We start from the raw sequence: 72,089 nt of genomic DNA on the forward strand, positions 1-72,089 counted from the left end.
AATATTGAATGCATCAACATAACTACAAACCAAACATCAATAATTGAAAATCTTATGGAAGTATTCAAACACTTAAAGTTCATTATTTTAATTTCCATCTTCTAACCAATTAATTCATTAATGTATATTATGTATATAGTTTGCAAGTTTGCTTCCACAATGATATTTGGCCTCTTTCTGTCCCCACCCAACCACTTTGTTTTATTTCAAAATAGCCCCTTTATTTTTATTTTTAGGTGATTTGTGCTTATTTAGAACTTGTTTTGTACTTGAAGCAAAATGCATTGCCAAAGCAAACTTTGAAACTTTGCTTTTTTATATTATATTATTTCACTTTATAAAGTTTCTACAACTATATCCCCCCACCCCCCAAATAATCCTTCACTATGAATATCATGAAAAGCTTTCTTCATTGTTTCTAATCAACAAGCAAAACGAGCATAGCCTGATATTCTAAAAAAGGGAGTTGTTTCTATTAAACATCAACTACTTCGAATGAGATTAGTTTTGGTGAGAAAGGACGAGAATTTTGTGAACAATGCAGAGTTGATATGGAATGTGAAAGTAAACCAACAAAAAAAGGAAGAAGAAGTTGTTAGACAAAGCACTCAACTTTTATATACTTTACAAATGAAAAGATGTAGTGTACAAGGAACTCAATTTTTTGGCCTTCAAATAGTAAGAAAAACAAACCCCATTTGATGAAATGATGCAAATGATGGAGAAAGGATAGAAAGATGGGTTATTTACCCAAAATCCTTCCCCTTTCCCAGAAAAAAATAAAAGAAAAAAAGAAATGAAAGAAAGATTGTCCTTAAAATCTAAAACTGCCTAAACAAAACTAAAAGCTATATGTACCTGGCACTGGAATCTTTGCCTTTGATCTCTCCAGCTTTGCAAGCCAGGCTCTTTCCTCACAAAGAAAAAAACATAAAAACAAATGACAGATTGGCTACAGCTCACTGTCCTACACACAAATTCAACTTCATTCACCTTCCCTCTAAGGTGATGATGATCATGGACACAACCCACAAAAAAATTTGGGTCAACTAAGACGGGAGGGGTGGACTTTAGTTTGCTTAGTCCAACATTTTCTACATCAGGTGGCTCCACCATATGGAAGCTTTCTGATTTGGTCGATGACGATGACAACACTGCAGGGAAACGGGTTTTGGGTTTTGGTATCTTTGGTTGTTGCATCAGTTAAAAACTCCAAAGGACTGACATTATGTATTTACCAAGGACTGGAAACAAGTGAACCAAGTTCATTCAGTTTTGTTTTTTTTTTCCGACAGAGATTACGATGCATCTTCGGAGTTTAAAACGAAATAAGGCGAATGGATGCGTAAGGCTTTTTAATTACCTGATGTTTTGTTGTTTGGAGATTTTTGATTGTGGGATAGATTGCGATCACGCTATGGCACTGTCTCCCATGTTCTTCAACTGAAGATCAACGTTCCTTAGATCACGGAGATGCTGTAAGATTTCTTGGAGAAGTTCTAAGCCTTTGTCTCCTTTTCTTAGGGAGCCAATGCAATGCTTTAGAAATTCTCTATCTGCTTCGAGTGCTTGTAATCTCTCGTAGACATGATCAACCTCTTCCTCAACAGCAACCCTCCTGAATTCTGTGTCGAATTTGTTGTCTAAAGACTTTTGCATAGAAATGGAGTCGAACCCTTGTTCATCTCCGTTTGTTACATCTTCAACAACATCTGCATCGACTACATCGTCGAAAAGTGGGAGAAGTCTTTTGGCTTTCGTGCTCATTGCTCTCCTTTCTGGATAATGTTTTCCATTCATTTCCTTCGCATTATGACCATTTTCAAATCCATTTGTTCCCGTAGAATAATCCGAGTTCTTATGGTAGCCATTCCCATTTCGTTCACAATAATGGTCAATGTCTTCAAATTGTTGTTCTTCATCACTCAAGGTGAAGAGCTTCTCTTCCAACATCTTCAGTTCCTCTAGAATGGACAGCCTTTCTTCCTCAAAGTTCGCCAAAGTTTCCTCCAAATAAAGGACTGCCTCAGCTGGGGTGTTTTGATTCTCTGTTTCTTGGTTTGAAAAGAAATCTTCATCTTTCTTTGCCTCAGCGTTCAAATCGATAGATAGTCCATCACTATCGTCGGCATTGCTACAAGAAACTGAAGAATTTCTACTCCGGATGCTCCCTTCTTTTCTGTTCCTCAACAATGCAATCTTCTCTTTAGCTTCATAATCCTGAAGCTTTTTTCGGTAAATTTCAATTTCTTTCTCGAGCTCTTGCTTTTCCTTTTCCCTCTTTACTACGAGCTCATTCAAAAGCTGCAAAGCTTCCTGATCGTACTCAGATTGCTCCTCCATCATTCTCTGATACTGCAAAGCTTCCATTTGCATACTTGCTTTCTCCTCTTGAAGCCTATTTATCATTGCCATTGTTTGGTTGGCTGCTATGGCCGAAGCACTTCTCTCTTCTTCTAGCTCTGCATATAGCGCATTTAAAGCCTTTCTTTCGGTTCTCAACGCTGACTTCAATTTCTCAAGAGTCAACACACCATCCCCACCTTCGGTCTCGCTTATGACGCTTCCATCCAAAGACTCTTCGGTTCCAGATTCTTTTCTGTCTAGTAATAGCAGCTTCTTGTGTAGCTGGTGGAGACTATCCATTGAAGTGGGTGTATCGGGAACTTTATCTTCTTCCTCATTCTCATTGACCTCCGAACTCGACGGTTTGTGATTGTCTGAAGGATGAGAACATGTTTCCACGGACAAGAGCTTGAACTCTTCCACTTCTGTACCAGGAACTTTATCTTCTTCCTCATCCTCATTAACCTCAGAACTTGACGGTTTGTGATAGTCTGAAGGTTGAGAACTCGTTTCCACAGAAAAGATCTTGAACTCTTCCTCTTCCTTAACTTCCACGGTTTCCTCGACTATGTTAGAATCAAAATGTGGAATGCAGCAAAAGACAAATGATCAGATTTAGCTAAAATCTCGATATGGATAGGGGGAAATCAAGCAAAGAATGCTACCTTGCATACTGTCAACATCCAATGATGAACTTGGGGAAGGTTCTTCTTGTAAGTCAGGATGCGGAGGAAGGTCAATTTGAGTTTGAATCTCATCAATCGGTTCGTGGTCGGGAATATCAGTGCCAATTGAAATCTCTACTTCAAGTTCATCATTCCACATGTGAAAATCTACTTATTTATTGAAAGAAAGAATCAACAACACAAACAAACACAAAGAGTACTCAGCTATTTTCACATTTCATCTTCAAAGAAAACATAAAATCATACACTACAATTTAGAGTTCTAGTCCAGAATAATACCTTCATGAAGATCTGAATCCGGTTGTCTTGTTGCTACCACCAACTCTTCGAGTTCTTCTTTAAGAGCATCACTGGCTGGAGCTTGACTTGCTTCATCAATGGAAGCGTCAGCTTCTTTTTCTTCTTCTTTTCCTACTCCCATTAATGGATCTTCCTCCACATCCATGGCTTCCACCTCTTCAACTCGCTGCTTGTTCTCATGAAGAGAAACAGAGAGAAACTCTGCCAGTCTCTCTCCTGAAATAACTTCCCAATCTTCATTCACACCATGCCTTTGATTCTCAAAATTAGAACCAAAATCCAAAACAACATCTTCATTCCCACAATCCTCTTGTTCTTGTTCCTCATCTTTCACTTGGCTTAAGATGTTGCTAGTGTTATTATCGTCATCAGGGGCCGAAAAATCGATCAAATCAACTGGGATCAACCGCCGATCATCACCCCGATCAATGTAGAACTCGAGATGATTAGGAACAGTCTCGGGCAACTCATCCTCTTTCTCACAACCAACTTCAACTGTTTTCTGATTACAAATGGTCAGATCTTCAGCCAGCTCAAGAAAATCCCCATCTTTTTCAGCACTAATATCAGCTCTATCATCGTCATCATCCTCGTGAACCGCTGAATCTTTACAACCACAGCCACAAACAGAGCAAGTGGAGTTTTTCTCTCCCTCTTCCCCACCGGAAACAATGGAGATTCCTCTGTTTCCGCTGACATCTTCCGATTGAGAAACGTGAATTTCATCAGTTTCTGTCTCAGAAATAAAATTCCCTTTCTGGGTATAATCCAAATCCCCCCAATTCGGTTTAATCAAAATACAAGGGGAAAACAATCGACTCTTCAAAGTTTCCCCACAGCAAGAACAGCTCTTGAAATCCTCCTTCTCATCATCAAAAAACGGAAAGCTCTTAGAAATCTGATAGAACTCATTAGACTTAGAAGAGGACGAGCAATCCTCGCATAAATCTCGAAACTCCGACAGTTTCCGATGATTCGAACAGTAACCCAGATTAGAAATCTCCATAGCATGACCTTCACAAAGAAGATCTCTATAAGAATGCTTTCTCTCAGGCTCGAAAACATGGTCTACTCTAGAACACCATAAACAGGGTCGCTTAAGCCCAAACCACTCTGCAAATTTAACGATCAGGTAAGAGAAAAGACCATGAAGAAGAAGAAGAAAGATGAGAACCCATTCAAGAAGAGCGTAAACTAAAATAAGGGTGATTTTGTTGGAGTTTCTGTGCAAGATGGTGGCAAATTTGTTGGCGGCCATGGATGATGGAGTTTTGTGTTTGTTGTGAGGTGGGTATGTACAGAGGAGGCAAAAAGTTGGGGGGGTTTTTGGTGAAGGGGAAGATTAAAAATTTGATCTTTCTTGCAGAAACTTGAAAGAGAGAGAGAGAGAGAGAGAGAGAGAGAGAGAGAGAGAGAGAGAGAGAGAGAGAGAGAGAGAGAGAGAGAGAGAGACAAGAAGAAGAAGATGAAGGAGAAGAAGAAGTGGGAAAACAGAGAGAAAGGGAAGAGAAAGGGTAATGGGGAAGTTGTTTTTATTTGGACTAAACAGCCAAATAAGACTTCTACACTTTGTGTTGGGAATTTTCAGCTCTCTCTATGTTAAAAAATGAAAATAATTAATTAGTAATTGTAATTAAAATATATATATATATGTATAGATAGATATTTGCAATGTGAAGCAATTTATATTCTTTAATAATATTAAGCAAAAGATGGTTTGTGTTTATTGAATTGGTATCTTACAAAATTTATTTAGTAATTAGAAGATATATTTGATAATTACTATGGTTTTATGATATATGTTTAGGATGAGTATTTAAATTATGTGATAATTTTTATATTTGTTTTACTTAAGGTTTTAAATGAAAAAAGAACTCACCAATTCATAGCCTTCTCTATAAGTTATCGATCATATATGTTTTACAATTTTGATAAATAAATTCACGTGCTACAAAATTATCTTTCTAATTAACAATGAAAATCAAGTCTACTCTGATCGTCTAAATATTTTTTGTTTTTCTTTAACATCAGGTTTTTTCGTTTATAAGTTAAGTATAAATATAGGGTTTGATTTGTTGTATAAATAAATTTAATAGACATCTTCTCGTCCTATATATATATTAATAAGAGACATTTCACATTACAATACTAAATAATTAATGAGATTTTAAAAAAATGACCAGAATAAAATGTGACTAAATTATAGTATTTGTACATTTTAAATAATTGACTGCACTCATCTAATATTATATCACTCTAACATTTTCCTACTTTAAATTTTGAAATGATAAAACTAAAAAACATTTCATCATTTTGCTATAGTTAAAATATTTTTAAATGTTGCATAATAACCTAACTTATTTATAAATATAAATATATATATTAAATGTTGATTTAAAAAAATTAGGAAGAGAATTCTTCAAAGATGCGTTTGTATTTAAGAAAAAAAAGATTATTGTAGAAATTGAATTTACCCATTGTTAATATTAATATTAATGTCCAAAAGTAAATGGTGTTATGAGGTTAATGATAACGGCTCCACAAAGCTTTATTTTATTTGCTTCCCTTAAATATTAATAAATATAAAACAAAAGAGAAAGAAAAAAAGAAAAATTGCTTTGGACAAAAAGGGTGGCCCACCAACCAATACCCATGAGTTGGTGGGGCCTTTTGTCGAGCTAATTTATGGGGCCCTCTTCAAGTATGCCGGACGCTCACTTCATTTATGCCATCTTTTTCTTCTTCTTTCAAATACTATTCATAATAATAACAATACTTTCTTTTCTTTTTTATATTTTTTGTTTATGGTACCAAAATATTCCATCTTTTGAATTATTTCTCTCTTTTCTCTTTCCAATGAATCTCTCTCTTTAACAATGCTACTCTTCAATTACTACAATCTTTCTTTCTTTCGTTCTTTCTTGTGAGTGTGCCTGTGAAAGTGTAGTTAACAAATTTTACAGAAAAAAGAGTAGAGATATTTGCGTCATACAAGAGAGAGTACTTTTCCTCTGTTTTAAAATTGCTGTATTTCAATTTTCAATCTACTTGTATTGTTTCTTTTTAAAAAATTATGAATAATAAAACTGTTAAAAATATTTACAAAATATATTAAAATTACAGAACTATTATAGGTAGTCATTGACCTTTTTACTACGATAAACTTTAATTTTAAGTTGACGAGGTCACTTGATGTAGTTCATCTCAATATTCTTCTAAAATTGGTTCTATCAATTCATTTTCAATAGTTAGTTTAACTACCTACTAAATCATACTAAAAAACCTAAATACTAAATCAAACCTTATCTTTTTCATCAATCTATTACAAGCACTATAAAATACAATCATCTAAACATAACAATATAAAATGTCATTTTAAAATGGATGATTTAATTTCTACTCTCATAACTAAACAAACAAATAAAAAAAATCAATTTAAATGATTTGATTTTTAGTTTAAAAGACCTTAAGATACCTAATCCAACTACAAAATGAAGGCTCCAAGTAAAATAAAATGTATTTAGATGTTGTTTAGAATAAAATGATTAATTGAGGTGGTGCCAAAAAAGAGAAAGAGAAAAAGAAAAAGAAAAAGAAAAGGAAAAATTAGAGAAAAAGCTCTTAGTGTAAACAATAGAACCGACCAATCTTTGCAGCGTTCTGCCAAACCGGCTAAAAAGGTAAGGGGTAGGTTCAAGGCTGCGCCACCCCCTGGCCTTACCCACACATTCTTTCCTCTCTTTTTTCTTTATAACGTTTATTCTTTATTTAATAATCTTTCTATAATCAAATTTAATTTACATTTTAAATACATCATAAATTTTTATCTCAGAATTTTAACTTTGAATTTAGTATTTTTCAATATGTTCGTCGTAACTCTAACATATTAATTATAGATTTTCGTAATTCCATCGAGTGCCTTTTCAAATATTTAAAAGTATATCTTCTCGATTAATTTTTAGAAATATTTAAAATTTTATTCAAAAGTGTTATATTTTGATGTTTGGGTTAGTTATTGTAGCTCTAAACAGTTATTTTGATTTATTAATTTCAATAAAGTTTAATTTTATTTGATCTAATTTGCCTATTTCTAATAAATTTTTTTTTTGAAATCCTATAAGGAAATCATTGATTTAAATTCTATTATGGAACTTTAAATTTGCATTTTTATTTACTTTTAGTTTTAAAACTTTTGAACTTTTTCTAAAACCTATATATTTTTTAAGAAAAAACATGTCAATATCTTTTTAAAAACTAAATCTTAGCATTCCTGAAAACATATTTAGGTTGTTGAATGTTCAATAAAAATTTAAGAGAAAATAACAAAAATAATTTCTATATGAGCTAATAAATAAATAAATGAGACATTTTTAAATGTAAGAAAATGAACTGAAATATTTATAGGATATAACATGTTTATGTAAATGATAGATTGATAAAAGCCTATTAGTGTTTATCTATGCCTATTCTAGATAGAATATGAAATTTTGTTATGTTTTGTAAATATTTTGATCAATTTTTACAATTTCTCTAAATAAATTGATTGAAAATAACATTATTAAAAAAGAGAGCATTAAAATTTAAAATAACATTTTGAAAAATTTGGAATCAAAATTAGATGAAATCCAAGATCGTTATATGCAATCTTGTATTTACATAAACACAACATACATTTTCAATATGTTATGAAATATTATTGTATTTATAGTTAGAATTAAAACCTCATATCTTAGTATTTTGATGTATAAAGTTGAATCTATATATGTGCCAATAAATAAATAGAAAAGTAAATTAGGGTTGGGAGTTCCATTCAAACGAAATGTATTTTTTATTGATTAAATTTATTTATTCTAATCAAGTAATACACATGATCAACTTGATTTCGTTGATTGTTTTATTTTTTATTATTTTTTCTAAGATTCCATTATTTTATTTCTTAAAACTTACGTCACAATAGTTTAAATTGTGATTAATATACGTCCAAGTGAATTTTGTTGAAGATTAGATTTAATTTTGAAATATTATTTTAAATAGTAAAATTGTTGAAAGTACTTACGAATATAGCAAAATTTTCTAGTTTATGATCAATGATTTGATAGGTAATAGTTGTCTACGGTGTTCATCAACATCAAAATTTGTTATATTTATATATATTTTGGTTTATTTTTGGTAACATCAAATTTTTTAATTAATATTAAAAAAAAAAGGTAGGAAGTTAATTTGATTTAATCAAAGTCCGTTGGAGTGGACAAATTCTTTCATTGAAAAAGAAAGAAAGAAAGAAAGAAAAACCTCCCTTCTAGAGTTACAAAATCAAAACCTTTATTTTATTTATAAAAAAGTGATTGACCAAAGTTTAGTGAAAAAGAGTAATACCATTTCAAAAATAAATAATAATAATAATAGACAAACAAATAATAGTAATAAAAAAATTAAGAAAATCCACGGATAGCCAATATATCGTTTATTTTAGTTTTTAAAATAGTAGGAGTTGTCATCAATCGGTCGGAGTCAGTTTTTTGACAAAATTGACCCCAATCGATTTGGAAAATACTCAAACCGACTTTGACATTGGATGAGTAAGGGGTTGGTCAGTCGAGTCGAGTTGGTTTAACACTTATAAATATTTTTTTGTAAATTCTCGATTTAAAATTTTCTGAAATCGACATCGATCGACTCCTTTTGTTTTCCAACCGATCGACTTTAGTTTGGTCAATTGACTTGGTTTTTCGATCTATCATACTCACTCCTATCTATTTGCACTCTTAATGAAGGAGGAGCATGAGAGAGTGAGGAGGAGCATGAGAGGGAGGGTGGAAGAACTCTATCGTATTGACAAAGTACAAGCTCGAGATGAGGAAAGTTCGAAAGAGGGAGGAAAAACCACAGCGGTGTGACCATAACAGTACTATTATATAAATTATAACTTCAATTTCATTCTCATTAAAAATTGTGAGAAACGATCATTAACATGATCTTAGTGTGTACATACCATGACAAAGGGTCAACAACTTATGCACCTAAAATTTAGGTCATTCCTAAAATAAAACTAAAAAACAAAAGTCCAAACATATTGATATAAGTTTTTAATATTTAACGCAATATATATAGTCTCAATATCAACATTTGACATTAACATATTTCTGCATTCACATCATAAAATATATATATATATAGTAATTTAAGTCATATTTAATTTTGATGAAAATTTTGAGTTTAGTTTATAACATTTTAAATTGTAGCTCTCAATAATATATATTTATTATCTTTCACATTTTTAATAAGACTTTTAAATTCCTAGCCGATTGTTGTTTTGTTAAAAAAAATGATTAGAATAATGAAAGTACAATTAAAGAAGTGAATTAGAGCAATAGGAATTTTAAGTAAATAGGTTAGAATATATATCATTTTGGTTTCATTAGTTTGAAGTTTGTTATTTTAATTTGTGTACTTTTAATAAATCTTAAATTTAGACCTTTGATGTTAATTTTTATTGAAAATTGATTAAATAATCATACTAATTTTTATATAAATTAGGAAAAAAATTGCATTGATATTTTAGGGTTTGGTAATATTTGGAAGGGAAGCATTAAAGTGAAAGGGTGTGGTATGTGTTTATTAAAGTTGGAAGCAAATGTCTGTTTCCCTCCAAAACTTTTATTTCTTTTACTCTCTTTGACAAAATTAAAGAGAGAGTATGAATCAATAATAATAATTGAGCAAGATATTTAATTTGAAAAGAAAAGAAAATATATTAATTCTGAAGATATAATGTAATTTCCAGATTACAACTTGCTATTACATTCCCAATTCGATGGGCATGTTTTTATTTCTTTCTTTCTTTTGGAAGAAGTTGAAAACACATTGTTTTACTTTCCTAAATTAGGTTTATCATACTATATTATAATGTAGATTTGTTTTAGAAACTACAATACAAAACTGATGGAAGACCTATGAATCAATATTGCATATATGTGAAAGCTTGTTAGATTATAGTATTTATACATTTTTGTTAAAGAGGAATTATTGTAAATAATTAGTATCACATTGATGTAGAATAGTCTAGATTTTTCACTTAAAAATTAAATAATAGAACATGGTCGGCACAAAACATTAAAAAAAAAAAGAAATTGTACTTATATTTAATTAAAATTAGGATATATATAGTTGAAAAAAAAAATTGGGCCACCTTTATTTTCTATTTTATTTTTATTTTTTGGATTTTGAATGGTCCAATATTATGTGCTCACAATGCATCTTTTTGGATGATAATATTCAAATTTGGTGACTTACAAAATGAGATATTGAAAATTTTAATTTAATTAAGTGGCAACGGCACAATTAATTGGATTGATTTTGGGACCCCATTTTTATTATTTATTTATTTATTTGGGTTTGCTTGGTTGCAAAGATATGAATATCATACAATTTAATAATTAGTAACATAATTAATTATAATTATTTACCAAAGTATATTGCTTAATTTTTGCACAAAAATCATTATACGTACAAATGCAATTAAACTACTTTCTCTCTTCCCTCTCTAAGCTAATAAATATTAAGGCAATTTGTTTCTGTCTTTTTAATTTTTTTTTTTTAAAAAAAGATTGATATTAATTTAACAAGATTGTAATTTCCATGAGTGTTGTATTTAAAAAAAATTAAAGGAAAGTCATTGATATTTATGGTAAAGTTCACCGACTTATATTAGCTACGTTCTTTTAAAGATTTTTCGAATTTTAGTAGTTAATTTGTATAAAAGAGTTAAAAAGAAAAATATTGTTGGTCATATATTATATGTATAATCAATGTTTCTACTATATATATATATAAAAATTAAATGTTCTTAGTCGATGGTCTAAGGCTACTAGTTGAATTCTAAGCTCATAATTGGTAATATCAAATTTAATTTTTATTTATGAAAAAAAACCATAAAAATTGATAGGTTGATGAAATATTTATTTGATGAAATACCATATTAAATAAATAATTAATTTGAAGTTGAACTTCTTAAAAGATAAGTAATAATAATAAATTAAGCTTATGCTATTATATCTAATTAAGTATTTTTATATAATTTCTAGTAGTTTTTCTTTTTTAGATTTGTTGTACAAGATTTGGATGGAGAATCATTATGAATAGATTTTACTCTATTTTATAAATAGTTTTAATATTTTATTAAATTTGAAAATAATTTTATAAATTGATTCAATATTTTGTCAATTTTAAAAATGTTTTGATTTGAAATTGAGATGAAATACTTATCGTTGATGTTTAAGTAAAAAATATTATTCTAAAAAAAGAAATAAAATTCAATTAAAGATTTAAAAAAAAAAAACCTTAATTTCATGAAATGTTTATCAATACTCAAACTAGAAGGAAAAAAAAAAAAACTTTGGATGTTTTTAGGCTTTCAGAAAATTGACAAATTATCTAAAAATGTTTAATTATCAATGAATTCCCTCCATTTTGACTTCTATTGAAATAACACACCGAAAAATTTAAATAAAATTAAATAGTTGAACCATCTTAATCATATTTATTTTTCAACACAAACAAGTAATTAATATTAATAATCAACTATCCTAAAAGAATATATATGAAATAACAAAAAAAAAAAAAAAAAATCCTAAAGTATATGGTTAAAATACAATCAGAGACCACAATTTTCAACTACAATATATATCTAATAAGCTTTTACACTATTAATTTTATGTTATTGCAATTTGAAATTCTTTTAAAAAATGATTAATAGATATTTAAACTTTTAATTTTATATTCGATTTTTATTTCTTTTCTTTTCAAGAAAAAATTGCCTTTTAAATTTTAAAAAATTCACATATCTACAACTTAATAGTCTCGTTACACATAAAAATTAATTTTATATCTAAATTTAAATATATTCTTTCACGAATAAGTTTTTGTCCTTCAAAACAATCTTCAAAATCAAATTTAGCACAACTCATTGTCATAACGAAAGTATATTATCAACCTCGAGATCACCCACATCCCACACAATAATATGCAACATATTTGTAAAAAGAATTAACTTTATTTTAATCAAAAAAATTCACATATCTACTAATTAGAGTCTTAGATATTATACATAAATTTAATTTTATATTTAAATAATATATTCACGAATAACATTTTCTCAAATACTTTTTAACTCAATGACAATTATAGTGTTAGTATTATCAACCTCAAGAATAGAGAGGTTCGATTCTTGTCTTCCATCTTATAAAACATATTTAAGTTAAATTAGCATGGCACCCATAATAAGCTCCTCACCAACGGATAGTAGCAAGCTTCTTGCTTTTTTTCCCCTTTCTCCTCACATCGTTAAAAAAAAATTGAATATATATATGTGTGTGTAAAATGATTATGGAAACATGCCAATTTGAAGAGTGGACGATTGTGTGATGATGATGATGATGATGATGCACACACCCATTTGAATATGCCCCACATGAGTTTCCCAAACTAATAATACTTATTGAAACAAACTCTTGATTCATGCCTATGAACTATACAACAATGTTTTTCTTTTCTTTTTTGGATTTTGTAATAAAATTATTTCATATTTAATTACCTATGTATCTCATTTTAAATTATTAGTTAATTATAAGTTTAGTTTTTAAACTACAAAATTTGTGTCGATGTGATTTTAAACTTTTGAAAAGTACATACTACAATATTTTTCTATCTCTATGTAAATTTTGAAAAATTAAGGAAATTTGAAATTAAATCTAATAAAACTTTAATATCTATGAATTCATTTTTCTTAAAAAAAATTAAAGGACTAAATCAATAAATCCAAAATTTAAAATTTAGATATTAAAGAACTCACAATTTAACATAAATTATATCACATTTCCATTAAAAAATATGAAAATTTGAATGTTTAAGTTATTGTAATTTAAAGAAAAAATAATTATGTTGGAAGACTATAAATAGTTTAGGTGAGAATAGGAGAATTACTTTATAAAAAGAAGAAGAAGAGTAGAATATATTTAGTTACTGCTTTTGGGTTTAATTTGTATCCATTTTTTTAATTATCTATTTTTAAAACTCATATTGTAATATATATATATATATAAAAAAAAAAAAAAAACTTATTGAAGCTTTTAATTATTAATTATTATTATTTTGGTTTTAAAACTAATTGAATTGGCTACGTAGTTATTGTGATATAAATAAGTTACATATCCACAATATGATGTTAGGGTAGGTCTCTCTTTCATGCAAATTCTAATTATATTTAATACCATTTATTAACAATATCAAATTTGATACATTGTGGTATATAAATATATACAACTACTTTTCTAATGAAAATTTAATTTTATATTTGGACTCCAATTATTAAAATTAAAATTTAAAAAAAAAAAAAAAAAAAAAAAACATTACACGAGCTTGAAGAATATATTGTGGTAGAGATTTACATGTCACATGTTCTTTCATGTGCTATAATTCTAATTATTGTATATATATTTACTCACACTTGGATTATTCCCCCATACCTACAAATCCATTTATAATACAATACCAAAATCTTATATGTCAATTCCAACATATATAACCCAATGGACATCACACTTATTAATCTTTTTAATGGTCTATGGTAATTATCGATTTTTGTTTTTTAAAAAATATTAATATATCTTTTGGATTGCAAATATATTGTTTTATTGGTATCGATAGTACTAAATGTGGATTTGAGTGTTTAGATTTTAAATGTTTGAAGTAATTAATGTCTGTGTTTGAATATACAAGATAATTAATGTTTGATAGTTAAGAGAATGTATTTGATTTACTAATTTATATATAGAACCAAAAACTAAATAAATTATAATTATTTAATGAAATAGAAGAGAATAAGTAATATAGTCATCAAATTGGATGTTATTAATTAAATTATTTTATTTAATAAAAAAATAATTTAATTAAAATCGATTATACAATCTTATATTAAATAGTTTTATATAGCTAAGATATAATATATTTATATTTAGTAATGAATTAAAAATAACAATAACGATTAATTTATATTAATTTATTAATTAATCGAGCTTCATTCATTTTCTAGATATAAATATCCCACCGGTTTGGAGCATGTTAGGTGGATTCTAATGTTTCTTGAAAAAATAATATCTTTAGTTTTAAAATCTGAAAGCCCGTAAAACAAACAAGAATAATTAATGTCTGAAATGTCATGACAATTCCTCAGACAAACCAGTCCTAAATTGTTTAATATCATTTGCATTTCTAGTTTCTAATACATTTCATAATAATTTTTTTAGATCAATTTCTAATTTTTATTTTTTTTACAATTCATTTAATTTGTCAACATGAAATTAAAAAAAAAAAAAAAAAACAACAACAACAACAAACAACAAATGGAAAAAAAAAAATCGAATATAGCTTTAATTCATTCTAACACATATATCTAAATCAGAAAAATTATTTTAAATTACAAAATTATTGAAAATATTTAGACTTACTAAGCTAAAACTTTACTATATTTATAAATTTTTTGCTATATTTGAAAACAATCTCGAAACTATGTAGCTTCTGTATATCATTGACTAAAAAACCCTTATCGTAAATTAACACTACTACTACTACTTCATTTTTTCCAATGGGTGATTGTTGAACAGGAAATTTTGACCAATTAAATCACGCCACGTCATCACAGCAAAATTGAGATAATTATAATTTGATTGGATTTAGGTAGTCAAGTTTTCTCATACCCAACCTAGTTCAAGGCCTTAAAAAAAATTGGGCCAAAGAAATAATGGACCCGAGCTTGCGCAAATAAGTGGGTCGAGTTCGAGCCCACCAAGCAAATGGATCCAAGCCCAAACCGATCGAGCAAATGGGTCCGAGCCTAAGCCTGTCAAGAAAACAGGTCCAAGCTCAAGCCCAACAAGCAGATGGGTCCAAGCCCAAACCCAACAAGCAGATGGGCCCAGGCCTAAGCCCGCCCAACAAGCAAATGGGCCCAAGCCCACCTAAAGCCCATCGAGATTCTCTATAAATAGAGACCTTCTCATTCATCTTGAGGGGACCTTTGATTGAAGAGAAGAATCGAAGCTCTGAAGAATTGAAGACAAAAACTTCTGAAGACTCTCAAGACGTGCAAGTTATCATCAACCTCAAAAATCAACCTTCTGAAAGATCGAAGACTTGGAAGATCAAACTTTCCTTGAATTCCAGAAGATTGAAGCTTGAATTGACTTGTAGTTACAACTTCTTGAAGATCAAAGACCACGAAGTTTTAAATTTTACTTTTTGTATTCGAGAGAAAGAATCAAAGGAGTAAATATTAGAGATTGTATCCACAATACATAAATCAATACAAAGTTCGATTCCACGAATTAAATTTCTTCTGAAATCTCGTGTGACCAGTGATATATTAACAATATTCCATCTTTAAATTGGGAAGAAAATAATAGTGGAAAATTATTATAAATAATTTGATGGGTAGGTGGAAGAACATTGCTTTTAATTTGTTATTAATGTTTCATATTATTTTCACATTAAAAGTCGGTTAACCATATTTTTCATGCTCTCTTTTATAGACTTTGCTCCCTTCTTCTTAAATGTTTTTCTTATAACACTATACAAATAGTTACCAATGAATATATATTATGAAAATTTTTCAATCCATCCTAGTACTAGAAATATTCCCTATCTTATTCATTATATTGACGAATTATATACTGACCTATGACATTTGTTTTTTATAATTATTATATAATTTAACTATTTTAATTATAATATCACTTATAACTCAAACTAGAATACTATAATTGTCATTTCCCTATGATTTTTACTAAATGTATGTAAGACATTATTTAAATGCAATCAATTAACATAAATATGAAATGGAAATACTCTTAATTTGTTATTCAAGTTTCATTATTTTATTCTTTAATTTGTTGTCTCCCTTTATTAATCCACATAGGTTTAGATTAAAACAAATATTGGTTTTAAGATTTGAAACGATCCTTTTGACTAATTTTTGTTTTTGTAAAGAATAAAAAATGGAATTGGGGTTTCTAGTGTTCCTATGACCAATTTTTAGTATAACTAAAAAAGTATGAAAAACTTGGTTTTGTTTGGAAACATATGGTTTAAGACTTAAGATATATATCATAAATACATTGACAAATAATAAAAAAAGAGAGGTGGAAATGTTTATTAAGTAGACATATTTATTTATTTGAATTAGAAAATATGAATTTAGGTTAATCAACTTTTTATTCTAAAATTGGGGGCAAGTTGTTAACCTCTCACATTTGAACTTTGATCACACAATTAATTTGACAGAACTTCAAATTCAAATTCTACCTTAAAGTTCGGTGGGAATGGATGAACTAAATAGAGAATGATATTGTGATATAATGACAAATATTAATACCTTTAAGTTGCTTTCATATTTTGAGGGGTAGTTATTATTTTCAAAGCTTAATAGTAAGATATTGATCAAAACTAATTCATGGAGATGAAATGTATTGTTGTTAACGCCATATTCACATTTTATGATTTTGTAATATATATCTCAAGTCTAGGATTTGAAATTCAAATTTGATATCCATTGGCTTCGATATTCTCCTGCATATGTTACAATCTAGTAACGATAGCTACTTGTTCTTTGCTTGTCTTGAATAATTATACTTCGAAGAGTGAAAGTTATCATCACAAATTAACATGTATAGGTCCTTTCAACTTGTTTTATTTTCTTACATGCACCTTAAGAAAATTTTCCTAGAACATCCTACGTAAGAGTTATTGAAAAGGAATGTACATTTTATTGGTAAAAATATTAACTTTAAGTTCTTTTAAGTTTTTTTTAGTCATATTTTCTCATCTTTGTTCATTCCTACTCCTAAACTTGGGGGTGTAACTATTTTTTTTTTAAGGGAGAGGAAAATAATTGGACTTATTTAAAAAATTACCATAAGAAAGCATGGGTATAAAATACAAAAGAGTAATCAATCATAGTGTACAGTAGGATAATGATATTTCAAGTAAATATCCTAAACCTATGAGTACATGTGATGCTTACTAGCTTTCTTGAATAAAGTCATGGACGAACTTTGGCTTATAAGGACAATTCCCTAGTTTATGTTATCGGGTCATAACGATTTTATAATAGTTACTGTCTATATATCAATAAAGTTCACGTTCTTTTTCAGTGGTTTCGTCGTAAATAATTCATAGGAATTTTGAGGAGAAGTGTACTTTTGCTTCAAGCATCTTATGATTTTATAGTTTATACTAGTCACTATCAAAAGTTTAGGAACCGTTTCAATTTAAATTTGTAACTAAAATTCTTGAGAGGGTTTTCAGAGATAGTTTGAGGGTAAGATTCACTGTGACAGATGTTTTTATATCAATTTAAACCCTTATTAAATTTATCATTGTACCAATTTAAACGTTGAACTTTTGTTTGCATATCAATTTATAGACTCCATTTACATTCTCTTTAGAAAAAACTCATATGGAACTTTTAATGATATCAACTTAACCCCAAAACTTTCATAATTCAATCAATTTCAACTCTTAGTTAGAATTTTTGTGAGAATCGTCCATTTTGTATATAATCAAAATTTGAACAAAACCACGCACATTTGACAATTAATTAATCTATAATTTATTTGAAAGGTGATTATAGTAGGAAAGATTTAAATTGATTGAGTAATAAAATTGTTTCCTATGTTATTGGTATAAAGGAAGGTAATTGTAGCAAATTTCATTTTTTTTTTGAAGGAATTGCAATGATTACATGCAATTTGAGGGCATTTCAAAGAAAGGGGACAATGCCCTCTCTTTGGTCCCCTTTTCCTTTATTTTTGTTTACTTTTCCCACTCTCTTTGCTTTCACTTTTGCTTTTCTATTCTCCTTTTGAATGAATTTGCATTGACTTCCAATATCCCCCCTCTCATTTAATTCTAAATATGGAACAAATCATCATTTTGAGAAATTCATATATCTAAAACAAATTCAAAATCAAACATTAACCAAAGTATATCAACATAAATTAATATCTTTTATTTACACTAATTAACCACAACCTTTTTCCCCCTCCTTAATTCTACAAGTAATCTTTATTCAAAATGTGCCTTACACTAGCTAGTGCATGCTTTTATTTTTAAAACCCATCTCTTCTTCTAATTTTTTATTTCTCAACTTTTAGATTTTGTTTGCACCCCATACCCATCTTTTTCTCTTAAAAAGACTATTCATCTAGTCTTTCTCCATTCCTTCATCTATTATCCATTTTCATTTCTTTAGGTCCCTTCAAATCAACTCCTCCTACAATAATTCATACATACATATATATATAAGTTTGGTCGGAAAAAATTTGCTTTAAAAAATTCAGATTTATGAACTTTTAAATTTATATTTTATAATTCTCTGATTATTTGTTCTTAAACTTTTAAATTAGTATCCAATAATAGATTTTTGAATTTTCAATTTTGTATCTTAATTAGACATAAAATTGATAGGGAACCTATCTACCACAAACTTAAAAGTTTAACGCTTTTTTTTTTTATTTATTTAATTCTCTTTACACAGTTATCATACATTACTCATATGTCAAGACTTAAATTAATAATCTCATTCTTCTCCCTTTGATAAAATGACATGGTTTGGTTTCGATATAGTATTATATTTACTTCAATTTCTAATTATCTATCTAAGTAATGCTTAGAGAAGTATTGATTATCATTAAAAAGGTCAATACCACCATTCAACTTTCTCGTTGCATAGAAAAAAGTTACAAACATTTCTCATTAGTATAGCTAAGTAAAAAAAACTTAGTTTTTAGAACAAATTACAAAAATTACTTAAGAAGTATTATAATAATAAAAACTTATATTTAACTTTCATATATAAAAACTAAACCCTCAAACTTATATGAGTGATAAAGTTGGATCTTCAAATTTAGAATAATTATAGAAATCGGACCTCAAATGATAAAAACTTATTTAAGGGTTCAATTTTTATTAGTTGAGCTCTAATTTTTTAAAGTTCAATTTTAATATTTGTATATAAAATTGAGAGTTAATTTTTATCCTTTGACAACTTGAGTGTTTGATTGCAACTATCACCGTACTTTTGAATCTGGCTTTATTTATTATTATCTTTTTGGTTTGTTTTTTTAGTCCTATCTCTTTTATTAATTTTAAGTAAACTCAACACTTTATAATAGAAAAAATTTAAGTTTTTTTTTTAAAACTAAAATAGGAATTTAAAGTAAAAATCTTACAGAAAAGTCACATCTCATAGAAAAGAAAAAGCTCAAAAAAGGGGAACAAATTTTTTTTTAAAGAAATCACCAAACTATCACCTTAGAAGAGTTGAATTTATGTCCAGCGATTTATGGAACACTCAAATTTCTTTATGTTGATGGATAATAAAAAAAACCCACAAATATGGTTTGAATTAATGATTTGTATGTCACAAATTATTGTTATATAGTATTTATTTATATTTCTTGTTCTAAAAAGAAAAAAGAAAAAAGAAAAAAGAAAACTAATCTGTAATATGGCGACATCTTACCAAATAATTTTAATTATATATTTGTAATATATGGTTGATGGTTATATAAAGACTTTGAGAAAGGGATTTTGTCCCTTACATCTCTATACTTCAACTCTTTACATTATTATATAATAACTATGAATATAAATTATCATTTATACTCTTTATATATATATATTTTTTATTTATTTTCACTAGATTTTAAAGGGATTTTTTTAAATGAAAAGGGAAAAAATGGTTGTCCCATTTCATCATCATCTTAGACTAAAAAAAAAAGGAGAGAAAAATTTATCTGAGTATCGACGTTAATTCTTCAATGTTGTTTTTTTTTTCATGATATTTTTCTATTTCAAGAATAATATGATCAATGTTTGAATGTTTTAAACTTTAAAATCACATTACAATGTTATCGTTAAGCTAGAAAGTGATAGTTACAAATATAATAATAAAATTAAAAAAGAAAGTGATAGTTACAAATATAATAATAAAATTAAAAAAATTTACATATATAGTAACATTTTTAAAAAATTATAAATATAGCAAGTTGAAAGTATTGGTCTATCATTAAGCAATAGTAGTTTACAATGATAAACTTTGTTATATTTTTAAAATATTATTATATATTTTATTATTTTTAAATTAGTTACCTATTATAACTAGCCAAAATAAAAAAGAGTCACGAATTTTAACTCAACTGTCATAAAATTCATATTTTTACATTAAAATCATAAAATGAGAATCAATATTAGCAACTATTTACTTTGATATTTGTTTTTAAAAAAATTATAAATATAGAAACGTTTAATATAAAAGAGATTATGAAAATGTATTCAAATTTCAAAGTTTGGCAATCTAGCCCATAATATAATATAATATAATATAATATAATAGAATGAACAAAATATTCATAAATTATAGTAAAATTTTAGATTTTATCATTGTATAAATCTTTATTATCAATAATAGAATCTAAAACTTTGGCATATTTTGTAATTATTTTTAACACTTTTTCATTTACAATAATTAAAAATTAAGTAAATCGAAAGAGGTGTAAATGACTTAATTATTAGCACTAGATACTGTAAATGTAAAAGGGAGGAGGTTGGTTTTTATAAAACTTGATTTCAAATGCGAGTGAAAATTTAGATCTCTAGCCTTTTGATTGAAATTAATATATAATTAATTTATGTTGATAGGTTTAAGTTGTAGACTAATTTCAATCACATAGCATCATAGCTAATAAAAATAAATTTATGTTATGGGAATGATCTCTCCCTCTTGTTTGTTTACCAAAGAGTGAAAAAATATATAATTAAACTAGGATTAACAAAAAGATCAAAAATAAATTAATAGAAAGAAAACATGCGTTTAATTGACAATTCATATTATCATTATCTTATCATTTTCAATCGAGTTCAACTAATATAATTTTATATTTACAGTATATATTTGGACTTTAAAAATAAACATTAGTATTTCAACTAATAAACTTTTATATTTTTGTTTTATAACATATTGTAAATTACATGACACTACACGATAATAATTATAAAAAATTTGTAATATAAACCAAGGTCATAAATTAATAATAGTTTTCGATCTAAGTTTACTTTGGGTTTGTTTTGATTATCATTTAACATTTTGTTTTCTTAGAAACTATACCTTAAAAAACAAGTTCATATATAATATATTTTTTTCATTGTTTGTTGCGATAGAGTTTAGAAACTTAATTGATTTTTTAGTTACATTTTAAGAACGAAGACAAAGTTTTCAGTAATCTATGGACTCTTCCGTAATATTTAAGTTTTGGTTTTTAGTTTTTAAAAGTTAAGTATGTAAATATCATTTTTAGTTTTCACCTCTAAATTACTTACTTTCTTATCTACATTTTACATATGAAAATCAAACAAAAAAAAAAGTAGTTTTAAAAAATTTATTTTTTATTTAAAATTTAGCTAAAAATTCAACTATTTTAATAAAAAAAATGTAATCAAATTACTATAGAAAAATGCAAAAAATTAAGTTTAATTTTAAAGATAAAAAACAAAATAGTCATCGCCTATATTTTTCTTAATCTTCAAAACTTAATTAACTTATATTTTGAAAACATTGTAAAAAAGTAAATACCAAAAGAAAGAACCATGGATAAAGCCACCAAGTAATGCTTATAAAATCATTTTTAAAAAACCAAATATTATTACACAAACCCTTATTTCTTCTTTCCTAGCCATCTCAAATTAGGGCATGTTTGGGTGATTATCAAAATAGTTAAAATAACTTGTTGTTTTCAAATTAATCCACAGAATAATATCGGTCAACAAAAATTTAGCTTAAATGGCTTAAATGTTAAGGAAGATGATATCTATGATTGAAATCCTTTATACTCGATTGACACTAAAAACGAAGAAAAAGAATAACACTATCAAACAAACCCATCTTTCTCCGAGAAATTATATGGGTCAACAAATACTACACTACTCAACTCAGCAGAGGAGGGTAGAATCTTTCTCAAAACAAAAAAAGGAAAAGAAAAAGAAAAAAGTAAAAATCTACCATTTCATCCATCTCTTTAAGACAAGATAAGTAAACCCTACAAAATCTTAGTTTTGAGGCAGATTCCACTATTTTTAAACCTTTTTTTTTTTTTTTTTGTTTATCCATCTCCTTATTCAACAACAAAGGAAAAGATAATACCTCAAAAGAGAAGATTGGAATTTTATTTTCTTTTTCTTGATTTCACAAATTTATAACCAAATCAAACACCTAAAGAATGCCCCTAATGAATAACAGCTAGGTAGGTTTATGTTTGACCCAACATAAAAGTCACATTGAAATTAGCAAAAGAAAACTAATTTAAAAATTACAAAAAAACCCTAATGTTTATTATACTTATATATATATATATATATTGTTTATAGGTAATTGCAATAATGGGAATTTTGAAAGGATGGGACACCAACCATTTGATCTTCTTTATCTAATTTTCCAAATAAATTTGCCTATTCTCTCTTTAGTCTTTAGTCCTTTTGGTTTTCTTTTTTTTAAACTTTTGACCTATCAATCCTTCACTTCTGCCCTTCTCTTCTTCCATTCTCTTCTCTAACTTTTCAATGGGGTGTGATGTGTGGGACAATGATTCCCCTAATTCTTCATAAAGTGAATATATATTCGTTTTCTTCCCATAACCATTTTGTTATTTTTTTTTATCTATTCATTTTAGGAGCGTCTACAAAATTAGCTTTTAACTTTTCAAGTAAATAATAAAATTCAGTGAAGACATATTTGGATTATTGTATTGTAGATGTTAATTGTACTTTTAGGAATAATAACTAAGTCTATTTATCAATATATCAAAATATATTAACAATAGAATCGTACAAGCGAACCGATGAACTTTGAGAGCTAGATTTAAATTTTGTTATGTCTGCAAGTTCTTTTACTTTTGTGTTATATTTGCATGTACTTATTTAACTATTTGTTCTTATTTTAATGCATTTTCTCCCATTTTTTAAGAATGGGTGAGACTGTTTTCCATTCAAAGTAGTAGTTTCGTTAGAGATGCTAATCTTTGCTTTTATTATTAAATCATCCAAATTTGTTTTAAAAGAAAACCAAGATAATTGTTTTTAAGAATTTATGTGGGCATTAGAAGTATAATGAAAAAAATTCATAGAAACCAAAATTCTATTTTAACCGTATCTTAATCATTTGAGTTCTTAACCTCTCTCAAGTTGGCATGTAGAATCTACTAGATGAACTATATGTTCATATATCTAAGTCTCCTTTTCATGTAATGATTTTGTTTTTCGAACACTTTATTTTATTGAAAAAAATAAATAAGGTTAAAATATGATTTTGGCTTGAGAATGCTAATAAATAATAAAAAAAACTTTCGGAGGAACTAACTCCACGGTAAAGTGAAACCAAGTGATCGACTAGTAAGAATTAAATTTAAGATTTATTGAAAGCACAAAAATTAAAATAGAGCATTTGAAAGTAGATCATCTAGAACGAAGCGAGTCCTAAGATATCGAAACAGACGTAATATTTTAATTGAGAAATAATCATTAACCTAAAAAGCATAATAATAAAAATAGTGATGATGATGATGAAAGGAGCCCTCAATAATCTAATGTACAAATTTAAAGAAATGAAAAGAAACAACTTTTCCTCTTCCCCTCTCTCAAACATTTTGCAGAAAGTGAAAGAAGAAATGGGGGGTGAAGAAATTAAAGGGTGAGTTTGCATTTGTTCACATAATTGAAGCCTACAAAGTAATGAACACTTAGAATAAAAAATAAAGAAACAAAAGCTAATTCAGAGATGCAATTGTGTGAGCATTATTATCACCAATCTTTATGCAGAAAAATGAATCTTATATATATAAATCAATATGAATGAAGGTTGAATGCTTCCTTTTCATTGAAATGATGATGATGAAAGGAGAGATTTACATTTTTTAAAAGCTATTTTAGTTGGGAGAATGATTAAGACCACCTCTTCTTCCACCCAAAATTAACTATATATCGATGTATCAATAAATTAAAGAATTTAACATCAATATTATAACATTCTAGGCGCAGGATTCAGGATTCAGATTCAACAATTTGATAGCCCCAACACTCCCTTGTGTCCTTAGTGATCTTGGTAACGCCACTCTTGCTTGTCTTGAGACTTCTAAGAGTGAATTACTATCCCTACAAAACAATATGAGTATTTTCAAAATGTTTTATTCTCACTTACAAACACTCTAGGAAAATTTTTAGGAGGTCATCTAACAAAAAATTATTCTGAGCTAAGCGTTTTCGATTTGGCAGTTCCTATATGATTGAGCCACTAAAAAGTAAGATGCAATTTGTTGGTATAAGTCATAACTTTCAATTCTTTTAAGATTTTCCCAACTATATTTTCATGTTCTTAAGATATTTCTCATTCAAATGTAATATTGATTCATTTATGTTGCCTTTCTAAATTTGTATTGTTACATTAATTGATATCTCTAATATTTCTATATCTTCACCGACTAAAGTCATTTAGTAACACTTTCATTTTTCTTTTTTGAAAAATTAAGCATATTTTCTATTATTTTCTTTCAATGATTTATATCTTTTTTAAGTACACAAGTTAAAATCTTAGCTCAAATTGAAAAACAAAAACAAATTCTTAAAAATGACATTTTTTAAGTTTTAAAAACTTGGTTTTTAAAAACATTGATAAAAATTAAATCATAAACTAAGAAATTTAAAGATGAAATGAGTATTTATAAAAGAATTTTTAGAAGTTAAAAACGAAAAACTAAATACTTATCGAATAGAACTTAAGTTATGTTTAGAACCTATGTTATGTAAAATACTCTCTACATTGATAATGAGTAGTGTGTTAAAAAAAAATCAATTAACTTAACCCGTACGGTTATCAACTCATTTGAGTTGAACCTGAATTCAAATAAACGAAAAATTTGATAGATTAAGTTGGTTCACAAATTTATCTAAAATAACCAAAACCAATTCAAAACTTATTACTAATTTTAAATATATACGTATTTTTAAACTCCTGATAAGATTATACATGTACTTAATCTTATAATTTTATTTGGGATAATATGCTCTCCAAACAACTAAAAACAATACTTTTAGTAGTTTAAAAGGAAAATAAATATGATATAAATTAAAATGGGTTGCTTATATGAAAATAATTAAATAAACTATTTAGATATAACATATTAATCTTTTTAGAAAAACAATTTAAATAAATGACGAATAATCTAAACCAATCTAACTCAAATGTTTTTGGATCGGATTTGCTATTTAGTAAATTTAAGATAAATTTACTAACTCAATCAATTAGATTGAATCTAAAATATACTTCAATCCAGTCCAACATAACCTCAAATGCTCGCACCTCCGAATAAGCAAACCTCTCAAAATACTCGTATACTTATAACAGTAACGAATTTCTGCTACGAAGATGATTACTCTCCAAGTGTGTCAAATCCCAGAACCATCAATGCCTTGAGATAGTGAAAAATATATGGTAACCTTAGAAGATATTATAAAGAACTGAGAAGATGCATAATGAGGGCAACCCTATTACCTAATTCCAGAATTTTCTGGATAAACATGAACAATTCAGATCAAATAAGAAATGTCATGTTGTACAACATTCTAAAGCTCACTGCTCTATTCAGTTTCACATTGTTTAAGTTGAAGTGACTGATATTGGTACAAAAACTACAAAAATTTGAATTATCCACTATAATTCTGTTCCGTATGCTTCTTTTTGCGTACCTTTTTTCATGTTGGCAACGTCCTCAACAAATAAAGAGCTTGTCGCCACTGCACACGTTGTGATAGAACAATTCTCCTCAATGCTGGCACAGCTCCAGCAGCTATGATTGCTGGATGATTTTCACTGTCCATGCTCAGATTATAAAGTATAGCTAAGGCTGCTTCTATTGCCCTCTCACTTCCTTCATCGATCAGCTTTACTAATGGAAAGATACCGCCTTTCAAAGCAACAGCTCGGGTAGCATCGACCACTCCTTCTGAGACTATTCTATTCAGCTCCACGACAGCAGATTCCTGAACTTCCAATGAGAAGGAGCTTTTAATCTGTTCAATAAGTCTTGGTATTGTTTCGTATAGAGTGACCTCCATGTTGATAGGATCTCCGGAATCTGGGTTCAGCGTCGAGATGGAGCTGACTCTGATTAGGCAAGCAGCAATCCAATCTTTGTGGTTGATGGGAATGTCCGACTTAAGGATTCTACGAAGCAATTTAGTGAAATGGGTGGAGTTTATTTTGTTGCTGAACTTTTCAGAGTCTAGAAGCTTTGTTAATAGTCGGGAGGCTGCTGAAATTGCAAGACCAGCTTCTTCAACTTCAAGGGCATATCTTTCTGGCTGCCAAACTTCAGCATCAGAATCTGTGTAAACAAAATTCAGACTTCAATATCACATGCTCAAAAACTATCAAGTAAATTATTACAAATCAGTATTGGAGTTTCAGTTTGAAGCCTAGTTACCAACATTCAACCATTTCAATGTGATTTGATAATATGCTATCACACACGTGCACAAATTTAAAAATAGAAAGGCCAATTCTTTTTGCTTTCACCAGTCATCTTTTCTTTCCTTTCTTTCCCTTCTAAGCTTCCAAGTTCCATAGGGAAAAAATCTAAAACTTCTAAAGCAACCAATCTTCAGTCTGGTGTACAAATTCCAAAAGAATGAGGACTCCAGTTCCAATCTTATCTTCTTTAACAAGGCGGATGTTACTGACAAATGCAAATGAAAAATTCAGGCAACAAATACCGTTTGCCTCTTCAAGTATTGGCTAAGGGCTAGGTTGTGGAAAGTGCTTAAATCCTCCTACATCCTTTAATTTCACATTTTTGCCTCCATCTTTAGTCATCCTTAAATATCATAGTGACCATTTATTTTCCTCAAACGGCCCCTGGAAGGAGATGTCCAAAAACAGGCAACTCCATCACAACATATTAATTTTTTGGTGTGTAATGGTAAAGATTGTTTAGAATTTGGTAAGCTCTGTGGAGATTGAGCCCCTTCTGCAGCTTTTTTTTCAAGAATGTACCTTAGATCCATTAAATCACCACTACACTTGAAAGTTTAAAATGAAGAGCAGGGAAATAATTGATCTTTTTGCGAGATTTTTTAACATATATCACTTGTGAGGTCCAAAACTAGCAAAAGATCAAATATATGGGCTACCAATGTTGATCGGAAAAAAAAATGATACAAAAGACTTTTGAACTTGGGACATCTACTCCACTCAACTAGAAAATTTAAATGGATAGATTACGGTGAGCATTTATAACAAGTTTACGGTAACTTCTCTGACTAATTAATAGTATATCCTTACTGGCCAAATAATATTCCTAATTCATTCACAATAGCATCTGTATCACAACAGCATCATGCACTCATACAATTATCGAAAACAGTTGGATCCAATTGCCGTTTATTAAAATGATGTGCATACCTATTGAAACTCCAAGCTGGAAAACAGCCGACAATCCCAACTCTATCTCCACAGGATCGATTAATTCCATGCTTGGGTCCATGATAGAAACAAATTCCAGGATAGAAGCGGCTTTCCGTTTCAAGTTTGGGGATGAGGTGTTCAAAATCTCAACAAGGCGAGAAACAACACCAGCATCCAGCGCATCTTTCCTATAAGATGTTAAAAGAGGTTTCACATTAGTATCTAACTAATCAAAGAGAATGATTGACCAGCAAGATTCTACTCAACCTGATAGAAGCTTCAAAATTTCCTTCTGAATGTTGTACCCCTTGAGATCCGTTTACCGGTCCACTGTAAAACTGGAATGTATGGACACTTCAGCGATTCAATTTCAAAATTCAAAGTCTCACAACTTGATACATGAAACATAAAACGAAACCTTTGACTTCATTTCTTTACTAGGGTCCAAGAACCGAGAAAGTATATTGAGGGTCTACAAGGCAAAGATGTCTTGAGTCAGCACCAAACCAAACTACTTTGTTGTTCACAAATATAAAGTATCCGTAATTACCTTCTCCATCACATTTTCGGGGATACTTGAGAGCTTCAAAATACTGAGCAAAGGACCAAGTGCACCTTCATTTTCAATTGCCTGGCAAACCACATTACTGTGCCAACACCAGCAAAATGTGAGACAGAAAGCATCCAAATCTATATAGACAGAAAACAGTCACTTTGTGACCACAATTCAACACGACATTCTGCTTTTTAAGTTCAAAGACATATCCATTACTTCAACTCTTTGAAAGAGTTAAAAAAAATACTGATTTAAATCTAATAAAAAATTTGGAATGGCATAACTCGAGTTTTACCTAATTGACAGTCTCTCTAGAGCTTGAACTGCAGCCCATTTGACAGAATCATTCATATAATCTAAAAACTTTACTAAATGTTTGATCGCTCCAGCTTCCTTGAATGAAATACGCATGTGTTCATTGATAGATGCGTCAGTGATTGACTCAGCAGCTCTCACTACAGCATTATCGTCCTCAAGTTCAAGGATCAAAACTAGTCGAGCAACACCATCTATCCAAGGTAAGAGTGTAAGATGGTTACTGGAAGATGATTCAGATTGAGAATCCTTCATATCTTCAGATTCTATGGCACCAATTCGAGCCAGAAACTGTTGCTGAGTCCGGCCAACGATTGCATTTATCTTGCCTTCTTCTATGTTTGCATTATTATCAACATTTAACCCAAGGAGTAATTCAGAGGCACCAAATCTTGAAGGTTCTTTGGAAGATTGTTCAATTTCTGTGCCATCGGGCAAACTGGGCCATGAATGCAGGCCTGGTCTGAAGGATTTATAAGCAGCAGGACCAAGAATTGGTACTGGAACCAGTCCTTCCTCTATGACAAGAATTCTATAATATTCATCTTTACAAAGTTCAAGCAATGCATTTCTTGCTTCCTTTCTCAGAATTTTTGAGCTGTCTGCCTCAGCTTTCAACTGATACGCCTGCAGCAACAGACCAAAAGTCAATACTTGGTTTACTTCTAATCGGCCACTTTATTTGTTGACTGTCTAGATTCAAACAAGCTCTTCCACCTGATTGAAGCACAGACTAGTGGTAAGAATGCACAGATTATTAAACATAATTGAGCGGTTGATATGGAAGGGAATAGATAAAATCAACACAAATTGTTATAATTACTATGTTAGGTGAATTCCATAAAATTTTGTTTGATCTGCTTCAGTTTCATTTAATTGGATTTTCAAAATTAGCAAGAATTGGAGATTGAATAAGTTTTCAAATTATATAGAATTACGCTCCAGTTCCTCTCTCTGTCCTTTTTTCTTTTTTTTTTTAAGAAAAAAAAAAGGATTAGAATTTCTAGTTGTGTAGCTTCAGTTTCCTCGCCTCTCCAATTTATCTATCTCACTAATTCTATACTTCCAAATTCCTTGTACGGTAACGGCACCTACTATCACACAATTATAAACAAAACTTTTTCTCCTTTTAATCAATAACATTATCTACCAAACATAATATTCCAAAATTCATCATCTGCTTGGAATGCAATTTTAACCTTTCCACAAACCAAAAAATAAGGAGGAAAAGAAGTCTTACCAGTTTAGGAATTAAGCCTGATTCGACAATAACCCCGTGGTTACAAGCGCTCAAAGCCAGATTTGCTAAAACCCCTCCAGCTGCTTCCTTCACCTTCATGTCCTCATCATCAAGATTCTTACTAAGCAATGGCAGAATATCAGTGTTCGCAATCTTAATTCTGAGTTTTTCATCTACTGACAAATTCCACAAGACACAGATGCTTTGCTCCTTCACCTGCAGAGCTACAGCTACAGTCAGATATAACTCAACTACATGCTACAGCAAAACACACACACACACACACCTCGGGAGTCAAGGACGGTTGACAAAGCAAGCCAGTTATCTCTTCAATTGCTCCACTTTCTGCAACTGATTCTCGGTATAAGTTCACCAGAGAAATTGACCGTAGAAGGCCAGCAGCTGCTTCACGCGTAGAGACTGACTCTGACCTAAGAAGATTTACTGCTAGATTTATGCATCCAGGAAACTGCATGATGGCATCTATGTGTTTCTTCCCTCCAAGAGAATATTTCCATAAAGCTATGATTGCTTGTTCTCTATCAAGAGGATCATTATCTAAGCCGAGCATCCTCACAAATAATGCCACATAACTGTCTCCAATACTAGAAGAATCATTCTGTACATCTTTGATGCCCTGAGAGTACAATAAGCAAAGCACGAGAGAATGAGGGGAAAATCAGTGCAGATTTTTCCAATTTAACATTTTGGTCAAAGATCTATGGCTTTCATGCTAATAACAACATACAACCCAAATGCCGTACACAGCTTGCATACTCATTACTGATATCATTCACACGGTACAAGGCCATTTCAAAGAACAAGAAAAGTTAAGATATAAGCAATCAGAATTGCAAGTACTTTTAGTGTGGATAACAAATTTAAAAAACAAACAAAGGAAGTAGACATAAAACTATATCCTGCCAAAATAATAATAATAACAACAACAATAAAGTTTAGAAGTTACAGAATGCTCATTGATTAGGTATGGAATACATTCTCATAGAGTGTTTGGCAACCACTTAAAATAGCTTTTGAGATGTATTTTAAACAATTTTTATCAGAGTTTAAATAAAAATGAGATTCTTTAGAAAACATTTTTTTCTTAAGTCAATCCAAACATAACCTACATCTATTTAATCCCTGGAATTTATAAAGTTCCTGAGCTTTCAATTTTCGTTTATTAACTTTCTGCTGCTAACATTGCTAAGAAATGACAATTGATTATAACATTTCCATGGCGGCAAGTAAGTAGGTCTACTAGGTTAAGTGAATTAAGCGGGCAGAACCCTTTTGGCTTAAAAGTTAAAACTACACTCAGTCAGCCAACGCCCATGTGCCAGATTATACCTTATTTGTCTAATCAACACACTACATTAAAATCTACTTATAATCGGAACCAAAGTTCATGGTGAAACTTCTTAATTTTTGGGATTAAATAAGCATACAATGAAATGAAGTGAAGTACTAAATTTGCAATTTAACCACAATTCAAATGGAAAAAGAGAGACGACTCAAATTCTAAAACAAACAGAGGACAACCGGAGATGAACAAAACCCAGATAGGATTAAGATATGAAGAAGCAGAAACCTACAGGAGTTGCCGATTGGTGCTGTGAAGAATCAACAGCACCACCACCACCATCACTGCTAACCCTCCCGAAAATAAGGCGTTTCGAGAGAGAATCTGAGGTGAAACGAAGACGATAGAGGAAGAGCGATGGGTGTGTGGGTTTAGGCGGAATTCCCATAGCGCCAACAACAGGGAAAAGCTTCGTGGGAGTGATTGAGAGTGTGGGCTGAAATTGGAGAGGCCAACATTTTGGGCAAGAAAACATGGGAAGAAGAAGAAAGATCGAAGGCAAACGAAGAATGACGGAGAGAAAAATAAATGGAATTAACTAGAAATGTAGTGTAGTGTGGAGTATAAAACTGTTATCTTGTTAATGGAATTATCCGCTTTTGAACCCCTTACTTTTATAAACGTTTAAATCTTATTTTGTTGAGTAGTATTTTACCATACTTTGATTCATAAACTTTCTAAAATCACTCTTTATTTTAATAATTAATATCTAGACTCGACGTATTAACTAAATTGATCAATTATATGAATATTTATCGTGCTGTTCTTGCATGATTTCAAAGACATTTTTCTATCTTTCACATACCAATATGCAAGTAAGCAAATGTAAATGTTCTTTCATGCACTAAATAATAGAATTGCTCGACAAATAAGCATCCGCCTTATCACAACAAAATTGAATACTTATTCAACCCTAACAGATTGGAATGAGACTCATTTGACATGATAACCCTTAATTCTCAATTGCTAAAGCCTCTTAGTAAATATTGCTAAAGCCTCTTAGTAAATATGGATTTCAATCTTAAAGGAGTTAAAATTGGCTTAAGGTCAAATATTTTAGACAAAAACAAATTTTTTACCCGAGATTCGAATACTCCACCTGGTATGCAAATTAAAAAAAAATCTCTGGAAATTTGAAAACAAGAACAAATGCTAAAACTTTAGTTGTAAAAAAATGATTAAAACATCCTATCAGGCTTTAATAGCCTTCCAATAAAAACTCTAATGCATTGAAAATGCTAAATTAACCTTACTTCAATGTCATTAAAAATGATAAAATTGAAAATTAATAAAATTACATCAAAATTATTAAATACAATTTCATCAATAATTTTACACCTCAACCGTTCACATCACTTCCTCAGACCAACAAGTTCAACTAAGATTGCTGCTAGGATTCACTTATCAAAGCTTTCAACTCATTTCGAAATGTGGGAACTTTGCTTGCTTCAACGGCCATTACTATTCCCATTAACTCGTAATCTTCTACCTGTTAAGAAAACCAACAGTTATGAAAAAACAGAATCACAAATTAATTACAAAGCCTTGAACATAATAAATTATGTAATCGTTACAAGGGAAGACAGGATTCTAGTTCTGGGGCCAGACACCGTAACAGTATTAGTATCACTTAGCAATCTCATCTTGAAAACCAACTTTTGTTGGGACTGACAAAGAGCAAGCTACAAAAAGGGGCCAGGAATTTTGAATTTAACCAAAGCATCATTTTAGTTCTTTAGTTGGTCTATTGGGTCTAGTATTGTTTAAAACTCTAATGTGGTTAAAAGCGAGTAGAAGTAGAAGAGAACAATTTTATTGTTTTAGTAACATTGTAACACAAAAAACATACCCTCAGAGAGCATTGCAAAAGCCAAGAATTGTAAAAAAAAAAATTACAAATGAGTTAAATGTCTACAACAGAATAGAAGTACACAAAAAGAAGAAAACACATCAGCTAATCATTTTTATAATCGAGCACAATACAAGCATGCAACAATAGTAAAACTATCTGGATTAGTCTTGTAAGTTTAATACTTGCCTTGCTAGCTGTCTGGGTGTGCAAGGGAAAGCAGAAGGACCATAAACACAACTGAAATAAGTTTTTGGATAAAGAAAAAAAAACTGTTATAAACAGTTTGAAGAGAGTTTAAGAAGCAACTATGGTAGAGGAATGCTGTATCAAAATACCTTGTGAAATATTTCATCTTCTGCCTTAACATAGATAAATGACTCTTGGATTGGTTTTTTCTTACGATTTGTTTTCTTACCATTTGTAGTCTTGAGCTGTAGTTCGTGACGAATGACCACAGCAGCACACAAGAAAAAGAAATATTAGTACAATACACAACTATCGTAGAACAAAAGAAAATAATTGTCAGAAAGGGTACAGAACATGCTACACAGGCATACCTTATAAATTTTACTGATTAGAATATACAATTTGAAGCGGAAGGAATCCTGGAGCTCTTTGGTTGGCTTAAAAAGAAACAAAAAACATATTGTATTGTAAGTACGTCAACATATCCATGTGGATAATTGAGAAGAAGAATGTCCAAATGTTACTCTATCTAACCTCATCCTCAGTAGCCCAAGAGATTTCATCAAAAAGGGCATCATAAAGTGGTGGCAGAAGTTGAGGAGGAAGATTCACAAGTCTCTGAGAGACAATGAGACCTACACTGGATGTTTGCTCCTCCAGAAGTTTCTTCAAGTCATTCTCTCTTTCATTGTCCTTGCAAACTTTCAAGAGATATTGCTTGAGGTCCATTATAGATCTACTGTCCTAGAAAGACAAAATTTCCACAACAGTTTACTGATAAATAAAAGTAAAAGGTTATATGACATCTGTTTCCTGCACAAAGTTGTAAGATTAGACATTGGAATCCTACCCGGCTACCCCCAACCAACGTGAATAATGCAAGTCAAATGGTTGTTTGTGTTGAATATTTCTATTTGTGTTCATGTTACAGTATACGTGAGAATTATCAAGATGTGCTGCAAATTGCTCAAGTTTCCTTCCCCAAACCTAATTTCATCCCACAATACTGCTACGCACATATTTACTTTGAAAGACTAGTTTGAAATGCCATGCTGCAAAAACCAACAACCAAAATACTACAAGCAGAGAGAATTTAATATTGGATCAAACTTCTACATTGCTTACCTTATATCTTTCCAAGTTAAGGGCTGTGATAAAACCGAATACTCCACTATCTTCATCCCCCTCTATTTTGACAACACTACCAACTGTGGTTTGTCCCAATATTAAATCAGAAAATCCAATATCATCCCAACGTGTCTTATCTAGGTAGTTTTGCAGCAATGTCTTCACCCCATGAAAATCATCAGGTTTTGGATCAAAAAACGCAAAATCTGCTTGAATTTCCTACAACAGATCAACACTGTTCATATTACAAAAATACACTGGATGAATAAGAAAAAGTTAATAAATAAAACATTATTGTAAAAAAAATAAAGAATTAAGATAGATATAGTCTTACTTCCAACTCTTCACCACTTGAAGAAGAGTCGGATGATTCACTCTGTGGCTCGGGACTCTTCCTAATAAAACCATTACCTACAATTAGAACAATCCAATGATGATATTCACTAAAAACTCTGCAGAATCGATACCATGCACAAAGAAAAACTACTTGATCTACATGCTTACCTTCGTGTTTAGAGTGAGATTTCATTACTTTCGTCTTCAAAATATGATTCCTCGCCATACAAGAAGTTCGAGCAAATGGGGAAAAAGTTAAAGGTCTATTTCCCAGAATCTGGCGCCGCTTTGTTGGCCTTCGAGGCATCTTTAACGCTATCGAATTAGGAAATACTATCTAAGATACACATTTCAGATTTAAGAAACAGCAACCAGATTAAACTAAGGGCTTGGTGATATAAGAAGCTATAAGTTCTTCATTCAAGCATGAAGATACTAGAATGCAACATAGAAATTACCTAAAGAGATTTAAAAAAAAAAAAATCTAATTCAGCAAGTTGGAGAGAGTAGAAAACGATTACTAGAGAGAGAAATCGTCCCTGACTGTTTAAAAGGTTGAAGGTTCAGAAGTACAACCCACATTTGATATATAATATTCTAAACTAAACTATATGGTACATAAAGTAATAGATGGGGAATGGGAGTATACCAGTAGAAAATCAGTGCAAAGTAGGACTGAGTACGGAGGCGTGGGCGGCGGGAATGAGCTGCTGAACGGAGAAGACGGGGGGGAAGAAGAATGAGCACGTGAGAACGGGAGGACGATGAAAGAAAAGGCACTTAGGGCTTCCTAATTATAATTTTTATTGCACTTTCTAATTTTAATTTAATGGCCCAAATTATAATAATAACTCAAATCCACTATTTTCTTTTAAGATGAAATAATACTCATTAAATCATAACTTCAAGATATATCGTATTGATTACTAATTTGATTTTTAAATTTTTTATTAATATTAAATGGTAAGAATTTTGAGATTTTCATAAGAGAAAGAATGAGCATTAAGGTTAAATTTGTCCAAATATTAGGTCAAAGTGTAAGTATGGAATGCATTTTAATTTTATGATGTTTGTGACATACTGTAGTTCATACTAAATATCTCCAACTTTCAAATTTTTTTTTTTTTATCTTTTTAAAATTTTTTTTAAAATTTTTAAAAGAAATTTTAATTGATAGTAATTTTAAGAATAATAATTAAATATATAGTAACAATTTTTTTAAAGGTTACAAATATAGCAAAGTTTATCGGTGATAAACTATATCGTTAAGAGACTCTTATAATTTATCATTGATAAATCAATATTTATAAAATAGCATGCCGATAGACGTGTTTGGTTATGATTTTTTTTTTTAATGTTACTTTATATTTTTATTTTCAATCTAAAACATGTACGGCTTTTGTTTTTGTTATTTTGATAAAATGGGCTGGACTGAGTTAATGGACTCTAGTCAATAGACTGGGCTGAATGAATGGGTTAGTGACAGTAGCTTGGGCTGAGTTTTCCTTTTTCTTTTAAGACTTTTCTAATTAGTAATATTTTAATTGGAAATTATTTTTAGGAAAAAAATTATATTTTTACCTCTAAACTTGTAAAATTGAATCGATGTTGATTTAAAATTATTTTCAATAAAAAGAAATAAGGAAATCACCCTATAACTTCAATTTCTTCAAAATGAACCATAAACTTAGATAAATGTGGTTGTTTTATTCTTGTATTCTTTTTGTGTTTGATAAAACTTGTGATTCAATGAAGGTTTTTCTTAATGAGAAAAATTACAAATCTACCAGAAATGATTAAGAATATTTAAACTCCATTAACGTAGAACTTAATTTTAAAATAAATGAATAAAATTGGTTGCTTTTTTTTTTTTTTTTAATTTTGAGCATGTCAAGTGACCTATTAGACACAAAATTGAATTTTCGAAATATACGTTTTCTCTTTGATTTTAGATACTTCTTTTACAACAAACTTTGAAGTCAACAAGAATGAACTTATAATTTAACCATGGAAGAAAGAAAACAAAATCGAAACACTCACTTTTTTAGTTTAAACTTTTTACCCACGTAACCTAAATAAAATAGATCTAATCCCACGATTTTGTCTAAACATTCTTATCTTTTATATTTAATAACTTGATCTAATATTATTTTACACAAAAATCTAACTCAATTTATTTTTTAAATTTTCCTTACCATTCACTTCTATAATAATAATTAACAAAGTAATTAGTTTTCTTTTCCAAACCTAACTACAAAAAATCCAATAAATGTTGTACTCTTGTAAATGAAAACAAGAATCAACCATAAGCTTTGAATGAGAAAACAAGATATTTGATGTATATATATCATCTTGTATACCGAAAAATATAAAAAATATATGTGATGTTTTTATTAACTTTTCTAATATATTTCTAAACACAATAAAAAGATTAAACTATGATGCATGTATAGATGTATATTCATATCTGCTAGCATATTAATTATCATATGTATTCAACACATAATGTAGTGAGCAATCAAAGAAACAAGACTGATATATTTTCTTGGATGATGTGGATTATACAAGATTACAACAAAGTATATATTAATTTTCATTCATGAATTTGAAGGAAAAAGGTTGAGCCTTTGGAAGAGGAATTTTTGCAGACGACGGTTACCAATCATAATCTTCAGGCTTAGCAAATGGGTATTTCAAGTATGCATTTTTTATCTGAGATGGGTCTTGAGGTGTTGACCATGGATACTTCATTGATGGATCTCGTGGAAACTTTCTGAAGTTCAAAAATGGCGCCCATAATAGAATTCTGCAAATTAAACAAACGTCAACTTTCAATTTACGAGCAGGTTTGGAAGTGATTTTGACAGTCACAAATATGTCTTAAATTGTTGGAGACCAGTCTATGTTAGGAGTGAAAACTCGATCAGTTGAGGTGTCTGAGAGATAATATGTCTACTTGAGTGCCACTCTAAAGACCGACTATTGGAAAGGATGAGATAAAATGAGATATGATTAACCATAAAGACATAAAATCTCATGGAGGTTGACCCTAGGAGCTAGTTTGAGCCAGCCCATAAGGTTGGCCACAATGCTCTACACGCCTGCGTGGGACGTTGTGACGACAGAGAGGGACTGAGCCAACCCTTGAAACTTCCATATGTGGCGAAGACCGACCTTTGTGGAAGCTGACTGATAGGCCGGTCGGTAGTAAAAAGTGGTTCATGTCTCTTGGATCAGTTGTGTGTACTTAGATTTGTAAATAAGATTATCTTGACAACTTTGACATGCAACGATAACATAGCTAGCAACTGATAACAATTACGAAACAATATTTCCTAAAAATCAAAATATACATTCTTTGAGCTCTTTATACTGTTTTAGTTCTCTAGAATTATTTGATGGCTAAAAAACTCACGCAAATGTTAGAACTTTCTGTATTTTCTTCCTAATCTTAAACATTCATGACTCAACTTGGCTAATTTTTGAACGCTTAACTGGTATATGAGAAAAATGATTTGTAATACCTATAGATGTAAGAACTTAATAGTTACTTACCCAGGGAAGAAGAGGAAGACACACATGAATTGGATATACATTTCCAACAAGTTTCTTCTATACCATCTTATCCTCAGCCAATTCATGATGATCGGCTGCAATAACAAATACATGATTAATTAAAATTAAATTTAAAACGTTCACTTTTGAAGTTAACTTAATTAATTCATAAGTAATTTAGAGAAAGAATATGGGAAAATTAATTAAATTCTATACTTACAGGAAAGACAAGGAAGTAAAAGAATCCAACAAAGCCTAATTGTGCCAAAACCCATGTTAAAGGAACTTCATGGTTGTTGTCTCCTGTTACTGCACTTGCTGGCTCCCCAACCTGTTATTTCAAACAACATATATTACCCCCCAAAACTATATACATATATTAATTAGATAATCCAACAATAGTTAGTTAATTCAGCATATTGAGGTTTTTAAAAATGGGGGAAGAAAGTTGGCTTACAGTGGCTAAAAAGGCAGCAAGTTGAAGAGCTAAACTTGTTTTCTTTTTATCAAGATACCCAATGGGATCTTCTTCTTTGATACTTCCGACTATCTCAAACTACACCCATTAGCAAAAAAGAAAAAACAATGTTCAGAGAGAGAAACAGAGAGTTAGAGAGAGAGAGAGAGATATATATATATATATACATTTTTGGGGTTTGAATTGGAAGGCAAAATATTCAAATTGTGAAGCTTAAAGGGAGAAGAGAGAGAAGGGAAAAGAGTTTTGGAAGAGGAGAGAGAAGGCAAGGCCTTGGGGATGTGAAGAAGGCCAATGCTGCAGCAGTTCATGTTCATCAAAAGCTCTGTTCAGTACTCTTTCAATAACTAAATCATAATTCATACGATAATTTTTCTTCTCTCTCTTTCTCTCTTATCTTTCTTCCTTATCTTTGTCTATGGCCACACACAAAGGATACAAGGCGAAAGTATTTCGCTTAGGAGGACATGTGTGCAAATTACTTGGAGTTGCCACGTGTCAAGAAGCAAAAATTAGAAATTAACAAAAAAAAAACCAACCTTCATATCAGAAAATTTATAGTACTATGATATTACATAGCCAAATAATTTTTAGTGCCCTGCTACAAAGAATATTTGGGTGGATCTCCAATCGTCTCTACTTTTTATGCATTTCAATCAAGTCGACCAATTGTTATTTCTTACTGTAGAATCGTTTTTTCGATAAAGTGTTTAATTTTTTGTTTGTGTATGTATGATGATAGCAAAATTCACAAAAATGAGTGTAAAGTGGAATAACTAATTAGTCACCATATACTTTTTTACTCGGAGTTGTATGTCATTAAATCATTATCTCTTTTTTCCTTCTAATATAAACAAATTTTTTTCTCAAACACATTTTCAAATGTAAAAACTACTTTATCTAGCTTCTATTTAGAAACTATTTTCTCTAGAAATGAGGATGGACCGAATGATTGCGAAATATGCCATCCATTGTATCATGACGATCGAGAACAAGTGTCATACAATTGCTCTAACCTATTCATTTTAGCATGATAATTTTAGATTCATAGGGATGATTTTACAAGTGATGGCTCCTAGAATGAACCCATCTTGTTGACGTCCATTTAAATTGGTTGACTTGTTTAAGGACGAGAACAAGTGTCCCACAATCGCCTTTCAACCATTTTGAAAGTCTAAGATTGTGACACATATTAAGTGCATTGAAGCTAAGTATTGTTCTTTCATTTATGTTACTAGATTTAACTCTATTTCTAAAAGTATATGTTAATGAGGTACACAATAAACAAAGGAAACAAAAATGGACAATTACAAATACAACAATCACAACTAAAATATTAACAAATATAGTACAATATAAAAGATTTTATAAATATAACAAAAAATTTATATTTATCTGTCGAAATCTATTAGAGATGGACTATATTATATCGCCGGTAAGAGACTACGATAATTAGCGAAAAAATCTATTAGCTATAAAGTTTATAAATATTATTATACTTTATAATCTTTTTAAAATGTTGTTATAAACCTAATTATTAATTATAAAATGATACACTTAATTAATTATTATTTCTAAATTGATATCTGTTACACATTTTTTCTTTAAATTACATCCATGTTCTTCTGAAAAAGAAAAATTACAACATGCTAACAAGGCTTGATATGGGCTGATGATTGAAGCCCATTATGATGATGGGAACGGCCCAATGGATTCTCGATGGGCCGGACCTTAAAAAAAATCATTGTATATGCTTTGGGACAGAAAACAAATAGCTTTCCTCTTTCTATTTTGATTTTAAAGCTAGAAAAAAAAATTAAATGTTAATGGTTAACATAATTCATAAGAATATTATAAAATATTAACTAAAAATAATTTTATCATGACTTCGAAATAATTAAATCAACACGATTGTTTAATTGTTTTTTTAGCATAAAAAATCATTGTATATGTTTAGTTGTTGACGTGATGATTTATTTTTTGGTTCACTATGAATCTATTATTATTTATTCAGGTAAATCAACAACATCTTTATAAAAACAAATTGATTATTATTATCAAAGTTAATCGGTATTGTATTTATGATTAATGTTATAAAAATACATACAATATTTTGAAACGATGAAGTTGTACAATCGACCACTAAAAGTACATAGCTCAAGCATTCCTACCTTTTACTGTAATCAAAGATTACCCAAATAAGCTAGTTATTTATTATTCGATTCTAACTTTTTATGCATTAATGTTTTATTGTCATTTCCCTAATGAACTTTGACAAAATGATACAAATTACGATATATTATTTTATTCAACATAACTATATAATTTATGGATGCTTGCTTGGAAAACATACGCACGTTGATAACCTCTTATTTCTTCTCCTATCCTTGAACTCTTCTTGAATTGAGGAATTCAAGCTCAACTAAGGTTGTTTCTCTTCAAAATTTTAAAAATAGATGAAATAGGTCATCATAAACGTAACTCAATTGACGAAAATTTATATTATCAATATCGAAGTTAAAGGTTGTTGAATCCCTCTACTTTTATATATTATTTAAAAAGTTTTGGACAAAAATGGATGCACTAATGTGAGTTTTTGTTTTTAATTATATTTTATTTAATTTGTAAGAGGAAGTACATAACATAAATTCGTAAAAGCAAAACCATTACTACTCTATGATGTGTCAATACTATAATTATATGTTTCTTCCCATTAGATATTGAGGGGGACTCCCAATGATTTTGTTTCTCTTATTCAACCTCTCTTGATCACTTGTCACTTTCCATCTTTATGTTGTATTCCAATTCAATTTTGTAGACACACACCATAATTTCTTTTTATGCTTGGAGACTTCAAAATAAACTAATTAATTAGATGAAACATTCGTTCTCTAGTTACAAAAAGAAGTATCATGTTCGGACTCAAAAAGCAATCACTCAGAAAAATTATAATTCCAACTCTTTCTTATCTTTTTCATTTTTCTGAAGCAAAATTAGTCAAAACATGGACTACTTTATTGCAATCACAAGAAATTGCGCACACACCTATAAAAATGTCATTTTATCATATTTATATTGGCTCCAAAAAATTAATTAAGTTTTTATTACATTCATCAAATAAATGACATCCCTTTTATTAAAGTTGCTGGTTGGATTCAAGCGAATATCGTTTTGAAATCGCGATTTTTTTAGTATATACAAAGTGGAGATTTGAATGTCTAATAATATTGTGTTAAAGAGAGATATAGATATCTTGATTGTTGAGCTAAAATCATTTTGATAATTAAATAGTTTGATGTATAAATTAATAACTAAATTTCTTTCCCAACAAGTGAACAAATGTGGTTTCTTTGATCACAATCGAATTAAAGGAAAACCTTCTTTAGGAAATATAAAGTTTTCAAAAGACTAATCTTGAGTCATCCGTGGACAAGTACTTATGCAATTTGAAGGTGTTTGCTGTACTATTACATTATTCCATAATCTTTTTTACGATGAATGGCTCAATTATCGTTAAACTAAACTAAAAATTAATATTTATAAATTTTTCATTGTAATCATAATTTTCTACCATCTAATTTTAGGACATTTTTTAGACTATTCTAAAAGCTATTTCATTTTTCTATTTTCATCCCTAAAAAATGAAAGAAATAAGTAAATATTAAGTATGAAAACATTTTAAGTTTTCTATATAATTGGGATTTTAGAAAATTTTTGGGAGTTAAAAACTTCAAAATGGAATAAATAGAAACCCCACTTGAGAATGAAACATCGTTTTGCAAAATTTCAAAGAAAATGAAAGGAATTTGATTGGGTTGATTTTTGATGATACATTCAATTTGAAATTGGCAACCTTTTTATATTTTGGGTAATGCAATCACTACTTTTCCAATAAATAAATGGCAATGGGGATTGGCCTATTTTTCCACAACTATTATGTGTTTCTGTGCCACTACTTCTCCATGGTTGAGTTTGCTATATTATTCATTAACTTTAGCTTAAATTACTATTTTAATTTCTTCACTTTTGTTGTTGTGTGTTTAACCAAATTTTAAACCTTTAAATGTATCTATTAACTTATAAACTAAGTCTTAGGTTCTTAATATTTTTATTTTTTAAAACACTAAATTGTCATTTAACCTTATACTTTTTCCAATTAATTATTGTTGAATGGCCGTTTTATAATACATTTCTTTTATTGCCACGAGGATGATAATTGAGAAAATGATTGGGGAGTAAATATTTGTTCAATTTTTGTTCCAACAACTTCTATTAATTTATATTATTATTTTTTATAATTTTTATTTGGGTTTGATATGGCTTCACACAAAGTGGTGTTTTTTTTTTTTGTTATGAATGTCTATGATCTACGTAGTTTTGAAACATTATGATCTAACAGTGAAGATATGTTTAAAATCCTTTAAAAAAACCTTTAAAAATAAAATTTAATTTAAAAATAAAATTTAATTTAAATAAAACCTTTAAATCTTGTGTAAATATTTTGTTAAATATTCTATTACTTTTACAATTTCCCTTAAAAAAATCTTTAAAATTTTTTTTTCTAAAAAATAGAAAAAAATTGACAAACTATTTACACTCTATAGAACAGAAACCCCTAAAAAACAAAATTCATTACAATAAATATTTCATCGAATGTTCTATTTTTTCTAGAATTTTTTTTAAATATATTAACATAATTTAGAAAATATTAATTTTTGAAAATGAAATTATTATTGGTGAAATTTAAAAGAGAGATAAAAAAGGGAAAAAAAACAGATCACATCATTGGACGAGACAGAGAAAAAAAAATGATATGAAATTGGAATGTAATTGAGCGACAAGGGTTTGACCCACAGTTTGGAAAAGCACATTCACAGCACAAACCCATTTCCTTAAAAATTCACTATCAAACCAAACTTACTTCTCTTTGATTAATTAAATTAATTAATCATATCAATCAATAATGCTTCTTTATTTGACCATCTTTATTCATTTTCTTTGTGTTAAATAATCAACATCCACTCAACTTTTATTTTTCTTAACATTCACGTCGGCACTAAATTAAATTACTACAATGTCAACCAACTATTTCATTAAATGATGGATAATCCAAAAATCCATATTCATAAATTTAACTTTTTTCTTTCTTCTAACAACAAGGAAAAAGAAAAAAGAAAAAAGAAAAAGAAAACACAAGGACAAGCAAATAAAGCAATCATTACACTCTCAAATATTGACGGTTTCATCTTCTATTGATTATAAAAGTCTAGAAGTAGCTAGATGCTAGAAGTGTGCGTGACGGTTGTGGAATCTGACCAATAAATTAAGTACGAATTTTATACCTAATTGTGCTTATATTGATAAGTTGTGTGTGTGAAGTTGAAAATTTAATTCGATAAAATAACATACTTTTTTATTTCATAGATGTCATAATGTTAGAATATTTTAGTCTTTTAATTTTTGAACTGTTTGGGAGAGAAAAAAGAAAGAACTAAAATAGTCATTTCCATGTTTGAGGCAAACAATAAAAGAGAAGGAATAGGTTTAATCCCCTTTATTCCTTTTTAATCATTCTCTTTTTTCCTCTCAATCTTCTTCAAGTGTGTCATTATTATTATTATTATTATTTTAATACTATATTTCAAAATAGAGTTGTTCAATGAAATGAAGCTCATCTATTGTAGGGTTATTATGTGCCATAATTTGTGGTTGCCTGTCTGATTAAACCGTATGACCCGTTTTTGTTTTGGTTTTCATTGTTTTTTTTTATTTTTATTTTTTATTTTGCATTATCTTGATGTACGATATAATTGACGTTCACCGTTTAATTGCATTCGAAAAAAAAACATTTGTTTAATGTTCATTTCGTTTCAATGCTATTATGTTGGTTATCGTTTTTTGTAAATCGATTGTTAACGATACACAAATTTTCGGTTTTGTACTTACAACATTAATTTAAAGAAAATAGATGTAATGTCTTTTGCACGTATCACATTAATTAATTTTTTGGCACGAAAAGCTTGTGTATAGAACGTTCAAAATTGACATTGTATTTATGAAAGCTAATGAAACATGTTTTTTTTTTTCCATAAAAATTCCAAATTTTAATAAATAAAATACGAATATTTATGTATTAGATTTACAATACTAATTAAAAAAAATACATTTATACGAAATAAAAAAAAATAATATTTTTTTTTGTCATAATCCTTCCCCAAACAAGGATTATCATAATCCTTTCTTTTTCATAATCTTTCATCTTTTATAATCATTTTCTCTCTTATTCCTTTTCTTTGCCCAATCGACCCTGTTCTATATTTCAAAATGTTATAATTAATTTTACCTTTGAGAATCGAGATTTGTTTCAATTTGATTTGCAGGTTTCTAGATTTACACTATTAAATTAAATTCTTCTTCTTCTTCTAATATTCACTTTCAACGGTTGATGTTTATTAATTAATTCGAAATAATTGTGGAGTAAAATTTTGAATTTTAATAGTAATAGTTTTTTCTTCAAAATCTATTATTATCATTCTTTTAATTTGTTATAAATTAATAGTGACATAATAAACACAAATAGTCGTAATTTCTATAGATAATAATATTTTATTATATTTAAAATAGAACAAACAAGAATCTAGTTAAAAAAAACCAATTCAAACTGTTGAATTGAATTAAGAAGGAACATTATCGTTATTGAAGCCATGAGTATTAATTCAAAAAAAATCACTCACAGATTTAAATTATACTTCAATTACATATTTATTATTGTTTAAAAAAGTTTCACTTTCAAATAAATGTAATTAAAATATGAAGTACTTCATTTTTCTTTAACAATAAGAAGATAATTTAAAGAGAGATTTACACGATCAATTTAAAAAATAGAACAGAAATAAAACTTCGTACAATATAGGAGTATATATAATTTAAAATAAACTAAAAAATTTAGTGAAATATTGAATAATAATTTAACCTTAACTTGGGATATAAATGTAAATACACATTTCTTTTTTGTTGGAAGAGGGCCAATTTTACTTTTTAGTTAATTTTAGAAAAGAAACAAATATACGTATATATATATGTAAGTGGTTGGCTAATTGTTAACCATAAAATTGCATAGTTTGTATTTTTGTTGTATAATAATGTTACAAGTGTGTGGCTCCAATCATGTGAACCTAATCTTACAACTTTCACAAAAACGTGCTATATATACATTAGAAGGATCCAATTTTTCCTTTTTCTTTTTCTTTTTTAAAAATTAGATTGTTTACTTACCAATCAAAATATTTTCGATTCATTATTTTTATTGATTTTTTTAAATAATTATGAGTATATATATTTTTAAGTCTATTATTTCTTGTCTCTAAAAAATGAATTAGTTATTAAACATATTTATTTTTTAAATTAATTTTTGAAAATAGAAAACATAAATAAATTGATCACCAAACAGATTCTGAATAGTTACTAAACTTACGATGAATTCTTCTTTGGTTTGCAACGGTGATTATTATTATTATCATCTTTTTTGGCAAGGTTAGTTGATGTAACTCTCCAACTTATTTCTCAAATTTGGTATTTTTCTTTTTCCCAAAAAAAAAAAAGAAAAAAGAAAAAGAAATACTCATTTCTTAATTTTTTTTAACATTCGAAAGTCACGATGTTTTGACATTTCAACTAACGTAAATGTTTTACTTATTATATTTAATTGATCTAATTTGCATTGACCCAATTGCAACGAGGTTTCTCTCAAATAGAGTCGTTTGGTTGGAATTAACTTAAAACACTGTCCATAGTTTAAAAAAAAAAAAAATCGTCCCACTCTACAGTCAACACTACATAACGTAATTAACATATAACATAGCTTTAACTTATATGAAGTAGCCTCTTGATTTGGGCAATGTTTCCTTTCATGTTCGTCGTTGGAATAAGGTTTCGGTGCCTTTGTTGGTTGGGGTCCTCTAAGGCTTTGTATTGAGTGAGCTTCCTCAGTACTCATTTTTTCTTCTTACCCATTGTGATTGGAGTCTTTTGTATGTTCCTTCTGATATAAATCTTTAGTAATTCTGATGTTTGTCTTCTAAAAAAAATTGCACAAAATTTTACTGTTACATTGAAACACTGCTTATATATTATATTTCTATAAAATACATCCAGCCATATATAAATTTTACACATATTTTCTGTCCTTGCTTAATTATAGATGCATATGTTAAACACAAACATGTATTATTACAAAATAAATTATAAACAAACATAATTTTAATATGAAGATTAAGTTCTATTGAAAATTTAAAAGAATATGCATGAATTCAACGTGTCAACACACGGGTTACTTTAAATAAGACAATTATATATGACACAACTTGAATTTCAAGCATCAAACATATAAATACAAAAAACACAACTCAATTTGTCAAGATGACGTGTTTTTAAAAGTTAAAAATCAAAGGTTTTATTCTCCCATATCCAAAATAAGTAAATAAATTATTAGAACTTAGAACATATATGATGTCTAAGAATATTACTTTCGAAGAAATTTTAAGTGAAATGTAAATATTTATCTATGACTAAAATTTTTGATAAGTTAGTTTTTCGGCTTTTACCTTTGTTTTTGTCAACATCACCATCATTTCAACCAAAGTATCTTTGTGTCATTTCCACAAATACGTACAACACTCCATCAAAGTTACATGAAATAATTCACATCTATTTATCATGAAACGATTGACAATGTATTTTCGAATTCTATAGATAGCCATGACAAACTTTTTCTTTTCTTCTCTTGAATAGGAGAGATTCCAATACAAATACACCTCACTTTCATTAAAGAATAATGTGAAGAATTATTTGAAATGTGGACCACCTCCACATCGTTTATTTACATTCTTTGCGCACATTTGTGGTTGACATGTTTTGTTTTGTACGTTCGTAATATAATATAAAAAATGCTCGATACTATCTCATTTTAGCTTTAGCCATAAACAAACATATATGTTTAAGAATAAAAATATAATATATCGTCTAAAAATATGTCAAATCTTGTACAAGAGTGATGCTCTAAAACGAAAAAAACATAAGAAAAAGAGATCTGTTGAACCTAAACATATATTTGACCTTTAACTTAATTGATAAGCTGAAGTTTAACTTTACTTTTATTTAGTTCAAGAAGTTCATGGCTTCTTAACTCATTGTACTATTGACCTAAACAACTTCTTAAATTTAATCCGATCCATTTTCCTATTTACTCCGAATGGTCCGTAAAAGTTCTCTTATTCCTTTCTTTTTCCTTACATGACATTTGATTTGACACCATTTTCTTCCTACTTTGCCACCAGACAAGAGAAAGAGTTCTTTCATCAACCCACCAAAGTGAGAGAGCAAGATCTGGGTTATTGTCTAAAATTTTTAACTTTCAAACCTTACATTTACAAATTTAATAATGTTTAAGTTCAAATCTATTATTCATAATACACCTTCTTAAATTTTACGAATTAATAGATATTAAATTAAATTTTTATGTCCAGTAAAATCTTATTTTTTAATATTATGAACGATAACTTTTTGATCTATTAGATATACAAAATTATTTAAAATTAATGAATCAATTAACTAATAAGACATGTAATTATTTGTTTAGAAGAGAATTAGATCTGAAAATAATCATTTTATATATAAAGTGAAGAAAGTTAACCATCTTTACGGATACGAAATCCTTTTAAATGATTATGAAAACAAAGCTACAAGAGTTTATATATAAAGTGAACAACATCGTATTATTTTATAGATACATAAAGGTATTAATGTTAATTTTTATAATAATTTCATTTTGAAATCTTCCTCTCTCAATAATGTTAAAAGGTATGAATCTCAAAGGTTAAAGTAGGATAGAAAGAAGATTAATCATTCCACATACTTACCAAACTGCTTTTAGTTATATATATATATATATATATATATATATATATATATATATATATATATATATATCAAAATAACTATGTATATAAATGTTTGTTGTTCTTATCATGTTGGGAATTCAAACACATATATCCAAATTATTCAATGCTGAAACATCTCCATCATTGCTCTTCTTGCCCTTCCTCATAATTATCCATTTCCTTTAATGTTTCTTTTGATAAAAGTTGGATAAAAACTACAAGTATAAGCTAAGCAATATTTTTCATTAAAATCTTTTGGAAATTTTAAAATTACTTCCATAATTTGTGAGACTAATTTTTAATAATTTTATTATCTTATATCGTTTAATTAATTAATATTTCTTCTTGTCCACTGCTTTTTTAAAAGTAGATATTATTATTACATTATGAATTAAATAATATTCGAATGTAATATTTCAAAATGCACTCATTTTTATACATTCATTTTCACTACACAAATTGAAAAATTATTAAAATGTATCTTTAATCATACACAAGTTATGCTTAGACAATTATGATAGAGTACACATATAAATTACAAATGTTGTTGATCGATAGAAATGCATCTAAATATTTTTCTATTATTTTTATTATTATTTTGAAAAAGAAACCTACATGAGATTCATTAAAGTCAACCTTTGTAGCATTAAGAGGGAGAAAGAAAAACTTGATATTCTCCTTTTTTTTTTTTTTTTTTTTTTTTTGTTTCTATGGTACTAAAGTGGGATAAGGTCTATTAAAGACCATCGTCACATACCTACGATCTTCTTTTTCTCTATGGCATATCCAAATCCATCCAAGAATTACTAAGATTCTTCTAGAGAGAGTGTGTGTGTCAAAGAAGGCTTATTAGACTTTTAATTACTTTTCTCAACTAGTTTCTTAATCTAATAATTGAGGAGTCCCAAAAATTATTATATCTTATATTTGATGATCATAAGCTATATACTTAGAGAAATGTCTATTCTATTTAAATGATTACTTAATATATATTGACATATAAATGAACTTATTTTAAAAACTCAAATTCATATATCATGCATCATATTTACTCTCTAAAACTCTTAGATGGGAAGCATCGTTAAATTGGGTTAAAATACTTTTGGTATCTACATTTTAACAAAAGCAAAAATTTAGGACGGTCAGAAAAATAATTTAATTGCTCTGTTTTTAAATTTTAACATTTTAATCTAACAATTTAAAGTAAATCTATTTCATTATTTGTAACGATTTAGTTTTTATTATGAAAAATATTTTAGAAAAGCTAAAATCTAAAAGCTTTATCAAATAGTTTTAGCAAGTTGGAGGAATGTATAAATTCAAATATATTTAATAAATAAATTACTTTTAAGATTGTAAAACAATTATTTCAAATGAAACCTAAATCATTGGTTATTAAAAGCTAAAATCTAAAAACTCTATCATTGCAAGACATGAAGATCTGACATCTAAATAATTACAAATCACACAGTAAATTATTAGTAACTAAAGTGGGAGAATTTGGAGGAGGAAAATATTTTTGAACTAACAAATTTTAGGTTTGTGTAATTATAATTCTAAAGTGTGTTTTGACTTTTTGTTTTTGGTTCCGTCCTAGAGAGAGAGAGAGGGGGGGGGGGGGGGGGGGGAAGTTAGTATAAAATGTGGATTAATATTATAAAAAAGTTGTAGGGTTTGGGGATGGTGACTGCAATTGAACTTCTGTCTCAATAATAATATAGCCGGCCATTGGACAAAGTTACAAACTACTAATAACATGCACGGCGGCGCTGGCGGCGGTCTTTGACTTAAATCTCCACCCTCCCATCCTTCTATTTCATTTAATGCTTCACTCACTTTTATTTTCTTCACATTTAACAACTTGTATATGTATCATTTTACATTTGCATTTCCATTAATTAATTTATTGTTCTCTATGAATTAAGCTTCCACTTTCTCAATTTCTGTTTTCTTCCTTTCTTTTTTCTTTTAGTTTCTTCGATAAATTTATGATACTGATTAAGGTTTATTTATTAAGATTCTGCTATCAATAAATTCTCTCCAAAATTCCTCGTTTGGTATATATATATATATATATATATATTATTTTTTTTACAAATCAAGTATAGTTTTGAAAATACATATGTGTGTGTGTTTTTTTTAATTATTTAACAATTTTTTTTTTTTTTTTTTTTTACTTTAGGAAGGAAGAAAGTCATTCTAGAAAATGTAGAGAAAATATACTTAATATTTAAGAATTTGGAATCTAGCTATCATTTAATAAGTCTATATTTTAAAAATGGAAAAAACCTAATAATAACATTATTTTTAGAAGAAATATTTTTAAATATAACAAAATTTTAGGTTTTACGGATGATCTATCCATATCTATTAGTGAAATTGATAGTAAGCTATATTGTCTATATCATTAATGAAATATGAAGTTTTGTTCTATTTTGTAAATATTTTTAACAATTTTACCATTTACAGTTTTTTTTTTTTTTATATTAGAACTCAACTAACAATTCAATAATCTTATTTGAAAAAGATGAAAATTAGTCATAATAAAAAAAGAGAAAATATTTTCAATTTAAATAATAATAATATAATTAAAATAATGAAAATTACAATTTAAAAAATTCGAAACTGTTGACGTAAGATAAAGGTTTAATACTAAACATTTAAGTCTTTATCAAAACAAATAAATATTTAGGTTTATTTCTAATTTATTAAAAAAAAAACCCTAAAATTTGAAGTTAGCCGGCTGCCATAAAAAATTAATCTATGTAGCGATTATATATATTAAAGTAGACACGATGAGCTACATATAATCTCTAATTAATATAATTGACAAACCATCTAGTCCTAAACTAGAAAGTTTTTACAATAAAATTAGAATTTATTATAATATACACCAAAAATATATTAAATACATAGAGAGAAAAATGAGGAAGGATTTAAAAAACAATAAGGAATATTTGATATAAATTATTCATTATAAAGACCATATTTATGGGGTTTGAACATGTTGATTGTGACACATCAACTCAAATTGAGCTGGGTTTAACTACTAATCCATTAAGATCAATATATTGTTGAAAAGATATTACACAACTTTAATAATGTAATCTCTTATTATAAATATAATCTAACAACTTTATAAGACATATTAATATATATTAATAATCGAAACCAATCACTTTTATTTTTATAAAGCATGGTTTTGTGTTCTGTCACGCAATAAAAGGTAATTAGAAAAACTCATAATTTAAATTAAATGCAATTAAAAAGATATTATAGAAAGTTGGAGAAAATTTGGACATTTTTAATTCATCAAATTCATTGATTAGCATGTACCGTTGAGTGACACCGTGGCTTCCACGTAATGTCCTATTTATGTTTTGGGCAAATAGAATTTCGAGCTCTATCTTTTAAATAATTACAAATTACATTCCTATGTTTTGTAGATATTAGGTCATGTTTACTTCGGTCTAATTGAAATAAATTAATGATAATCTAACTATGTGATTATGTTATTGTTTACTTGTGTTCTATGATTATGTTTGTTGTTGTTTACTTGTGTTCTGTATTCTAATTGACTCACAGGACTTAACGTCCAAATATGTTACCAAAAACCGTAATTTGATTGACAAGCGAAGGATCACCCAATCTGACTTTGTCCAAAAATTATGTCTTATCGTTACCCTTATGGACCTATATGGTTTGAGTTATGATTACCATTATTGTTACTCTTCATAAGAAAAACTGTGAACTTTGGCACATTTATTGTTAGTAGCATTACGGTTTAGAGATAAAGGTAATCGTAGCAATACAATAAATTTAACACATCCATTATTATGTTTGGTCATAAGAGGTGAAAGTAACCATAATGGTAATAGTAAATTTGATAAAATTCATAGTTTTAGATAAATGTAACAAAAACAATCTAATCACATTATTTGTGAGTTCGGCTTCTTAGGATTGATCTATCAATAAAATTTAATTATGATTAAACCAATTTTCATTACAAATGATATAGTTGATATTATATTCCCACTAAACAATGTTTTTGAAAAAACAACGAACGGATGAATAGTTATAATGGAAGATAATTCAGTACTCTTAACACAGTAGGAACAACAACTAGAATGTATAGAAAAGACAGTAGAGACAATAGACGTTTGGTAACTCAATTCGATGACAATGCATCTACGTTTGGAGGGTACTTGACCCTATAGAGGAGATTTTATTAATAGCAATGCAAATCACAAAATATCTCTTGTGATATTTTGTACATAAAATTAGGAACATCTCTATAAAAGAATATGCTAGACAGAATAATACATAGACATTCAGTCTAGTAGGTCTATGTTTGACTCTATCTAATCAAACCTCCCCCTTAATCACTACTTGTATGAATATGAAGATCTCCCCCTTAATCTATTTTCTCATCAATCATCCGATCCAAGGTTCTGTAGGAGTTTGAGTTATACACGATCTTTATTCGGATGGAGTGTTGCTACACAGTACACTTATGCACATTTGCATAACTTTTGAGAAGAATATCTACTGATGTAAACTTACATGCAAGCACTACAAGAAAATGGAAGTCTCCCGACGTACAAAAGCATCGGGTGATATATGAAAAGCGTCAGAAAAGGATTTTTCGACGCATAAATCCGCATCGAGAACGGCGTCGGGAGAGGCTCTCCTGACGCTATATTTGTGCGTCGAGAGACCACTATTTTTTTTAATGGAAGGTTTTTTTTTTGCACAACCGAGAATGAGATTTAAACAAACGAGTGAAAAATTTAGCAATCTACATTATTGATACATAGTTTAAACTTAAATAACAATAAAAACAATAACAAAAATAACAAAAAGTTTACACAGGAAGGAAGGATTGAGAACATAAAGAACAATAACAAAAAATCAACACAATAAGAACAAAATTTACACAATCAATAACAAAACCACAACAAAATGAACATAGTTTAAACATTATTGATACAAATCCACAAAACAATCACAAGTTTAATTATATTTCTAATACCTAAACCAAAATAAAGAAGAAAAAAAAGGGATTGACTTACCGACGACGAGGGACAGCGGGCAAATGTGAAGATCGGAAGTCGAAGATTGACGGCGAAGACCGCATGGTGGATGGCGCTTCTTCCTCTTTTGGAACCTTGAAATCTCTCTCTTTCTCATTTTTCGGTTTCCTTTCAGATCTGTCAAACTGGAAAATGGGTTTTAAAGGAGAACTCCTGACGCCATTATGTACGGGGAGAAGTCAAATATATTTAAAAAATTATAAACTTTTTCCGACGCCGTTATGTACGGTGTTGGAAAAAGTCAAATATATTTACAAATTATAAACTTTTCCGACTGATAGTTCCCAACGCATGCGGGGGCGTCAGGATAAGTTATTATTCCCGATGCTATATATTCACCCATACGTCGGAGATGTTGTCATCTTTCCCGACGATTCTATCACGGCGTCGGGAAAAGTTCCTTTACCCAAGGTGCAAAAAGTGTCATCGGGATAAGACGTATTTTCCGAAGCGTTTTATTTCTTGTAGTGATGGTTGGTTTTGATGATGAAACAATTCTTCACCTGCAAGAATCAATATTCGCTGCAGCAACCAAATAACATTTAACTTCTCTATATAAATACTTCCCGTTCGCATGGGCATATTTGATCATACCCATCATACCTCCACAAAACACTAAATAATCCACTTATTTTATTCTTATTCTCATAGCAAACTGTTTGAGTAACAAATACGACGGGCCCACGATATCTTAACAGTTTGGATGGATAAATCATTAAGTTTAATTAGTATGTATTTTGGTTGCAATTTTGATATAGTAATAAACTTTTGAAAAATTGCTAAAAGAATATTCTAATTAATTAATATATTGGTCAATACGATTACAAAATACATAGCAAAGTACAAAATTGATAAATCTTTAAAGACAATTTATTTCGTTATTGATTTTGTGTGTTGGTGGGTCTTAATTAATTTTACGTTTGAGATTTGACTTCCACTAAAATTAATTAGCCTTCGTTGATTTATCTTAGAAAGGATCATGGAATATTTTTCTTTTCCAAAAGTTAAGCTATTTTTAATAATCTACATTTTATTAATAAGTTTTGAAAAAAAAAATCAACATGATATGATACCAACTACTATAAAAGAAATAAAAAAAAAATTAATTTTAAACTTAACAATAAAAACAATTTTTCTAAATTTAGGCATTTGGATGTACATTCACTACAATAGAATGAAACATAAAATACATAAATCATAGAATGATATTTGATTTTAATTACTTATTTGGTTGAATTTTCTTAATTGGTTAGGGGTAAATTTTCAAAACTAAGTATGCATTTGTTGATTATATAAATTTAGCTTAATTCGGTGTGAGGAAATCATCGATGGCCTCATTGTCACTTCATATCCAAACTTTTCAAAATCTAGTTGAATTTATAAAAGTAAGTATGCCATGTGCATTAGCTAACCCAAATCAATTTTATATGATTAGCTTGGCCAAATGGTCAACTTCATAAATCAAATAAATTAATCTGAAAAGTCATAGTTTTCGTACCCACTCTAACTTCACATCCAATCATTCTTACCTTGTTGCTTGATTAACTAATTAATGTAACGCCTTATGTCTAAGGTTTGGAATTCAGAGATTTGACACCTGATGGTCCTAATTAACATTCTCGCAACACCATTCTTTTTTGGCTTGAATTGCTTCTTTTAAGAGTGAAATATTCTCTTGACTACATCAAAAGCTTCTTTAAGCAACGTTTTGTTCTAATTCACATAATTTCTTGAAAAATGTTTATGAGATTACCCAAATGCAGGATTGCTCCAGGCTAGTTTATGTGGTCATCGAAAAGAAAAGTGCATATTGTAGTATAGATAGTAGTTATCAATTCATTTTAAGTATTTTAACTACGGTTTCATACGTTCAAGAATTCCTCTCACATTTAGTTATAAATATCTTAATTCATTCATGGATCACTTATGAACTTGAACTTTCTACCTAATATGTGTAAATTAAGAAAACTTGTTAGGCAATAGTTAGGAAGATCGAATTGCTTCAATTCTTTGAAACATATCAAACACATGCCAATCAATAACTTGAATTATGAAAAGGGTTAGGTTGAGAGGGTTTACTTGATATGGGTTATTCTCAATTTGGTAATTACATGTGCCATTTATAAGTTGGTATAACATAGAGCCAATTTGTGGTAACAATGAATGCAAGAAGATCATAGTCATCATCTCAACTCCAAATATTGTCCAACTAATAAAAAAAATCATCACACCCTTCAATAGTTTCTTATTTATTTTTTTTTTGCTTAATAATGACGTCTTTTTATTTAGATAGGATAAATTTATAATCATAAAAATAAAAATATTTAAAAATTAACAAAATATTGATAGATTCGATATTTTGTTATATTTGTAAATATATTCAATGATTTCTTTTTTTTTTTCTAATATATATACAACAATTAATCTATTTTTGTAAAAATAAATCTTGTAATATTTACTTTTCAAATGTTAAAATTATCATTTTGTTTAATCAATTATTATATTAGAAAAAACAATCTTTATTTACTTTAATATTTTAAAATTAGTTTGAAAGCAATATTACACCACCAAATTCCAATCTTATCAAATACTTCATCAACTTAAATTGACAATGATATTTTCTTATACACAAAATATAAAAAAAAAAAAAAAAGAATTTAAAAAAGGCTATACAACGCCTACAAATTAAAATATTAACTTCATACCTTTTCGTTTAATGGCATGACAATGACATTAAATAAAGTAATAAATTCTAAATTTTTTGTGTATCAAATTATAGGTCTTAGAATATCGATCATGGAAATGTTACATCATAATGAAAAAAAAAAAGAAAGAATTCAAAATCCTAGATTAAAAAAAATGGTTGCTTTTAAAATTTGAAAAGGTAGATGAATATTATATTTATCATTAAATTGATTAACAAATGAATTGTAAAAGTTTTAATTTAAAAAAACACACACACACATAAAAATAAAAATAAAATAAAAAAGTGGAGAAAATCTTAATTAAGAAGAGGCCGGCGAAAGCGACCGGAAAAAGGAAGGGGAAGAATATGCTGTTGACAATAATGGTGGAGAGAAGACGAGAGGAAGGCCTCTTTCATACCCAATGAAATATTTATATTCTAATTACCATAATCATAATTTTTTAAATAAATTTTTAATCCATGATAACCTATTGGCACCAAATTGAGGATTTATATTCATAGGAATTTAATTAACTTTTTTTATTTTAATTATGGAGGAAAAAAGAAGGCTAAATTATTTCAAAAGTGTTATGCTTCATCATTCAAAAATACTCTATTAATAAAAAAAACATTTGATCTCTTTAAAAAAATATTTTTACCATTATGTACTGACCTAATGCTAAAAAAAGAAATTAAAAGGTCAAAAGTTCAATAATCGGTAAACTATATACTTTGATTTAATTTATTTAACACTCAAATGAAGAAAAGAAGAATTAATTTTATATGAGTCTCGTAAATTATAAATAATTAAAAACTAATGAATGACAAGGGATTATAATTTTTTTTTCTTGAAGTTCTTTTTTAATTGAAACAAAGTACATGTTTAAGTGCATTTTTTATAATTTATTAAAAAATATTATCCCTTTTCTTACCGAGTCATATAAGTTTTTACTCTAAAATTTTTAATTAACTTTGAATTAATTCAAATCTTGTTCAGTTTTGTATTTTTTATAAAAATTGTTGCATATTAATTCTCGTAAGTTTTCTTTGGAAAAATTGTTCATTGAATTATATAATAGATTTACATTGTAAATAAAATTGACAAACTTTCAAAACAAAGCTAACATTAGAGCTAGATTTTTGTTGCGTTAGGGAATTTTGACAAAATTATTTGAGGGTTAATTTGTGTCTTAATTAAACTTCATTATGTTTCTTATTAATTTTTATTTTTAAACAATTGTCTATTGTTCTTTATTTCAAATATTTCTACTCAAATAGTGATAAAGAGTTAAATTTAGCTTAACGATGATTAGAATGAATATGTACCCTCTCTTAGAACTAATGATCTACAACCTACCAATCTTTTTATAATTATTGTATTAAATAACATAATTCTACAAAAATGCTTTTACCCATTCCTAAATACACTTTTAAAAAAAAAATATTCAACTAACTAGCAACACAGTCATACTCAACAAGGTTGAGAGGGAGCCAATCCAGGATCGAAACAGAGACAGAGTACCCCCACCTTCATCAACATAGTTAGAAGGAGAGGGGACAAATTAAAGCAATTCATCTTATTGACATGCACTAAGAAAGTTCTAGCCAAATAATGAGCCAACTCGTTTGCAAATCAAGGGCACCATATGAAACAAAGAACACAATCAAATAAAGCTAAGGTCAAAATATACTCCACAAAACTTGAAAACTCCGTAAAATCCACAAACACATGGATAAAGAATCAATCAACTAAGTAATAGTCAGGAAGGGAACACCTCACAAAAAGAGTCAATGAGGGCATGCAAACCATGAAGCATGGTGAGAGCTTCAAAATGTTGATAGGCCACACCTATGGAGAGAACTTTCTCACATTCGGCAAGAATGAGAGATCCCAAAAAGTCACAAACTACCCAGCTGAATCTACCAACCTGATCAGGATCACTCAAAGAGGGATCAAAGTTGAGGTAAATACACCCGAATACAGTAACAAACTAAAAAACTAAAAAAAGATATTTAATATTTGTTAAGGTAAATAAATATATAATGTAGCATATGTCAAGTTGATAATTATTTAAAATTACAAAATGATCGAAAATATTTACAAATATAATAAAATTAATTATTTATACAAATATTGAGACAAATATAATATGCTTAAAAGTTATGAATTAAAAATAAAACCGACCAACCAACATATTCAAGAGTTGTTTTATAATAATTAAAATCAAGCTTTTTCTACTTTTAAATTTACCGTAAAAAATGTTTTTAATCCTCAAGTTAATTTTGATAATATAAATATTTAAATATTTAAATTGTATTTATTTAGGTTTGAAACTTTTTCAAAATAGTATTTGTTATTAGTTTATTATTAACTTTTTAATACAATTTGTTCTTCTTCTTTTTTTTTTTCTCTCTATTTGAAGATAAAAAGAATTGACTTTTAATTAACCTTCGAATTAAAAAGTTTTGGTAAGATATTTACTATTTACCTAAAGTGTTCTTTCTTATTTTTCTATTATTTAACCATTTTTATACAAAATTAACTTCAAAAACTCATAATGATAAGTAATTTTAGATTAAAATAGAATGTTACTTAACATATGAAATATAATAGTCTACTTGGGTTTGAAAATTTGAGACACAATTTTATTAATCGAATGATTTTGAGTGTCCTAAAATTTAAAATTTATTATCTTATTTTGATTATAAGTGTATGTCTTAATTAGTTGAGGCTGAAGTATACACAAAATAGAAAAATAAGATCAGCTTATTTATATGGTTGATAAATTATGATATTTAAGATACGATTACTTTTAGAATAAAAATTAATAGAAAAAACCTAAACTCGAATTATGTAGTCTTCACCTCATACAAACATACTATTATAATTTATAAACTATAATAACTGTAAATTTTAATAACTAATCTAACTCCTCGAACAAAGACTAAATTATTTTTATTAAAAAAAAAAACAATAATAAAGAAGGGTTTTTTAGTTGAAGTACCATTGGGTTTAATTTTCATTTAGTTCATAAGTTCTAAAGAAGTTATACTTTTACTTTGTAAATTTTGGGATCGATATCAAAGAAGTTACTAGGTTTCAAAATGTTTCAATTTTAGCAACGATAACCTCAGAATTTCAATATTTACATTTTTAACCTCAAATTTATATATAAAAAGGAGAGTCATTTCAATTTTTGACATTAATGTCTAATACTTATTTAAAATAAAAATGAAATGAAATTTAAAAACTAGTTTTATAATAGTAAAACTCAAATAGTTAACATTAGTTCTCCTAAATCTATAAACCAAAATTGAAACAAATTAAAGCATTTGAAATTCAAAACACCCTCAAAACTTAAACATCAAACAACCACGTCAAATTGAAGTATAAAAAGAAGAAAAAACCAAACAAATTTGACAAGGTGGCTCGTGTTTGCCCACTTGAGTTAGAAACTTAGAACTCAAATTAGAAAGTAATAAAATCTATAAAACATGTAGGTATTTATATATTTAAAACTTTTTTGATAGGATAGTCAATTCACATGAGCTCTAAATCGAATTAGGGGTATAGATAGACAGATACATAGGTGTCAACTTTTAGAGATATAGAGAGACCAATACTTGTAAAGAGGGCAAGAAGAGGATTGGTATGAAAAAAAAAAGAAAAAAGGAATCTTATTTGTGGAGATTGGTGCATCCCCACTTTATAGATATCAGTATTCTAAGCATATATATGGTTGTAATTTTGAGGTATGATTCCATAAATATTAAATGGAACTTTGCTCTTGGACAAGGAACCAAATTAAAAACCTCACCATTTATTTTTATTAAAATAAAAATTGATGTATAGTATATTCGAGCATATACCACTTGTATTGTATTTTATTGCACATATATAACTTAAAATCTTTCTCACTTGTGAGTTTGAAACATATAGAAGACCTAATAAGTAGAAATTCAATAACATTACAGGATGTTGTAACATTGATATGAGTATTAGAATCATTGATTCAAAGTTAAATGTTTGGTTATAGGGATAGGGTGAAAATGAAGATAAGAAAATGGGGAAGAGTAAAAGTTGGGAAGTTAGAAGAAAGGAAAGTGAGGAGGAGGGGGGCCCACGGGATAGAGTAGTAACACGTGTAATAATCAGAAGGGGGAGACTGGAATCCAGTACAGGTTGTACTACCGTAACTTTAAAGAAGAAAAAAAAAAAAAAACGGCTTTTCAAGGTATGGTAACGGTGTGGGGGCATCCCCGTAGTGCGCTGTGTCAGCTCAGTTGGGCCTCTTTCGTCAGAATACAAGTGGGCCCTCGGCCCATTCATCTTCATCCATTTTAAACCCTTCCAAAATAAATAAATAAATAATATATAATTTACTTCAAACCATAAAATGATAAGATCTTCTCTAACAGAATTATCTCAAGTTATTTTCTCGTTATTTTTAAGTGAACTTAGGACGAAGGTGTTTGATTCTCTCAATGTACTTGAAATAATAAAACTTCTACGTCATGTTTATAAATTTAATAGAAGATCTTATCCAAGTAGTCTAGAAATTGAAAAATAAAATGACTTGAGGTTGAATGGTATTATTTTTTCATTCCCCCCTCCCCCGAAATTTAGGAATAATTTAATTATTTAAAAAAAGAAAGAAAGAAAGAAAGAAAAAGAAAGAGTTGGGCGAGGATTGCAAGGCTAAACGGCGTGTGTTAACGGCGTCGAATGGACGGCTGGTTTAAGTGAGGGGTGGTTCTTATAAATTTAACGGACGTTAGAAATGACGTTGACGGGGGGAAGGGACTGTTTGGGTCAATTGGTCTCCTTCTTGTTATGTAGGGCAGAACAGGCCGGGAGAAGGTGATTCAATCATTTCAGAAGATGCCGGTTCACACCATTTTTCATTTTCTAAGTTTTTGATTCTCTTTCCCTTTCTCTTGTTCATCCCAGTTTTCTACCCACTCTCTACCGCCTTAGACAACCCAATTTTCTTTTCCGCCGTTGTTGTGAATCAAGATGAAGAGGGAGCATCACCATCTTCATCCACGTCCGGAGCCCCCTTCCATGGCTGCCGTCCCTAATGGGGAGAGTTTTTTGAACACCGGTAAGGCTAAGCTCTGGGAAGAGGAAGCCCAGCTCGATGGAGGAATGGATGAGCTTCTTGCTGTTTTGGGTTATAAGGTTAAGTCCTCGGACATGGCGGATGTTGCTCAGAAGCTTGAACAACTTGAAGAAGCTATGTGTCAAGTTCAGGATACTGGTCTTTCTCATCTTGCTTTTGATACTGTTCATTATAATCCCTCTGATCTGTCTACTTGGCTTGAAAGTATGCTCACGGAGCTTCATCCGATGCCTAATTTTGCGACGCCGCCACCTCCTTCGCAGCTGGATGATTCTTCCTTTTTAGCTCCGGCGGAATCCTCCACCATCACTTCCATTGATTACGACCCTCAACGGCAAACTAGCAGCCGGATTTTCGAGGAATCTTCGAGTTCTGATTACGACCTTAAAGCTATCACGAGCAGTGCGATTTATTCACCGAGAGAGAATAAACGTTTGAAATCTTCCGAGTCGGACTCAGATGTGTTCTCTACCTCGGCGATTGGGGCTTCTGATTCTGTAACTCGTCCTGTCGTCCTCGTCGATTCGCAGGAGAACGGAATTCAACTGGTTCATGCGTTGATGGCTTGCGCCGAAGCCGTACAGCAGAACAATCTGAATATAGCGGAGGCTCTGGTGAAGAGAATCGGTTACTTGGCGGTTTCTCAAGCAGGAGCGATGAGGAAGGTCGCCACGTTCTTCGCTGAAGCGTTGGCACGCCGAATCTACAGGCTCTGCCCTGAGAATCCCCTTGATCATTCAGTGTCCGATAGGCTTCAGATGCATTTCTACGAGAGTTGTCCCTATCTGAAATTCGCGCATTTCACCGCGAATCAAGCGATTCTCGAAGCCTTCGAGGGGAAGAAACGTGTTCACGTAATCGATTTCTCCATGAACCGAGGGATGCAATGGCCAGCTCTGATTCAAGCCCTAGCTCTACGGCCGAACGGTCCTCCAGCCTTTCGTCTCACCGGAATTGGTCCTCCGGCGCCGGATAACTCAGATTACCTCCAAGAAGTAGGCTGGAAACTGGCTGAATTAGCCGAAGCTATCCATGTGGACTTCGAGTACAGAGGATTTGTGGCGAATAGTTTAGCAGATCTAGATGCGTCGATGCTGGAGCTCCGACCGAGCGAGGTTGAATCGGTGGTAGTGAACTCAGTATTCGAGTTACATAAGCTCCTGGCTCGGCCTGGCGCCCTTGAAAAGGTTCTGTCGGTGGTGAAGCAGATGAAGCCGGAGATCATGACGGTGGTGGAGCAAGAAGCGAATCACAACGGTCCGGTTTTCGTGGACCGGTTCACTGAGTCACTCCATTACTACTCAACGCTTTTTGACTCGTTGGAAGGCTCCCCCAACAACCAGGACAAAATCATGTCCGAAATGTACCTCGGAAAGCAAATTTGCAACGTCGTGGCTTGTGAAGGTGCCGACCGTGTCGAACGCCACGAGACCTTAACCCAGTGGCAAACTCGGTTATCCTCCGCAGGGTTCGAACCCATCCATCTCGGCTCAAACGCATTCAAACAAGCTAGCATGCTCCTCGCCCTATTCGGCAGTGGAGAAGGCTACCGTGTGGAAGAGAACAACGGATCACTAATGCTAGGATGGCACACTCGCCCCCTCATAGCCACCTCCGCTTGGAAACTCGGCAACAACTCGGTGGTCGCTCACTGAGTCAAAACACCACCAGGACGATCCGGGTCAACTCAGTGAACTGAGGTCGAGTCAAAATTCCCCTCATTTTTACCTCACCCGAATGAAACAGTGAATGGCAATAACAAAGGAGAAACCTTATCTCACTGTCTGTCACCTTGACAAGGGTGACCCACCACTAGCAAATGTGCCTTTCACCCTCACCTTTCACTTTTGCCTGTCAGTCTTTTTTTTTTTTTTTTCTTTCCTTTTTTTGGTGGATATCCCAGGGCTCTTTTGTAATTTTCAATGGTAAATTTCCAAAAAAAAAAAAAAGAAAGAAAGAAATTATGTATTTATTTATGTTTATTCAACAGTACTATATATATGTTATTATTATGTGGAATTTTATTAGATTATTAGTAGTAATAAAAGGCAAAAGGGTAAGGTAAAAAAAAAAAAAAAGTTGAGAAATTTGGAGCGGCAAAGAGGGCATTTGTGTTTGAATGATGTAAAAGGAAGGCAGAGAAGAGGTTGTGTTCAACAATCTCAGCTTTTTCTTTATTTATTATTACAAACACTCAGTTTCTTTCTACTTTTGGCTTTGAATTTCCCATTCTGTTTCCCTCTTGCACTGAAATTTTACTAACACCTGCAGACTACACTCATGTACTTTCTTTATTATTCATTTTTTAACACCAATTCTCTATACATGTCATTAACTGGTTTCTAATTTTTACTTAATTCATTTATTGGCCTTTAAAACTTCACCTTTCTATTCAAATTTACTTCATTTTCTTCTTAATTCATCCTTAATATACACCTCAAATCATCTATCAACATGTGTTTGGTTATTGTTAGTGTGATAATCATCGTTACGTTTCGGCATCAATTCATTGTCATAATAATTGCATCAATTTGTAGCAAACCTATAAAACCTAAGCAAATCTTATTCCTCGTGTGATCCTATTGAAATGGAAGCTTAATATAGTTGATACACAGATATAAATTTATGACCAAACATTATAAATAACTGTCGTAATTTTGACAAGAGTTTTAATTATTTACTAGAGTTCAATTTTCTCGCAACAATTTGATAAAAGAAAAGTAGGAACACACAAGAAAGGAAAAGAGATTTTTTTAGAAAGAAAAAGTGTTGAATTATTTGATTAGTCGCTTTCTAACTTAGGATCTAGAGCCATTAAATTCAATGGAAGATCAAAAGTTTTGAAAAAGAGAGAAACCAAACTGATTAATTAAACGCTTTCTTTAATCATTCAATTAAATATAATATAATGAAAATATAACCCTTCTTTACTTTCCTGTACTTTAAACCATAATAACCGATCTCAACTTTCCATCTTTTGACTTTCCAAATTGTATAATTATACAAGCAAATATTTAACTTTAGCTGATGCATTTACTTAATTTTGGCTCTTATTGTTTTTATTATACCTTTACTTTTTTACCCATCAACCATTAAAAGCAAAGAATTCTTTGTTAGAATTCTTTTTTTTTTTCCTTTGGAGTATCACAATTCACGGTTGGAATTGGGGAATTCAAATCATAAACATTATAATTACTAGTACACTCAAATGTTGTTTGAGCTTGAGCTAAATTTTGTTGACCTTTTTTTAGAACTTTTCAAAAGGTGAATTTAGACAAAATGAAATATGATTTTAAGATAGATAATCATTGAGTCATTATTTGGGTAAGACAAAAGCTAATACTAAAAAGAAATGATAAATTTCATCTTATTCTTCTTATAAATGCATAATCGTGTGGAACTTGAACTTTCAGGTTTCTTCTCCTTTTCTAACAATTACATTAGAGCATTTTTTGTTGTTTTGAATAACTCTTCTCTCTAAACTATAAATTTATTGTTGTTAACACGTGAAAATAAGGACCTAATTTTTAACATAAATGTAATTGAATTTAATATATATATATATATATAGAGAGAGAGAGAGAGAAAAAAAGAAGGAATTATAATTGATGAATATTTAAAGAATTTCGAGAAAGGAAGAAATAAAAAATAAATTTGTTTGAAGGGATTTGTCCAGACAGGAGGAGGCACCCAAATCAATATGCATCAACTCATATAAATTTCAAAATGAAACTCATATTGGTATTCGCACATGCTTTCCATACATTTTTTAATCATATAATTCAAGAAGCTTCACAATGAATCTCATCAACAACTTTACTTTTTACTTTTGTTTTCAGTAATTAATTAAATGCCAGAATTTGAATCTTTGACTGCTTTTTATACCAATCAATTTTAATTAACTCCACTGCTACCATATCAAAACATGTTGGTTTAGGTGATCTTGTGTGTCTATTGAGTGTGAGAGGATCCACTACTTCATTATTTATAGAGAACCAAGCCAGCTTTAAATGGACTTGGTGTACATCATGCTAGAGGCCACGATAAATTATTGAAGAAAAAAAATTAGGAACTATAAATTTTATAATTACACAAAAATCTTCCATTGGAGTGCTCAAAATATTACACTACTCATACCACTGAGTTAATATAAGTTTTAACTGTTTCAATTTGGAATCATTTGAAATTAAATGTATAGCTAAAACTCCTTTTTTTTTTCCCCAAGAACATAACAACTTTTACCCATAACCCATAGAAGGATTAAACTTATAAGCAACTAAATAAGATATGTTTTGCAAAATTTCAATTGTTTACTAAATATTCCCCAGGGAGTCTGGTGATTATAATTAAAATTTTCTCACCAAGTTAATTTTATATTAAAAAAATTGATTTGAAAAGTGGTAAATGATTTCAATTGATAAGTTATATGAGTATAAGAGCATCTTAATCACAACTATCAACATATAATATATTCAAATACAACTTGGATTATATTAAGGCAACATTAAACCCTCTCCATTATTTGATTTAAAATATGATTTTGGATCTAAACTCAGAGAATACTTAAATCAAACTATAAGTATTTTAATATTTTAGGGAACCCAATTGCATCTTTTATTTATTTATTATCATTAGTAATTTTTTACTCTTCCCCAATAAAGGTTTTTTTTTTTTATATATATATATACTGTAATTAACAAGATTTCTTTTGAATTTCAAAGTACTTTCAACTAAATCTCAAGAAGTTGATTTAAATTTGAATACATCCAATCTAAACAAAATGTCAGAGAAGATATATGCAAAATACAGAAATTTATAATTTTAGTCTTTCAAGATTTGTGGAACTGATTGATGTCTATCCTAATATATGTTGAGAGGTGGATGTAAGAGGAACTCTTTGATCATCACACAAATCTTTGATCCGCTACCTAAAAATTAAATCCACACGACCCTCGCAAAGTAAGAACCCAAATGATTCAAGTCATCCTTCGTTAACCTTTGTAATAAATTAATAAAGAAAAAAGAGTAAAATAGTCATTGTAATATCTACATTACAAGAAATTGAGGCTTTCCCGACGCCAAAAAGGACGTCGACACAAAGAACATCGGGAATAAGGGTATTCCCGACGTCAGACATACGCGTCGTGAAAGCCGCATCGGAGAAAACCTATTCCTGATGCCACGCACAATGTGTCGGGAGTGGCATCGGGAAAAAGGGTATTCCCGACACGTCAAACACGCGTCGGCCAAACGACATCGCGAATAAGGCCAAATTAAATTTAAAATACACCTTATTCCCGACGCCATGCACAGTGCGTCGGGAATAAGGGGTTTTCCCGACGCACTATTGCGCGTCGGGAAAACTTTTTAATACGCGTCGGGAATACCCTTATTCCCGATGCCATAAAGGGGATCCCTCGACGTTTTCGTGCTGCGTCGGAAGATCCTATTTATAAACGTTTCAGTTCTGTTTTACACAAAACTTAAAACGAAAGGGAAAGGGAGAAGAGAGAAACAAAGATTCGTTGTCGTTCGTAGCTCGCCGCCGTCCATTCCGTAGTCGTTGTCGTCCCCGCCGCCGTCCCTCACCGTTCTGCCGCCGTCTGCCACCTTAGGTAAGTTTAAATATAAATTTTGTTTAGTTTAAATGTAAGTTTTAGGGTTTTTTTTTTAAGAAAATTGTTTTAGGATTTTGTTATGGAATAGATTTTTGTTTGTTAAATGTATTTTTGTATAGAATGTGTGTAATTTGTTGTTGAATTGAAATTTAAAGGGTTTAGGGTTTAGGATTTATAGTTAAATTGAAAATTGAATTGGAGGGAGAGGTTTAGTTTGTTGGTGCAGGTTCAACATACTGATGATTGTAGATTAAATTATGAATGATATTGAGTTTGTTGTGGTATTGGAACATCAAGTTTTTCTGCTTAAACCTTTACCCCAAGTCTATTGAGACTATACATAACGATTCTTTCTTGAGTCATTAGAAAAGTTGTTGTATTATGGATGCAATATACACTTCTCTTGTATATTTGGAACATTTTGTAATTATTGTTAACTATTACATAATTGAGTTCTATGATTGACAAACCTAGGATGTAGGATTTGATCTTGACCCCTTACCATTCCCTGCTAAGCACCACTTACCTTATCAAACTCATAAGCAACACACATGATCTAATTAAAGCCATGAAAATTGGAGCAAATGAAGTTGTTCTTTTAGTGTTCTACCTTCAGTTTGTTAATTCCCCAACATTGAAGAATTTTTTTTCCCAAGTTTTCTTAGATCTCGAATTTATGGATTTCATCTGTTTTTAGCTTGCTGTGGAGTTACGTGTGAGGTTCTCATTTTTTTCTCTTCTACTGTAATGAACAAGTTGCTAACTCATCGATGGATTCAATTAAGACATTGACTGCATTTCCATAGGGGATGGTAAAATATAATACTAATTGCTATTATTTATTTGCTCTATATGGTTAGACATCCTATTTGTTATTGTTAGGGTGTTGATATAATATTAACTTTACCTTCACTTCTAACTCAAGCTTTTGGGTCAATAACGTCGTTTACTTTCCATTTAACATTAAGTTCTGCTTATTGGGTTTTTCTTTCAAATTTCAAGCACACAAGTGAGAGGCAAGTGCTAGAGTATTGATCCATCATTTTAAGCTTTTGTGTCAATCGATAATTTAAGAGTTACAATAAGTCTCTTTGCAAAACTAACTGCAATTTGTTCCTATAGGAAATCATCATCCCATCAAATAAAACAGAAGCAACACACCTAGAGACTGTAGCTTCGATATGTTCATCTCTGGTATTGTAGCGGGTACTATGACTTTGCGATATTTATAACACTTGATACTTGCTGAACTATTGTTCTTAAGAAATTCCTCCAATGTCCAATCATGTTCTTTTTTGCTATAGTTTATGTTTATTCATTGTTTCTTTTTAGCATCATTACTTAGAAGAAGAGTCCCCCATCTTGTAGTTTACTTGATAGTAACTTGTGCTGATTGGGATTAAAATTTCTCATGGAAGAGTTCGAGTCATGGCATTGGTAGTGAAGCTATTTTCAGTTTCTAGCTCTGTGGCATCGGCAGTATACAATGCAAATTTACTAAGCCTACTAAAAAGTGAAATCAATAACCTGCAGCCGTTACTAAGCGTTTTTTTTTTTTTTTGTATTATGAGAATTACATTTTTTGTATTAAACTTACTAATATTTTTTGAACTTATTCGTATTATTAATTTTAAACTTTTTTTATTTGGGTTTGTATTTCTTAATTTCTTAATTTATATTAATTTTTTTAATTTAATCCAAAATATCGGGAAAAATATTTGAGCAATCCGAATGTCGTTGTGAATGTTCGAGCAAAATATTTTAGGGAAAAAAAATTAGAAATTATATATTTTAAAAAAATATATAAAAAGAAATTTCCGACGTAATGAAGCTTCGGGACTAGGATGCATAAGACACGTTGGGGAAGGGTTTTCCAACGCACAAAAGACGTATGGAAAAAACATCGGAAGAGACATTCCCGATGCCGCGTCATGTGTTGGCATAAGGTCCGTCGGGAGAGGAACTCCCGACGTCACTTTGGCTGACGCATGTCATGGCATTGGGAGAGGTATTTCCGACGTCGTGTTGGTACGACGTCGAGAATGCCTCTCCCGATTCATTTCTCTCGACGTCGTGAAAAACGTCGGCATATCCTTTTTCGACGTTTTTTTCACTTTCCCCGACGTTTTTGTGCGTCGGAAGTACCCCCGTCTCTTATAGTGTTATTCACCCGTTTTGTAATTTATAATAAATTTTTGTAATTTAAAAATATATTAATTCAAATTAAAAAGTATATCATATTTGGATAGAAATATTTTTAAACATAATCTTTTCATTACATAATCTTCGTCAAATTTTCAACAAATCAAAGTCATTATAAATCGATAACATTCTTCAAATTAGATAAAACAATAAAAACAACCAAATCACAACTAAGCATTGTTTTACCAATCTTTGTTGATTGTTAACTAAAATTGAAATGAAGAAAAATTAAGGAGCAACTAGAAGAATAGCAATTTTAAAATTGTCATTTTGAAAAATAGCAAACCCATTTTTTTTAAAATGACAAAATGAAAAAAAAAACAATAAATAAGAATTTGCAAAACCCCAAAGTACCCTTATACACATAAAACATAAGCTACTTTCTTAAGCTAAAATAAAATAAATACACTTTAATAAATGTTTAAACATAATTACAGCTGTTCACACGAGATTTCAGGAGAAATTTAATTCGTGGAATCGAACTTTGTATTGATTTATGTATTGTGGATACAATCTCTAATATTTACTCCTTTGATTCTTTCTCTCGAATACAAAAAGTAAAATTTAGAACTTCGTAGTCTTCGATCTTCAAGAAGTTGTAACTACAAGTCAATTCGAGCTTCAATCTTCTGGAATTCAAGGAAAGTTTAATCTTCCAAGTCTTCGATCTTTCAGAAGGATGATTTCGAGGTTGATGATAACTTGCACGTCTTGAGAGTCTTCAGAAGTTTTAGTCTTCAGAAGTTTTTGTCTTCAATTCTTCAGAACTTCGATTCTTCTCTTCAATCAAAAGGTCCCCTAAAATGAATGAGAAGGTCTCTATTTATAGAGAATCTCAATGGGCTTTAGGTGGGCTTGAGCCCATTTGCTTGTTGGGCGGGCTTAGGCCTGGGCCCATCTGTTTGTTGGGTTTGGGCTTGGGCCCATCTACTTATTGGGCTTGAGCTTGGACCTGTTTTCTTGACAGGCTTGGGCTCGGACCCATTTGCTCGATAGGTTTGGGCTTGGATCCATTTGCTTGGTGAGCTCGAACTCGGCCCACTTATTTGCGCAAGCTCGGGTCCATTATTTCTTTGGCCCAATTTTTTTTAGGGGTTTGAACTAGGTTGGATATGAGAAAACTTGACTACCAAATCCAATCAAATTATAATTATCTCAATTTTGCTGTGATGACATGGCGTGATTTAATTGGTCAAAATTTTCTGTTCAACAAGTGCCTCCTTTTCGAGATTTGTACACGTGTATGGGTGGATGAATCTCGAAAATGATAAGCTGAAACAAAAAATACAAGTGATCTTGTTCTTGACTTTTGCTCCAGTTAATATGTCGAATTAATCAAACTATGCGTTTGGACATAAGTTTGATTAAAATGAAGTTTTGATACAACCCAATATCAAATTTGTAGTGAATTTTGATTTTAATTCACAATTTATTTATTTATTTAATTTGGAATATAGCCAAAAATAAACTTGAATGAAATTGAACTTTTTCTTTTTTTTACCAATGAATTTAATGGAAGAATTGAGACTTAACATTTATAAAATTGGAATATTGCCAATTCATCGAAATATGAATTTAAGTCAAAGTTTTTTTTTTTTTTTTGCATATTCTCTTAATTTGAATTTTTTTAGCGAATTGGGATAAAATTTGAAAAGTTTGCCATTTTTTTTTACTTCATTTCAAATCCATTTATGATTTGGGATAAAATTTAAACATTTTTTTAATAGATGAGAAAAGAAAATCGGGGAATTTTTTTTTCCAAGACTTGAGGTGTTTTTTTTTTTTTTTTTTAAGGTTTAATTATGAGGAGGATATGGGAGGGATAAGACTTGAAATTTTTTTTTAACGCTTTTAAAAAAAAATGTCATTATTATTTTTTTTTCTTAATTAATCTTTAAAAAAAACAATAGAGGAGTTTTTTTTTTTAATAAAGAAACAGAATAAAGGAGGCTAGGAATTCTCTCCTATAATCTCACCTAATCTAACTATTTGTTAAGAATATTTTTATTTAGTTTGTTGAGAAAAGATTTGATTTGCTACCTTCCATCCTTTATAAATAGGGAAGAAGCTTGCAAACAAAATCCACCCAAATTCATCTTCTCTAACTTTTTTTTTCATTGCATATGTGTTTGATCCTCCAATTCTTTTTCTTTCTTTGGGAGGAAAAAAAAAATCCGATGTGCTTTATTTTTTTTTTCTTCGTGATTTGGGAGAAGAGGTGATAGATGAAAAAAACAGATTTGTTTTTTCATTCAATTGGTAAGGAAGACCACAGAGGGAGAAGAGAAAGGGACGGTGGGCTGAAGAAGTGAAAAAAAAAACCTTTTTTTTTTTTTAATTTTGGAAAGATTTCTTTTCTTTTCTTTTATTTTTCTTTTCTTATTTCTTTTTGTTCTTTTTTTTCTTTTCTATATATATATATATTGTTTTTCTTTTCTTTTTCATTTTCGTTTTTTTTCTTACTTCTTTTCTTTTTTTTTTCAATTACCTTTCCCCCCTCTTTTTTCACGTTTTCGTCTTTTTTTT

General features: G+C 29.5%; 5 protein-coding genes across 8 annotated transcripts; 1 reads left to right on the forward strand and 4 right to left on the reverse strand.

Annotated features, from left to right (window-relative positions):
- Window positions 1-592: 592 nt before the first annotated feature.
- On the reverse strand, window positions 593-4,751 carry LOC103504551 (myosin-binding protein 2). 2 transcript variants are annotated; one of them, XM_008468898.2, is made up of 3 exons: window positions 3,312-4,751; window positions 3,012-3,179; window positions 593-2,912 (listed from the first exon to the last, which is right to left on the reverse strand). In XM_008468898.2, the coding sequence occupies exons 1-3, from the start codon at window positions 4,588-4,590 to the stop codon at window positions 1,411-1,413; spliced, it is 2,949 nt and encodes a 982-aa protein (XP_008467120.1). In that variant the 5' UTR covers window positions 4,591-4,751; the 3' UTR covers window positions 593-1,410. The 2 variants fall into 2 exon arrangements, with proteins under 2 accessions (XP_008467120.1, XP_016898800.1); XM_017043311.2 differs by having other exon boundaries at window positions 3,012-3,182; window positions 3,312-4,749.
- A 21,228-nt stretch (window positions 4,752-25,979) lies between these two features.
- Window positions 25,980-31,948, reverse strand: LOC103504553 (uncharacterized). Its single transcript, XM_008468900.3, has 9 exons — window positions 31,601-31,948; window positions 30,292-30,642; window positions 30,006-30,221; window positions 28,746-29,392; window positions 28,445-28,541; window positions 28,313-28,366; window positions 28,162-28,232; window positions 27,892-28,082; window positions 25,980-26,815 (listed from the first exon to the last, which is right to left on the reverse strand). The coding sequence occupies exons 1-9, from the start codon at window positions 31,841-31,843 to the stop codon at window positions 26,184-26,186; spliced, it is 2,502 nt and encodes an 833-aa protein (XP_008467122.2). The 5' UTR covers window positions 31,844-31,948; the 3' UTR covers window positions 25,980-26,183.
- Window positions 31,949-32,597: 649 nt separating this feature from the next.
- LOC103504554 (protein BCCIP homolog) lies at window positions 32,598-35,668 on the reverse strand. 3 transcript variants are annotated; one of them, XM_008468901.3, is made up of 9 exons: window positions 35,520-35,668; window positions 35,039-35,185; window positions 34,869-34,945; window positions 34,532-34,753; window positions 33,941-34,150; window positions 33,778-33,843; window positions 33,556-33,651; window positions 33,407-33,457; window positions 32,598-32,857 (listed from the first exon to the last, which is right to left on the reverse strand). In XM_008468901.3, the coding sequence occupies exons 2-9, from the start codon at window positions 35,175-35,177 to the stop codon at window positions 32,759-32,761; spliced, it is 960 nt and encodes a 319-aa protein (XP_008467123.2). In that variant the 5' UTR covers window positions 35,178-35,185; window positions 35,520-35,668; the 3' UTR covers window positions 32,598-32,758. The 3 variants fall into 3 exon arrangements, with proteins under 3 accessions (XP_008467123.2, XP_008467124.2, XP_008467126.2); XM_008468902.3 differs by having other exon boundaries at window positions 35,039-35,207; window positions 35,520-35,659; XM_008468904.3 differs by having other exon boundaries at window positions 35,039-35,203; window positions 35,520-35,641.
- Window positions 35,669-37,378: 1,710 nt separating this feature from the next.
- On the reverse strand, window positions 37,379-39,351 carry LOC103483037 (NAD(P)H-quinone oxidoreductase subunit L, chloroplastic). The gene is made up of 5 exons (XM_051089710.1): window positions 39,071-39,351; window positions 38,883-38,981; window positions 38,646-38,756; window positions 38,426-38,520; window positions 37,379-37,676 (listed from the first exon to the last, which is right to left on the reverse strand). The coding sequence occupies exons 1-5, from the start codon at window positions 39,218-39,220 to the stop codon at window positions 37,526-37,528; spliced, it is 606 nt and encodes a 201-aa protein (XP_050945667.1). The 5' UTR covers window positions 39,221-39,351; the 3' UTR covers window positions 37,379-37,525.
- Window positions 39,352-60,996: 21,645 nt separating this feature from the next.
- On the forward strand, window positions 60,997-63,951 carry LOC103504555 (DELLA protein GAIP-B). The gene has a single exon (XM_008468906.3). It carries the CDS (start codon window positions 61,638-61,640, stop codon window positions 63,396-63,398), a length of 1,761 nt encoding a protein of 586 aa, XP_008467128.1. The 5' UTR covers window positions 60,997-61,637; the 3' UTR covers window positions 63,399-63,951.
- The last annotated feature ends 8,138 nt before the right edge of the window (window positions 63,952-72,089 follow it).

The sequence above is a fragment of the Cucumis melo genome, chromosome 9 (assembly GCF_025177605.1).
Source record: "Cucumis melo cultivar AY chromosome 9, USDA_Cmelo_AY_1.0, whole genome shotgun sequence".
NCBI classification, from domain to species: Eukaryota; Viridiplantae; Streptophyta; class Magnoliopsida; order Cucurbitales; family Cucurbitaceae; genus Cucumis; species Cucumis melo.

Excerpts from the sequence above, each read along its gene's own strand:
- LOC103483037 (XM_051089710.1), bottom strand. The coding sequence starts at position 39,220 with ATGAACATGAACTGCTGCAGCATTGGCCTTCTTCACATCCCCAAGGCC. Across the intron at positions 38,521-38,645 it reads TTTACTTCCTTGTCTTTCCT|CCGATCATCATGAATTGGCT; the intron begins GTAAGTATAGAA and ends TTGTTATTGCAG. Across the intron at positions 37,677-38,425 it reads GTCTTCCTCTTCTTCCCTGG|AATTCTATTATGGGCGCCAT; the intron begins GTAAGTAACTAT and ends TTTAATTTGCAG.
- LOC103504553 (XM_008468900.3), bottom strand. The coding sequence starts at position 31,843 with ATGTTTTCTTGCCCAAAATGTTGGCCTCTCCAATTTCAGCCCACACTC. Across the intron at positions 28,233-28,312 it reads GTAAAGAAATGAAGTCAAAG|TTTTACAGTGGACCGGTAAA; the intron begins GTTTCGTTTTAT and ends CATACATTCCAG. Across the intron at positions 28,083-28,161 it reads AATTTTGAAGCTTCTATCAG|GAAAGATGCGCTGGATGCTG; the intron begins GTTGAGTAGAAT and ends AACATCTTATAG.
- LOC103504551 (XM_017043311.2), bottom strand. The coding sequence starts at position 4,590 with ATGGCCGCCAACAAATTTGCCACCATCTTGCACAGAAACTCCAACAAA. Across the intron at positions 3,183-3,311 it reads GGATTCAGATCTTCATGAAG|TAGATTTTCACATGTGGAAT; the intron begins GTATTATTCTGG and ends TCAATAAATAAG. Across the intron at positions 2,913-3,011 it reads GGATGTTGACAGTATGCAAG|TCGAGGAAACCGTGGAAGTT; the intron begins GTAGCATTCTTT and ends ATTCTAACATAG.
- LOC103504554 (XM_008468901.3), bottom strand. The coding sequence starts at position 35,177 with ATGCCTCGAAGGCCAACAAAGCGGCGCCAGATTCTGGGAAATAGACCT. Across the intron at positions 34,151-34,531 it reads TTAACTTGGAAAGATATAAG|GACAGTAGATCTATAATGGA; the intron begins GTAAGCAATGTA and ends TTGTCTTTCTAG. Across the intron at positions 32,858-33,406 it reads ACACCCAGACAGCTAGCAAG|GTAGAAGATTACGAGTTAAT; the intron begins GCAAGTATTAAA and ends TTTTCTTAACAG.
- LOC103504555 (XM_008468906.3), top strand. The coding sequence starts at position 61,638 with ATGAAGAGGGAGCATCACCATCTTCATCCACGTCCGGAGCCCCCTTCC.